We start from the raw sequence: 72089 nt of genomic DNA, 5'->3' as shown, positions 1-72089 counted from the left end.
TACTATCTCAGCAAGAAGTTCACATCTTACGAGGTTAAGTATACTCATCTGGAAAGGACGTGTTGCGCCCTAACTTGGGTGGCACGGAAGTTGAAACATTATTTGTCATCTTACACTACTTACCTTATATCTCGCTTGGACCTATTGAAGTATATTTTTCAGAAACCCATGCCCACAAGGAGGCTTGCAAAGTGGCAGATCCTGCTTACAGAGTTCGACATTATCTATGTGACACGGACCGCCATGAAAGCACAGACATTAGCCGATCATTTGGCTGAGAACCCCGTCGATGAAGATTATGAGCCTTTGAAAACCTATTTCCCTGATGAAGAGGTGATGCACATTGATGAATTGGAACAAGCTGAGAAGTCGGGATGGAAACTTTTCTTTGATGGGGCTGCAAATATGAAAGGCGTGGGAATAGGAGCGGTACTTATTTCGGAAATAGGTCAGCATTACCTTGTTACAGCTCGGCTTCGTTTCTACTGTACAAACAACATGGCAGAATATGAGGCGTGTATATTGGGATTGAGATTAGCTGTGGATATGGGTGTACGGCAAGTCTTGGTCATGGGTGACTCAGACTTACTGGTACACCAGATTCAAGGAGAATGGGAAACACGGGATCTGAAGCTTATATCGTATCGGCAGTGTCTGCATGAGCTTTGCCAGCGTTTTCAGGCCACAGAATTCAGGCACATTCCAAGGATTCATAATGAGGTTGCTGACGCTTTGGCTACTTTGGCGTCAATGTTGCACCATCCAGATAAGGCTTATGTTGATCCATTGCAGATTCAGGTCCGTGATCAGCATGCTTACTGTAATGTGATAGAAGAGGAAATTGATGGAGAGTCGTGGTTCCATGATATCAAAGAGTACATTAGAGTGGGAGTATATCCGATACAGGCCACCGGTGATCAGAAAAGAACGATTCGGCGATTGGCAAGCGGGTTTTTCCTTAGTGGAGGAGTGCTGTACAAAATAACTCCAGATCTCGGGTTGTTGAGATGTATAGATGCAAGGCAGGCCACAACTATCATGACTGAGGTACATTCCGGAGTTTGTGGACCGCATATGAGTGAGTATGTGCTAGCAAAAAAGATTCTCCGAGCGGGTTATTATTGGCTCACGATGGAGCGGGATTGTATCAGTTTTGTGCGTAAGTGTCATCAATGCCAAGTACATGGAGATTTGATTCATTCTCCACCATCAGAATTACATACGATGTCCGCACCATGGCCTTTTGTTGCGTGGGGCATGGATGTTATTGGGCCAATTGATCCAGCAGCATCAAATGGGCACAGGTTTATTTTGGTAGCTATAGATTATTTTACCAAATGGGTGGAAGCTAAGACGTTCAAGTCTGTGACTAAGAAAGCTGTAGTCGACTTCGTGCATTCAAATATCATCTGTCGGTTTGGGATCCCAAAGGTAATCATCACAGATAATGGGGCTAATCTTAATAGTCATTTGATGAAGGAGACATGTGAGCAGTTTAAGATTGCTCACAGGCACTCTACTCCGTACCGTCCCAAGGCAAATGGTGCGGTTGAAGCGGCCAATAAGAACATAAAGAAAATACTCCGGAAGATGGTTGAAGGATCTAGACAATGGCACGAGAAATTGCCTTTTGCATTGTTAGGATATCGCACCACCATGCGTACCTCGGTAGGGGCGACTCCTTACTCATTGGTATATGGTACCGAGGCAGTAATACCCGCAGAAGTGGAAATCCCATCTCTGCGAATCATTGCAGAGGCTGAGATCGATGATGATGAATGGGTGAAAAGCCGTCTTGAGCAGTTGAGTTTGATCGATGAGAAAAGATTGGCATCAGTGTGTCATGGCCAACTGTACCAACGAAGAATGGCAAGAGCATACAACAAAAAAGTACGTCCAAGGAAATTTGAAGTAGGGCAATTAGTACTGAGGCGGATCTTGCCTCATTGGGCTGAAGCAAAAGGAAAGTTTGCCTCAAACTGGCAAGGACCATTTGTAATAACCAGAGTGTTGTCTAACGGAGCATTGTATTTGACAGATGTGGAAGGAAAATGTATAGAAATGGCCATCAATTCCGATGCGGTCAAGAGATATTATGTATGATTTCTTTATTTTCTGAATGTATCTGTTTGTATTTGGCATATATTAAAGATTGAAATGATGAAGGCATTTTGTCCTGCTATCCAAAAACTATTATCCCTTGTTATCCCCTTTGAGCCTTACTTATTTTTCATACCCCTCTTTAGGAATCAACGACACTATCAGGGAACACAGGTGCCGAACATACAAGAAAGAAGAGAAAAACAAAAAGGAAAAGAAAGAAGAGAAAAACAAAAACAAAAACAAAGGAAGAGAAAAACAAAAACAAAAACAAAGGAAAAGAAAAACAAAGGAAAGGAAAAAGAAAGAAAAGAAAAGAAAAGAAGAAAGGAAAGAAAGAAAAGCAAAAGAAAGAAAAAAGAGAAAAACAAAGGAAAAGGAAAAGAAAGAAAAGGAAAAGGAAAAAGAAAGAGAAAGAAAAGGAAAGAAAGAAAAACACAACAACAAAAGTTAAATACAGTGAACTACGTTTGACTTGATCCCGAAAGGGTACGTAGGCAGCCTTACTCCGAGGTTCAGTCATACCAAAATAGAAATCCAAAAATCCCCAAGCAAGAAACTGGGCCAGAAGTTGTGATTTTTGTGAAAATTGGATTCCGAAAGTTGTAATTTAAACCCATTTGAATTGTTTTGAGCCTTTTATACCTTTCTTTCTAACCCAATCCAAAAGCCTACATTACGGTCCAAAGAAAGACCTTTTGATCAATTTCTAAGAAATGCCAGGTCGGGCAGGTAGCGGTAATTCGTATCAGTGGCGACACTCTGGTTCAAGCAAGAAGGAACGAAAGTAAAAATGAGAGAGTCTTATTGGTGAAAACCTTCACAGGCACCATAAGGCGACGGGAGCTGAGAGAAAATAAACGAGAGAGTCTTATTGGTGAAAACCTTCATAGGCACCGTAAGGCGATGGGAGCTGAGAGAAAATAAACGAGAGAGTCTTATTGGTGAAAGCCCTCGCGGGCACCTTGAAGCGAAAGTGAGTCGGAAAATGTTTTGAATGGCAAAGGGTCTGTGGGTGGAAAAATGTTTCGAGGTACCGCAGGAAAGTAAAGTTAAGGTTTGGGTAATTCAAACAAGTGATGGAAGTTCGGGGCAACAAAGTATGGCGATTAAAAGCCGGTTATTTGGACAAATTGGGCCGATCAATTCAAAATGCATGTCATAACCATTGGTACCAGCTGTCTCGCTCAGATAAGTTTCTTTTCCTTCTCTTTTTGAAATAACCATCTGGTTTTGGATTCTTCTTATCCTTGACTCAAAAATCATCGCATTTCATTTTCTTTTGAGGGTTTTATCTAGTTGAGATGTTTCAGTGCTAGTCTTGGTCAATGCAAGCAGAAAGGACTTCAAAGCTCACTACCGGTTTCTAGAAATGTAAAGAACAATGTGGTCAGAGCATGTCAAAAAATAACTTGATGTCAGGTGGAACACAGGGAATTAACGGAAGTTTCATCGGTGAAATGATTGGGGAATGTCATGGGAAAGGCAAAAACTTAAACAAAAGGTCAGAAAATGAAATAACAGCATGGGTGTAAAATATTTAGGTCGCCGGATGTTGGGAAATTTAAAAGTTGGTCAGAAAGCCAGGCGGTTCAGGGACAGTGCGTGGAAAGTAGTCAACACAAAGCAAGGCAGTGGAAGGATTTTTCAGCAAGAAGGCCATCAACTAACCATTATTTTAAACTGACGAAATTTTCTTTGATTGTAACAGGGGCAGAAAGTTAGCCGTTGAAAAGGAATTCTCCAAGAAGGAAAACAAGCAGTAATCAGGTTTGATTGCAAAGTGCGGTTTGATTAAATACGAGATAATCTTGAAGTGCATAAGGGGAATGGATTTTATTGCAAAGTTGGCATGATTAGAATAAGTGCAAGTTGTCAGGACCTTCCTGGATAATATGACGTAGTTCATATACTCGGGTAAGATACCTTGGTACAGTGAGAAGTAACACCTTAGGTTCATAATTGTTTGGAGCAATCAGGAGCCCGCCTGGATAACAGAGGAATACATTCAATTTCAAATTCAGAAATCAGGAGTCCGCCTGGAAAATAGAGACATACCATTCAGATTTTTAAGCAGTCAGGGGCCCGCCTGAAGAACGGAGGTGATACAATTCAAGTTTTAGCTTCCCCTCAATCTCTTTGTTCATCTTGAAATCAGGACTCCGCCTGGAGAATAGAGACATACAATTTAATTTTAGTAATCAGGAGTCCGCCTGGAGAATAGAGACACACCAATTTAATTTTAGTAATCAGGAGTCCGCTTGGAGAATAGAGACATACAATTTAATTTTAGCAATCAGGAGCCCGCCTGGATAATAGAGGAGTAGTTTCAATTCTAATGTTCAACAGTCAGGAGCCCGCCTGGAGAACAGAGGTGATATAATTCAATTTTAGTTTTCAATCAATCTCTTTGTCTATTTTGAAGTCAGGGGCCCGCCTGAAGAATAGAGGCATGCAATTCAAGTTTCGGAGGTCAGGAATCCGCCTGGAGAATAGAGGAGCCCGCCTGGATAACAGAGGAATACATACAGTTCAAGTTTCAGAAGTTGGGAGTCCGCTTAAGGGAATAGCAACATGGAGTTTATCGAGAAAGAACAAGACAACAAGGCAACAAGGAAGTACAAGAGCAAGTTTGAAGAATTTAGATAAGATTTTTATAATTCATAGAGCATAGTTGGTTTAGCTTCTTTTATCTTTGACATGGTGTAATAAGGGAGGTCAGCAAGCAGTAACAGCAGCAGTAACAACAGCAAGCGTAGTACAATCACAGTTCCTGGTAGTCCCAGCTACCAGACATTCCCGAACTACACTGACCTGATTCCTGTTTAGCCCAGGATATGTAGGCAACCTCCGAAGCAGGATGCGCTCAAACTTTTCAAAAATGCTTCACACGGAATTTTCAAACGCGCAAAAATCGCTCGTATTTGCTCACTTATCTTTGCCCGAAAACCCTTCATGTTTCCGAGCAAAGAGGGGCAGATGTGAGCACGTGATTTTTGCCCTAAATATGATTATTCCCAAAATCCCAAACAAAATAATTTTCCTTTATTTTTTACAATTTTTGTGCATTTTGGTGTCATTTTCTGATAATTGTTGCATTCTATTTGCGCATGTTAATTCTATAAAGTACAAAAATATGCATTTTTGCGTTTAGGTTTTAGTATCAATTAAGGGTTAATTTGTTTTAAAACAAAACATAAAAATCACAAAAAATCCTCCTCACTCTCCTCTTTCCATTGCACCCACTGGTTCCCCTCGAATAAGGCCGGAGCTCGTCGAATCTTATTTTGAAGCTTTTCGGCCCAGTGGCAAGTTCATCCAAACCAGCCCAAAATCACACCACACAATCCCTGGCCTTCCCTCAACACTAATCCATGTTTATTTTTCTTCAAATCACTGTGAAACGGCTCGAATCTTAGATCTAAGAATTTTTGGCCAAAACCCTAAACCAAATCTTTGTGATTTCGAACCGTAGTATCCTTAACCATGTGTTCTCTGGTAAGAACACATGGTTAGGGATGTTACGCGTCAAAAATCTGAAAGGATTCAGACGTTTCTGACTGGCCGGAGTTCCTCGTGCCTCTTTGAGTTTTTTACTGTTTCTTTTTACTCGCATGTTTGAAGTTTTAGTTACAGTTTGTGTTTCGTTAATTTGTCTGTTAATTTTATGATTTATTTGTATTAGTTTAGTTCTGTCAATTGTTGATTAGTTCTGAGTTGATATTTGTTTGAATGATTGTGAGTTTATGGGTTAAGAATTAGTTCAGTTCATTTAATGTTGTGCATGTTAGCTTAAGCTTAGTTTGATTTCATTTAGTTTGATCGAGTTAATATAATTGAACAAATTGGTTTTGGTCAGTCTGGTTAGTTGGTTTCTGAGTGCTAAATAATCAATTTCAGTTAGTTTTAGATTTGATTAGGGTATTGGTTATAGCTGTTAAGAATGAGGGTAGGTTCAGTAACTTTGGGGAACCTTCGGGGGTAGTCTGGGTATGGAAAAGGGTAGTTCTGATAGGAATAGTAATTTCAAAGCATACGAAAGGGCAGTATAGGTATTATATGGGTAGAAGAATACCCTAGGGCCTTCTAGAATGGGGTACAAGTGTAGATTTTAATAGTTGTGATGCATTTACTTGTTTAGCAAGTTAAGAATAGAGGGACCAAACTGAAAATAGGGAGGGGACTGATTGGAAAATCAGAATCTGATCTATTCTCTTTGGGGTTGCCTATAAAAGGGCATGAAATGCCTTGGGAAAGGGGGTTCCTCTTCTTCCTTCAGCTCTAAGCTCGAAAATTCCCACAAAAGGCCCTCCTCCATGCTTTCAAATCCAGTTAGTAGTTCCATTCCAGAATTCAAAAATACAAACATCAAAAATGAGAAAATCAAAAAACAATCTTACAGTTTCAGTATGAGTTCTGGATTTCAGTTGGGTTTTGGGTTTAGCAGTATCGCAGAGGTGTTTGGGTTCAGCTGTGAGGCTAGGAGTGCATTTGAAGTGTGTGTTGAATTGATCTGTGAAGTCTGCCTGCATTTCTGGTTTTCAAAGCAGTCTGCCTGTATTTCTGTGGTATATATTGCTGAGTTTGCTGTTGTTGCTGTTCAACGTAGCTGACTCTTTTCCTTCTTATATTTTCATTTATCCAGGTACACAATTATACCCCTGATGAATGTGAGTTTAAATGGGCAGAAATGAATTATTTGAAGAATGAATGTACATGCAGAACTGAGTTCTGATTTAGCTAACTTTCAGATCTAATTACTCAGTGTTCAATTCAGGGATATTATTTAAAGTTTTGCTTGATTTAATGCTAAATAGACGATATGAACTGTTATATTTTAGAATCATGTGAGTATTATGAAGTGAACACCAGTGCTAGTTGATTACATGATGTATTGATAGCAATGCTGGCATGAATTGATTCAGAAATAGCTCGTTTGCTTCATGTTATTGAGATTGTGTTTATAATTTAGTTTACCTTGGTGATGTCTAAGAAAATCACCAGAATATCATTAGAAGAAGTAGCCTGTATATGAAGTGGAATTCAATTGATTAATTTCCTTCTAAGTTAAGTAGATGTGCATCATTTCCCTTTGGTTGATTATTGAATACTTGCAATAGTTTAGAGATAAATTCAAAGTGTTGTATGGGCAAACAAATCAAAGCTTCGCTGGGCTTAAAAATAAGCCATCTCAGGATATTATGCGAACAACCTTCGTGAATCTGGGCTTCTCAAGGGATTCGAGCCCAGGCGTTGAAGTCTGTCGCCTGGGCCTCCCTTTCGTTTGCCTGATCCAAACTTTGGACCACTTTTGAGGCCCGTCAATGGTCCAGTCCAGTGTAGAAATTGGGCCACTGAACTTTTTCAGTTTACATATAATTAAGTTCTTTTTGTTAGGGATATTTGATCATTAAAAATTGTAAGTTAATCTCAAATGGTTTATTTTAAAATGTTAGAAGTGAACTTCGCCCAACGCCAATCACATATGCGACTGACCTCAATAAATAATTATGGAAATAATTAGAATTTGGGATGGCCGTTTAGCGACCTTCATGGTTTTTCCCCCAAAATAATACTACGTTAGCATCTTTAGGCACGATTTAATTAAATTACTTTCTTAAACTCGGGTGCGCATTTATGTGACCCAAATCCAAATCTCGACGAAGTCGAAATGTGTTGACAACCACGGGCGCATTGATTGCGACGTGGATCGAAACGCATTTTCACAACGTCGCAATTCTTTTTTTAAAATAAATAACAGTAAAAGCGGTTCAAAATTAAATAAGAGGAACATAAGCTAGCAAGTATTGAAATTAGATAAAATCAAATACAACAGTTAAGCGACCGTGCTAAAACCACGGAACCCGGGAATGCCTAACACCTTCTCCCGGGTTAACAGAATTCCTTACTCGGATTTCTGGTATGCGGACTGTTAACAGAGTCATAAATTTCCTCGGTTCGGAATTCAGCCGGTGACTTGGGACACCATTAATCTCTCAAGTGGTGACTCTGAATAATTAATAATTAAATCTCGTTCCGATTGTTCTTTAATTGGAAAAACTCCTTTACGCCCTTGCGGGTGTAGGTGTAAAAAAGGAGGTGTGACAGTAGCATGATCGGAATGTGTTTTGGAGGTCCGGAGTAGATTTAGGCTTGAATTGGCGAAATTGGAATTTTGGCATTTTCCGGTTGACGGGTGAGATTTTGATATAAGGATCAGAATGGAATTCCGAAAGTTTTTGTAGGTCCGTTGTATCATTTGGAATGTGTGTGCAAAATTTCAGGTCATTCGGACGTGGTTTGATAGACTTTTTGATCAAAAGAAAAATTCGGAAGATGTTTGGAACCTTAGGCTTGAATCCGATGTAATTTGGTTGATTCGATGTTGTTTGAGGTGTTTTGAAAATTGGTATAAGTTTGGATAGTGGTATATGACTTGCTCGTGCTTTTGGTTGAGGTCCCGGGGGCCTCGAGGGTGATTTCGGGTGGTTGACGGGAGATTTTGGAGTTGAGTTTGGCAGCTGAAGTTTATTATTGCTGTCATAACCGCACCTATGGTTGGGAGGCCGCAGGTGCGATGCTCGCAGAAGCGGCCAAGAGGGAGGTCAGCTGGAACCGCAGAAGCGACTATTGAAGCGCACCTGCGATAGCGCAGGTGCGGGTGTTTGGTCACAGATGCGAAAAAGGGCGGATAAGTGAAAACCACAGATGCGGTGCTTTGGCCCCAGATGCAGTCACGCAGGTGCGTGTTTGGGATTGCAGGTGCGGTATTCCTGGGCCAGAAAGTATATAAACCCCCCTTCGTGATTTTCAGCCTTTCTTCACCATTTCTAAATCAATTTTGGAGCTTTTTGGGGGATTTTGAAGAGGGAGTCAGAGGGAACTTCATTGAGGTAAGATTTTTGAACATAAAACTCGTTCCTATGGTGATATTTCATTGATTAGGCCTGAAATTTATGCAAATTTGTGGGTTAATATTGAACAAACTAGGGCTTGAGATTGGAGACCTTTGATTAAGTATTTGAGGGGTCATTTATGGTCGAATTTTAGTACTTTTGATATGGATGAACTCGTGGGAGGATAAGGAGCTTATTGATGTAATTTTTATCGGATTCTGAGACGTGGGCCCAGGGGTTGGGTTTGGTTAATTTCGGGATTTGTGTTGTAATTTGATTATTTTCGCATGGGCTTCGTTCCCTTGGCATATTTTGACATCATTATTCTGATTTTGGATAGATTCGACATGAGTTGAGGCCGATTCAAGAGGCAAAGGCATCGCAGGCTAGAGTTCGGACCGGATAGAGGTAAGTAATGATTGCAAATATTGTCCTGAGGGTATGAAACCCCTGATTTCACATCATTGTGCTACTTTGAGGTGACGCACACGCTAGATGACGAGCGTGGGGTCGTGCACCATTGGGGATTATGACTTAGTCCGTCCCGTAAGATTGTTTAATCGCGTATTTGATTGAAAACCGTTTGCTATCATCATGTTTTGGGCTGAATGCCATATTTAGGCCTCGTGCCAATTGTTTTGGACCATTAGGGTATTTTTACTACTGTTCCTCATTGTTTGACTTTGTATTTGTACTCAGTCATGTTGTATTCTACTATTTTCACAACTCATCCATCTTTACTCGTTTTTGATATTTTAAATGATATTTTGGGCGGAGCATCATATTTTACTGTTGCCCGAGTGGCTTGTGAGATTCTGACTGAGTAAGGCCGAAGGCTTGTGTTGTGAGGATACTATGGGATTGGGCTGCACGCCGCAACAGTATTATATTGATTCATGATTATGAGGTCGAGGGCCTGATTTGATTATGCCACGAGATGGCTTGATATGAGGCTGAGAGCGAGATGGCTTGTTATGGTGCTTGGGCCGTAAGGGGCCCCTCCTGGAGTCTGTACACCCCTAGTGAGCGCGGGTACCTAGTTTGTGATGTGATATAGCCTGAGGGGCTGATGTTGTTCCATTTTATTGCCCGAGGGGCTGATACGAGTGATTGTGAGATAGCCCGATGGGCTGGTTCTGTTGGTATTTTGCCCGAGTAGATGATTTGTGTTTCTATCTTTTATCCCTATTTTTATTCACTCATTTGAACTGTTAAAGATGTTTTAAAAAGGTTTTACTGTACTTAGAAGTTTTTATGAGCTTTTACTGTTCTATTGTATTGTTCTTTTACACTGCCTCGTTGTAGCATTTTGATGTGTTTTTATGTGCTTTCTAATCGCTCAGTTGCCTTTACATTTATTAGTTACTAAGTTGGCGTACTCACATTACTCCCTGCACCTTATGTGTAGATTCAGGAGCCTCGGGTCACGCTAACGAGGGCTGATTGCTTCCAGCAGGCTGTTCGGAGTTCACTAGGTAGCTGCTCGGTGTTCGCAGCCTAGTGTTTCTCCTTCCTATCTTTACTTTTCTTTGTACTAGCTCTGTAATAGACTGTGTAGTCCTTTTCATACTCTTATACGGATGTTTAGATGCTTATGACTAGTGACACCCCGATGTCGGGCTGCGTTGGTTTCCGCATTTGTTCTATTTCACTCTATTTTGGGATTTATCACTTATTAATGACTTAAATTATGAATTAGTATAACTGTTAATTGGTTTGGGGGTTTGTGTCGGCTGGCCTTGTTTCACGAGAGGTGACATCACGACCGAGTCCGGTTTGGGGTCGCGACATGGTGGGTTTTGCAGCTAACACCAACAAGGTGCTCATAAGTGGAAAAGTTCTTGGAAAGCCTCTTCCTATTCCCGCAAAAACAAGAATGGACAATGAAGACAAAATAAATATCAAAGAGATAGGAGAGCTCATATTATGATAATGCAAAGGAGAAGGAAGATGACAAATTGAAGTGGAAGACCATTGATGATGCAGTAGAAACTAAGAACAAATTTGATGCACTGGAGATTAAAGAAATAGAACAACCAACTTTGAGGATCACTAATGGCAAAGGGGATGGGAATGACAAAGAAAAAGAGAAGAAATAGTTGGAGAAGGAATCCAATAAGGATCAGGAGCAGACACAACTAGACAATGCTCAAATTTCCAGCTCAAGTCCTAGGGCAACTGGGACTACTGTAGCGGCAAAAACTAGGAACCCTAATCCTACTTCTACAGGGATTGGGGTAGATACTAGTAAAGAGAGGACGGTTGACTGTGCAAATAGGAGATTTGGGGCTCCTAAAGAAGTGCTTAATGTTACCATGAACCAGTCTTGTCAGGAGGTACCTTCACAAATGACACAAGACTCGTCAAAGGCAATTGAAAATACTGGAGCTTTAAATAATGTTAGCTATTCATGGGGTGATTGAGTGGATTTAATGGAGAACAATACAAGAGCTAATTTTAATGCCCAGACCAAGGAGCAAAGCAGTAGCATGCTTAAAACACAAGCTGACACTGTAGGGCAGGCTGCTACAGTAAACCCTAGTTTACTATAAACTACGGTTGAAGATTTTGAATCAACAGTCAATGCAACCAGTTAGAGTTGATAAAGGATCCGTAGAAGGAGGTAAAATCAATGGATGATTAGTTATTGATGCAGCTGGGAAGAATACACCCAATGGAATAGTAAAACCTAAGGAAACTATCAAGGTTTTTGGCTTTGATACGTGTGATCCAGTGGAGTTTTCAGGTAGTGATTAGTTTGGAGATGATTATGTTGAGGTCTTAGAGGATACAGTAAGGTCATACCATGAAACAACTGATGGTAAGACTTTTGATCTTAATGGAAGAGTGATTACTTCACTACCAGCTATAGTTTCCCTAGCTTGGGTTCTGTAATTAATCTCTAATTTAAGGTGATGCTAGAGGCTTTAGGTGTTATGGAAAAAAAACTCTAAGGTGTTAAAGGAAGCAACAATGAAGGCACGTGATCAAATTGATCAAGCTATAGTCCCCAAGAACAATGGAGCAATGCTAATAGCATGTGCTTCAGGTACTGGGCAACCAATGCTGATTCAAATCAATGTACCCTTGAAATCACCAAATCATATCCTGCATGACATCATCACACATAATGTTACCCCAGTGGACATTCAAAATTCAATAGTGGAGCAAAGGCAATTCGAAGTTAAGGGTGATGATGAATCAACTGCAAGGAATTTCAAAGTTGTAGCTAGGGAAGCTGACTTATTACCTAGATCAAGTGCTAAGAGTGGTAAGAAAGAGCGAAAATAGACACAAAGTAAATAGGCAGCTCAACATACAAGAATTTTGCTCAGAAGGGCAGTCTCACAAACTAAATGATGATCAAGACATTAGTTTGGAACATAAGGTCTGTTAATACTCAACATGCCTTTCAGAGGGTGATCAACATGCAAAGGGGACATGGTTTCTTCATTGTAGCACTCACGGAACCTTTTCAGCACTCTAGACATATTCAGAGGTACATGAGGAGGTTAGGAATGGAAGCTATAATATTAAATATCAATAGAAAAATATGGTTGTTCTTTGATGCTATGATAGAATGGGAATTGTTGATGGATACTGAGCAATAGGCGACTATTAAGGTGTATCATCAAGATATTGGTAAGCACATTATGGTGACCTTTGTGTATGCCAAATGTTCAGCACTTGAAAGATTAAAATTGTGGGACAATTTGTACTATCTTGCGAGTGACATTGTGTTGCCTTAGGTGGTTGCTGGAGACTTCAATGTGGTTCTTAGTAAAGATGAGAAGATAGGAGGCCTTCCAGTTTACCCTTCAGAATATGAAGATTTTGCTTTTTGTGTTAAATCATGTGGGATGTTTGATCTTGGATACAAAGGGAGCCCTTTCACTAGGTGAAATGGGAGATCCAATGCCGAATATATCTTCAAGAGGTTGGATAGAATTTTTATAAATCTACCTTTTCAGAACTTGTTTCCAAGTATTAAAGTGGATCATCTAATAAGAACAAGCTCAGATCATGCTCCAATATTGATGAGTTTTGGAGATCAGGCAATGCAATTCAACTAACCATTCAAGTTCTTGAATTTCTGGACAAAGCTTGATACACTTAAGGAGGTAGTTAGGAAAAATTGGGTGGATGACTTCATTGGAGATCATTTCCTTATGTTCAAGCAAAAGTTGAAGAGAGTTAAAATTGTACTTTCCAAATGGATCAAGGAGACCTATGGAGATATCTTCAAGCAGCTGGCTATTAGGGAACATGTAGTGAAAGTGAAGAAGATATTACTTGAGGAAGAACCAACTGTGGAGAATAGAATAGTACTGTTGGCCCAAGTTCAGGTGAAGTTTTGAAGAATGACAAATGAACTCAGTCATGGACCAGGTCCATCATGTGAGGCATAGTATTTATCAACCTAGACATGTGAGATACACATGAAGGAGATAAGTCTCAGTGATCAAGCATCAATATCTCCTGAACTGATCGAAAAGGTTGCATATTGGATGAGGAGAGAAAGTCTCCTTATGGGAAGAGGACACAATCCGGATAAAGGATAGGGTTGGAGTTTGTATTGTACAAGGACTCAACTTCGATGGAAGATCAGCAATTGAGTCTCAATCAAACTCTGATTACTAACTCATTAAATAACAGTGATTGTTCTATTTTACAGGTGTTGCACATACGCAAAAGTTAAACTAAATTGAGAGCAAACGAGGAAGGCAATTTTGCGAGCAATTTATGTGAGATTTAAGTGTGCACACCTGAAGCTACTTGAACGAGATAAAAGAACTAGTTTTGTTGTGTTTATTCTTATTCTAGTTCAATTGTAGCAGGTGGTTTAAAGTTGTACCTTTTCAGCTTTCATAGAAGCATTTGTAATAGGTACTTTGAGTGTTCAAGTTATAGGCTAACTTGAAGGTGTCGCAACAGTTGAGGTTGTGTGCTACACAGCGATTAGAGTTAATCCTTAGGTTTACAAAGAGTTTTTGTAAATGTTATTTTGGCTCAGTGATTTTAGTGGATGTTTGGGAAAATCTTACTGAGCAGTAGGTCGTGGTTTTTTCACCTTTTGAGCCAGGTGTTTTCCACGTAAAAATCTCTGTGTTTTTTATTTTTTGTACATTTAATTCTGTAACAGTAGTAGTTAGAACACTTAGAAGAACCGGGTTCTTCTAGATCGAAAAATTGGGTACCACACAAATCACCCCTCTCTTGTGTGGTATTGACGTTTAGAACATCAAGTACTTCAAAAAGCTCAGGCTAAGTTGAAAAAGTATTTTAAGTATTGAAAAGCAGAAATGGAAGCAAAAAAGCAGGCATGATATGGTTTGTTGAAGGAGATACTAAAACTAGATTTTTTCATAAACATGTCAATGGTAAAAGGCAGAAGCTGCAGTCGAAGAGTTCAAAATGGAGATGGTGCTTGGATCATAAGATCTTATACCTGAGGCTGCAATAGAATTTTTTCAGAAGCCGTTCATATAAGAAGATGATCCTACAAACTTTGAGCTACTCAATGTTCATGCTATGGTGTTTATTGAACAAAATTTGGAACTTTTGTAGATTTCCTACTATTGAAGAGGTCAAAGGGGTAGTCTTTGCATTGAGTGGTGAAAGTGATAATGGTCCTGATGGCTTCACTAGCATATTCTATCAAGAATAATGGGACATAGTAGGTGATGATATATACAACATGCTATAGGTGTTCTATGGAGGAGGTTCTTTGCCAAAATCTATAACACATACAAACCTCGTTCTTCTACCTAAAAACCCTATGGTCCACACCTTCTCTAATCTAAGACCTATAAGCTTAACTAATTTTATAAACAAGGTGATCTTTAGGGTGTTGCATGATAGATTGGAGAAGATACTGCCATCTTTGATCTCCTTTAATCAATTAAGGTTTGTTTAGGGGAGAAGTATCTTTGAGAACATCTTACTAACATAGGAGATAGTCACTAATATAAGATTGAGGGATAAGCCTACCAATGTGGTGATCAAGCTTGATATGGAAAAGACCTATGATAGGGTGTCTTGGAAGTATTTGTTGCATGTGTTGAGGAGAATGGGATTTGCAAAATGCTTTATCAACATGGTATGGGATCTAATTGCTAATAATTGGTATTCGGTATTGATTAATAGCCAAGCTTCAGGATTCTTTCACTCAACAAGAGGAGTTAAGCAAGGTGATCCTCTATCACCAGCTTTGTTCATTCTTTCAACTGAGGTACTGTTTAGATATTTGAATAAACTGTTTGAAGATAGAAGGTTTAAGAGTTATGGCATGCCTAAGTGTACTGATCCATTGAATCACTTAGCCTATGCTGATGATACTATTATCTTTGCTTCTGCTGATCCATACTCATTAGAGAAGATAGTTGATGTGCTGACCTAGTATGAGCACATATCTAGCGAGATGATTAATAAGGCTAAGAGATCATTTTATATGCATGCTAATGTAACTGGAGCCTTGTTCGATTCTGTATGGGCAATCACTGGATTCTCAAGAAGTGAATTTCCATTTACTTACCTTGGTTGTCCAATTTTTAATACAAGAAAGGGGAAAGACTATTACAATGATCTCATCAAGAAAGTTTAAGTCAAACTTCACTCATGAAAAGGGAAGTTACTGTCTTATGGAAGTAAGGCTATATTGATCTCAAGTATGCTTCAAAGTATGTCTACTCACATTCTTTCAGTGTTGGATCCACCTGACAACATCCTGGAGCATCTACATAAGACATTGCTAGGTTCTTTTGGAGTGCAAAGGAAGAAGGCAGGAGCAGGCACCGGACTAAATGGCAAAACCTATGTCTACCTAAAGAAGAGGGTGGATTAGGTTTTAGGTCATTGTTTGATGTATCCAAAGTATTGTTTGCTAAGTTACGGTGGTAGTTCAGGATCTCTTAATCTTTATGGTCTAATTTCATGTGGAACAAATACTGCAAGAAGGAGATACCCACAGGGATTCAATTTAGAGAGCGGTCACGTGTAAGGAGGAAAATGTTAGAAGCAAGGGAGGAGGTGGAGCATGAAATACTTTGGGAGATGAATAGGGGTTTTACTAACATATGACATGGGAATTGGACAGGTCTTGGTGCTTTGTATCATGTACTACCTCCAGACATTTACATTATTGAAGACCTTTAAGAAGTAGCAGAATTGAGGAATGAGAATAGCTGGAATGAACAACTACTGGAGCAGTCTTTCCCAGATGATATTGCTGAGCATATAAGGCATGAGGTTCACTTTCAAAATGATGATGAATTTTGGGACACACCTAGATGGACGCCAACTTCTTCAGGAAAGTTTTCAGTGAGTAGTGCACGGGAAATTCTGAGACATAGCCTACAAATTCAGAATACACAATGTGTGGACCAAAGGATTGCCTTTCAATATCTCTTTCTTCCTATGGAGGTCATGGAAAAGAAAGATATCTACTGATGATTTGTGGAGGACGAATTATTACTTGATTGTCTCTAAGTGTTGGCGTTGTTTACAACCACTAGAGGAGGCTTTTCAACATTTGTTCTTAACAAGTTATACTACATTCAGGGCGCGGAAGACTTGTTTTACAAGCAGCAGGTATAGTTGTGAATTTGGTATAGGTCCATCAAGCTGTAAGGACATGGTTGAATGCTCAATGTTGTCCCAAACACAAGCCTTTGTTTCAGGCAGTACCAGCTGTGATCACATGGGAGCTTTGGAAGAGGAGGAACACTATGAAAAATAGAGGTACAATATCATTTCCTAAGGTTGTGCACGAGGTGAATAAGACACTACATTATTTAGCAAAGGTGAGATACCCTTGGTTATCAAATATACCTCTTCTATGGCCAGACATGATTAGAGAGATACCCTCATGCTTGTATATGGTTACTTGCAGTGTGTTGTTAGATGACTTCCCAGTGATATTAGCATGTTATCATGCTCAGTCTAGGGGGTGGTTTGGCAACATATAGAACTGTTAGGGCAAGCGGGCAATCCTCATTAACAACTGTTAGCAACTGGATCAAATTATGGGATTCTTGTGGGTGCAATGCTATCTACTGAAGTGTACTATACTATCATTCAGAGGTGTTAGCAGGTAACCATGCTCAATCTGGAGATGGTGTGATACTATATGGATTTGAAATGCTATACAGGCAGTGATGCAGGCTTTCTAAGAGGCATCACCATGGTAGTGATGCATATGCTAGCTCGTTTGGATTGGTTTGTGTTGTTGTATGGATGCACTACAAACAGGAGCTTCACATACTGCTGGAGAGAGGTCCAAGCTGCAATATCAAGAATGAATGGTTGAAGAACACAAGCTACATATGTTTCCGGGATTTCTGGATGGCTTAGTGGTGCATTTGTTTGGAATCCAATAACCTGGCGCCTGGTGAGAGCATTAGAGGTGCTACTAATTGCTTATGCCCTTGGCCTATGGATTCACTTGCATCATTCTTCTTCGGAAGCTTACATTGCATATTCATGTAGTAGCTAGCTTACCAAGTTTATTAACATTCCTTATTGTCATACCTAGTGGTAGTTTACACATTTTAGTTTTATTTGGTCACATTGTAAGACTTGGACCCATTTTGGGATTGTTATATATATATATATATATATATATATATATATATATATATATATATATATCTACACACACTAGGCGGACAGCTTATTAGTATATTTGCTAAAAAGAATTACTAGTTTAGTGATAAAATAAAGATGAAATCATGAAATATAATAAAATCCGGGTCAAGAATACTTACCACAATCCAACACAAAATCCCCTTCAAAATCGTCCAAATCCGAGCTCTCTAACTTAAAAAGTGATAAATAACAAAATCCTCGAAATAGAGTACTTTTATATTTTCTGCCCAGGTTTTTACTCATCGCGATCGCGGAATGACCATCGTGATCATGAGGACAAATTTAAACAGCTGCCCAAATGTTCTTCGCGAACGCAAAATAAAGTCGCGACCGCGATTCACAAATCTTCAGCACACTATGCGAACACGAATAACAAATCCCCGATGCCCCTTCCAGCTATCCGTATACATGATCGCGTATCCTAGAATGCGAACACGAAGACAAAAGTCCTCCAAGTTTCGCGAACGCAGTCGCCTCTTCGCGACCGCGAAGAACAAAATACTTGCCTCCGCAGAAATCTCTACGCAAACGCGATTGCTTCATCGCGACTGCGATGAAGAACATCATATATGAGAACCAACAGTTCAAAAACATAGAAAAATGATCTGTAATCTATCCGAAACACACTCGAGGCCTCCGGGACCCCGTTCGAACATATTAACAAGTTCCATAGCACAACGCGGAGTTGCTCAAAACCCATTACATCAAACAATATCAAAACTATGAATCGCACCTCAATTCAAGCCTAATGAACTAGTGAACTTTCAACTTCTACAACTCGCGCCGAACCATATCAAATCAACCCGGAATGACCTTAAATTTTGCATGAAAGTCCCAAATGATACAACGGAGCTATACCAACTCCCGGAACCACAATTCGAACCCGATATCAACAAAGTCAACTCCGGTCAACCTTCTCAACCTTCCAAACCTTCAACTTTCCAACTTTCACCAAAAAGCATCAAATCAACCTACGGGCCTCCGAATCCAAATCCGGACATACGCCTAAATCCGAAATCACCATATAAAACTATTGGAATCATTAAACGCCATTCCGGAGTCATCTACACAAAAGTTAAATTCCGGCCAACTCTTACCACTTAAGCTTCTAAAGTGAGAACCATTCCATATCAACTCCGAAATGCAAAAAATCAAAATCAATCATACACGCAAGGCATAATACACAATACGAAGCTACTCAAAACCTTAAACCACCGAAAGGAACACTAAAGCTCAAGACGACCGGTCGAGTCGCTACAAGCGGTTAATTGAATTGGTAAAAATTATAGGAGATAAAAGTTCAAAATAAACGTTAAATAATTTTTTCACATCTGCTTAAACCTTGATTGGTAAGCGCAATAGGGTTATCCGATATGTTGACGGAAAGCAACAAGGTCAATGAAATAGTGTAAATGTGCACAAATTAACCCGAATATCAACTTTATCAAACAAAAATGTTTCTCCTATATGCCTCAGCAATGAACATCTCACCAAATATATGTGATCACGCCCAACTATGCCCTCTAAAAAGGACTCTGCGGACGTTGCAAATATAACCCGAGTATTACGCCCAGGGTCGAATCCACAGAGAGTTAACCTATCAATCACAATCTTTAGACCCACTAAACTCTTGAGAACCAATTTCACAAACTTTTGAATCACAGTTGAAGGTTTCTTTAATAACTAAGATTGCAAGTACATAACAAGCTGTAAACTAAAATGCTAAGGTTGTAAACATTGACGAGAAAAAGCTAAGGTAAAGATTTCCCCTATTAATGGAATCCCTTCTGTTTATGCTTCATACAAGTTTGTCAACACACCTCTATCAATCATGAACACTTTTCTTACCGTAAATCTCTCCCGAGTACTCATAGTAATATACTATTGCACTCTCCCGAGATACATTAGCTAGCTTTAATTAACACAGTTCACTTAAGATTGCACCTAAGGCTTCGTTATCCCTAATCCCGCCTTTAAACCCACAGTTATAGATTCCTCTTATACTTTAGGAGTGGTTTTATTCAACAATAACCTACATATGCACTCTCTCCCGAGTTATGCACACTAAATAGGCACAGCTAATTGAGGATCCTGTCAATTAACTACAACAAGAGCATAGTTGAATAAATAAAGATTGAAACTAGCAATTTGTATTCACATAAACAAGAAGTTCATCCCCCAATAGGTTCCATCAAAACCTTAGACAAAAGATTTAGCTACTCATAACTATGGGTAAACAAACTAAAACAATATTTATCATAAAAAATAGCAATAAAAATCAAAGAAAAGAAGAAAGATGTTTTGGGTGATCTCTCACAATGGTTTTTCTTGCTAAGAAACTCTAAAAATCAATACCTCCCCCTCTTGGGCGAAGTCTAGTGTTTAAATAGGGTTTTGGGCTAAAAATCCCGTGTTTTGCACTTTAGTCCCTGAAATTTTCGCCTCCTGCCGCAGTTTTGCCACGATCGCGGTGGAACCGCGGCCAAACAGCTCCTCTGAATCTCCTTCTGTCCGCGAGCATCCGTCACCGCGGTTATGCCGCGGTCGCGGTGGAACCGCGACAGAGTCATTTTTCTGATTCTTCAGCCTGCTTTTGCGTGGTTCACTTGGGACATTTCACGGTTGGCCTCTCTTTCTTCATTATTTTTGACTCCAAAAGTGTTCCCTAGCCTTCCCTAGTCATATATAACCTGCAAATCATGAAAAGCACTAATAAGAGCATTTTGTTATCACTTTTATTATTCAACTATGCAAGAAGACGGTTATTTAGGGTCTGAATATAGTTAAATTCACCTATTATCAACACCCCACACTTAAACCCTTGCTCGTCCTCGAGCTAGCTAAACCACACTTAAAAGCCTAACCGTTTGATGCTTTACCCCAAATATGTCACACCCACCATTTTGACGGAACAACCTAAGCAATGTGCCGGTCATACCCCAACTTGCGCTCACTCTAGTTACTCTAACAGAGGTGAAGATTTACTTTTCCTTCCCGAGTCACATTCCCTCACATCAAAAAGTCTGAGAGAAGTTCCACACGCATAAAATTCAAACACAAGGAACTGAAGATAGAAAGAATTCACTCACTCTCAGCAAAGAACATTCACATGCCGCACAGACACACCATAAGCTTGTCCCTAGTGTAGTACTCTACTAATCGAGCTGTTTTAGTCAAAGATCAAGAAGTCTTTATTTGGTTGTAATGTAGGCTAAAGGACGGGTAGGATACATTTGGATGTAGTGACTAACCTCCCTAAGCACTTTTAATACACACTTCCTTTTATCTCAATTTCCCTGCTCAGCCCAATCATTCCTCCACTTTTTTTTTAAAATTCCAGTGCACCATTCAAATAATTCATTCCTGATTCCCCATTTTTTTCTCGCTAACTCCCTACCACCCCACACTTTGACTTTTGTATTTTCTTTAGTGATTCAAGTGCTTTTCGGAGGTATAGGTTCAAACAATCAGCTATTCAAACACAGGGATATAGGTCATTATAGGGTTATCAGAGAACAGGCTTCAGGCTCAAAGGGGTTAACTATGGCAATATAGACAGGTGGATTCACCATTATATGTAGGCTTACACAAAGAAATGCCTCAATCATCTCTAAAACCCAACAGCTTCTATTTCGCTTTGCAAACACACAGGGCAAGTTCTAGGTATCGCACGTACGCACAGAATGCAAGTAAAATCTCACACGCACTTAGCATGTAACTCGTTCGGGATCAGTCTATCAACACACTCATACGAGCATTCAAGCAAAGCAAGATGTGCAAAATTAAGGCATAGATTGACAAGTCCACAACTGAGCCTAGACGTCACACTCTCAGGTTCATTTTAGTTGGTTGCCGGTGTGTACATCGGAGGTAGCATTCTAGACTTTACCCATCTTAGTCTTAACTACAAAAGAAAAAATCTACCTAACCCGGTTCAAGAAAAACCCTTGGAAAAGAACCGTGGCCAAAAGAAAAACCAATGGGGATTTACTACACTACCTAAAAAGAAAAATAAATAAAATAACAAAAAAAAATCTTCATGGACTACTTCCCTCAATAGTACTGTCCCAATGGTCCGTCCTCAGGAAGAGTCCTCTACCTTTAAATTTTTTTTTTTTTAAAATATATCCGACTTGGACCCTCAAGAGACCCGTCGACAAGTGTCCGTCGTTGGGCCAAGTCAGACTCCTAATATAATTACAGTCAATTATATACAGCAACATCAATTTCATGCTACAACACACAATGTCTATGTACAGTACAAATATAACTAGAGCAAGTCTCCCACCCCACACTTAAAATCATGGCATGTCCCCATGTCATATCAAGAAAATAAAGAGCAGAAGGGTAAGAAGACTTCCCTGAGACTCAATTAGAGTCGGAGACTGTGCTAGGGTCTACATGGCAAGCTCTCCCCAAAGCATGGAACCAGGCCATGAACCTGTTCTCAGACCGGGCCTGCCTCTGAGACATGGCATCCATCCGTGTGTGTAGGCCATCCACTAAGGTGCGGAGATCCGCGACCTCTTCCTCTATGGAACGCAGCATAGGCCTGGTAGACTGAGATCTGGCAAAGCCTGCCCCATTATGGGGGTGCCGAGAGGGTCCGGCACTGTCAAGAGATCTCCTGGACAGTGCAAAAGGAACCGGGTCATCAGCCTCATCATCTAGAACAATTGTTGTACGTGTGCCCCTGCCCACTCTGATGCGTGAAGCTCGGAATGGTGCTTCAGGTGCCAATGCTCCATCAGCAGGATCAGTGGGGACCCTCTTCCGTAAGCACAGTGCAGTCACCAAGGAAGGGAAGTAAAATCCCTTTGATAGTAGCGGTCCCCGCAGGACCATTTCGTCACCAATTACCTGTGCTGCATCAAAATCCTTCTTCGTCACGAAGCACCAAGTCAATAGGGCTCTGTTGAAGTTCACGTCTGTGGTGTTGCTGGAGGGCATGAACTGGCTGCAGATGACAGTCAACCAACACTTAGCCAAATGCGTGAAAGAGTTGGAGTTCAGGGTAATGTGGTCCTTGATCCAGGTTGGTCGCCCACCAGCACAAAGTACATCAGTCATAACCTCCCACGTAACCCCTGGTCTGTCGTGGTAGTAGTCAATATCGCCCGTGAACCGGGGTAGCCTCAATACCTGGCGGATAGTTTTAATTGAGGCATCTACCCCTGTGCCTTGCACAGTCACCTCCCGCAGCATGTGTGCTGGGCAGTTCGCGTAGAACTCGCTAACCATCATCCGTTTTGCTGGGCCGGGATCATCAAAGAGAAATTCCATTTCTCGCCATCGAATTTCTTCATACATTTCCTCCTGTTCCATGCGGAGATCTGCCCGGTCAATTGCAACTCCTGAATGAAGTTCTTACCAACCTTGGCATTAAAATCATCCTCCGCTCGTTCCGATTCAAACCTGGACTCGTCATATGTCGGCTGTTGGGATGTGCCCGCCCCTCTCTTCTGCTTTTTACGGGCCATAATACCTGCAATGAGTCAGGAAAATTCATAACTATCAAATTCATCCTAATTAGCGTCCATCAGATGGGTACTCAGACTTCGCCACCCGATGGTACCAAAACACCATCCCCATTGAGTTTATCTTGGCAGACTAGCTACACAAGCAAGGTAGGGAAGGTGACAATCTCCACAGAGGCCTCACAACAGAACTACGTACAACATTCGGCCTACACCACCCCACACTACTCCTGCACAGATTATCAAACAATGACAACACCCCCAATCACCAAGTATAACACCCCTAATTAGGAGTGGGTATAACCCGCCCCATAATATCACAAAAACTCCAATATTTCAACCCACATGGTGCATAATACAACTACACCCCAAAAAAATGATTTCTAGGCTAAAACATCATAAACACCATGAAGGCCCACACACTATGACACCAAACAATTTCACAACAGTACCAAACCACAAAAAAAACCATGAAAGAAAGCAAAAATTGACAAAAGTTATACTAACCCTACCTAGGGTTAAACTAAATACAATCATGCTAAAGTATACTAAGTTAGAAGATGGAATAGAGAGAGAGAAAGAGCAACTTACTTGTTTGGTTGAGGGAAAGTGGATGAAGAAGGTGGATAGTAGGGGAGGATGGTAATGGAGTGATGTGAAGATGAGAAGAGAAGAGAGAAGATAGAGAGAAGTGGGAGAGAAATTAGATAGAAGGGATTGGGGGGGTGTTTTTCTGAAGCTGGGCGAATTGGGGGGGGGGGGGGTTTAGTGGTAGGTGGGGGGTATTTTGGGTAAAAGGTGAAAAGAGAAAAAAATTAAAACGAAAAACTTACCTGGACCCCGTCTGCGTCTGCCGCGGTTCTGCCGCGGTCGCGGTAGGACCGCGGTAGACCAAGTTCAGAGGGTCTCCCTTACCGCGGTTGTACCGCGATCGCGGTGTAACCGCGACGGCCTGGGTTCAGAGAAGGGTCAGTACCGCGGTTTGACCGCGATCGCGGTGGAACCGCGGTCTGACCGCATCTCTGATTCTGACGTTATTATTATTTATTTTTTTTTAGGGAGAGTTACACTTACAACAATTTCCTTACAACAATTTCATGGGTTGCCTCCCATGCAGTGCCTGATTTAACGTCACGGCACGACCCAGATGAGTGCAGTTAAAGCTCACTCGACCTCCGCGGTTCAGCCAACTGCAGTTGAGACCCTTCCTTGGGCTCGCTCATACCCACATACAACTTCAATCTCTGACCATTGACTCTAAATGTACGAGAGTCATCCTCAGTGGCGACGTGAACCGCTCCTGACTGGAAAACTTCAACTACTCGAAATGGTCCAGACCATCGTGACTTCAGCTTGCCCGGGAACAACCTCAGTCTTGAGTTGTATAGCAGTACCATGTCCCCAGGTTTGAAATTTCGCTCAACAATGTTCTGATCGTGTAGCCTCTTCATTCTCTCTTTGTACAGCCTTGTGCTCTCAAAAGCAAGATACCTGAACTCCTCGAGCTCATGCAATTTTGTGACTCTTGACGTGCCCGCAGCTTCCATGTCTAAGTTTAGTTGTTTGAGTGCCCACCATGCTTTATGCTCAAGTTCTACAGGTAAGTGACAGGCCTTCCCAAATACTAACTTGTATGGTGACATACCAATTGGTGTCTTGAAAGCTGTTCTGTAGGCCCAGAGGGCATCATCTAGCTTCCTTTCCCAATCAGTTCTTATTGCGTTTACAGTTTTCGTTAACACACTCTTGATTTCCCCGTTGGATACCTCAACCTACCCACTAGTTTGCGGGTGGTATGGAGTAGCCACCTTGTGGCGCACATCGTATTTTATAAGCAACTTCTCGAAGGCTCTATTGCAGAAGTGAGTGCCTCCGTCGCTGATAATCGCACGTGGTGTCCCAAAGCGGGTGAATATGTTCTTCTTTAGAAACCCCACCACCACTTTCGCATCATTGGTGGGCAACGCTATAGCTTCCACCCACTTGGACACATAGTCAACAGCAACAAGGATGTACTTATTGCCATAGGAGCTGACGAAGGGACCCATGAAATCAATCCCCCAGACGTCGAACACTTCTATCTCCTGAATTGGGTTCATGGGCATCTCGTGGCGCCGGGAAATGTTCCCGGTGCGTTATTACAACCCTTAACCCATGAGTGAGCATCTTTAAACACAGTCGGCCAGAAAAATTCGGCTTCTAGCACCTTTGCTGCTGTCCTGATCCCTCCAAAGTGTCCACCATAAGCTGATGCATGACAAGCCTGCAAAATAGAAGATTGTTCTATCTCGGAGACGCATCTCCGGATCATGTTATCCAGGCATATTCTAAAGAGATAGGGCTCGTCCCAATAGAACAAGTGGCTTTCCCGAAAAAATCGCTTCCTCTGGACCGATGAAAGGTCGTGAGGAACTATACCACTGGCCAGGTAATTGGCCAAGTCCGTATACCATGGCGCTTCCTGATGAATTATGGCGAGCAGTTCCTCGTCTGGAAAAGTTTCCAGAATTTCCTCAACTTCAATTGCAGTTTCAGCTCCCTCAAGTCGTGATAAGTGATCAGCGACTTGATTCTCAGTGCCCTTGCGGTCACGTATTTCAAGATCGAACTCTTGCAGCAGCAACACCCAATGAATCAGGCGTGGCTTAGAGTCTTTCTTTTCTATTAAGTATCTGAGAGCGGCATGGTCAGTGTAGATGATTACCTTTGATCCTATCAAGTAGGATCAGAACTTGTCGAATGCGAACACCACAGCTAGCATCTCCTTTTCAGTCACCGTATAGTTCAACTGGGCTCCACTCAGCGTTCTGCTGGCATAGTAGATAGGGTGCATCAATTTGTCCTTTCGCTGGCCCAACACTGCCCCCAGTGCGTAGTCACTACGTCACACATTAGTTCGAATGGTTGCTCCCAATTGGGGGCAACAATAATGGGTGATGTGACCAGCCTCTGCTTCAACTCCTCAAACGCGATCCTGCAATCATCAGAAAATACAAACGGGTGATCTTTCTCTAATAACTTACAGAGAGGTTTGGTGATTTTGGAGAAGTCTTTTATGAACCGCCGGTAAAAACCGGCATGTCCAAGAAAACTTCTGATTGCTTTGACCGAAGTTGGTGGAGGCAACTTTGCTATTACATCAACCTTTGCTCGATCTACTTCTATTCCCTTACTTGACACCCTGTTCCCCAAGACTATGCCTTCTTGTACCATGAAATGGCACTTCTCCCAGTTCAGCACCAGATTAGTCTCGATGCACTATTTCAGTACACGCGTCAGATTCACCAGGCACTCATCAAATGAACTTCCCACCACTGAGAAGTCATCCATGAACACCTCCATTATATCCTCAACCATGTCAGTAAATATGGCTATCATGCACCGTTGGAATGTGGTGGGTGCATTGAATAGGCCAAAGGGCATCCTCCTAAAGGCATAAATGCCATAAGGGCATGTGAAGGAGGTCTTCTCTCGGTCCTCAGGTGCAATGGAAATCTGATTGTACCCTGAGTACCCATCCAGAAAACAAAAGTGTGACCTCTCTGCCAATCTATCCAGCATCTGATCGATGAAGGGAAGTGGGAAGTGGTCTTTCCTGGTGGCTAGATTCAACTTTCGATAATCCATACAAATTCTCCAGCCAGTGAAGGTTCTCGTTGAGATTAGTTCATTGTTGTCATTCTTCACAACCGTCATGCCACCCTTCTTAGGCACACATTAAACTGGGCTAACCCAGCTGCTGTCAGAGATTGGGAAAATAATTCCTGCATCTAACCACTTTATCACCTCCTTCTTCACCACTTCCTTCATATTTGGGTTCAGCCTCCTCTGATGTTCCCTGGAAGGTTTGTGCCCCTCTTCCAGCAGAATCTTATGCATGCAGTAAGCGGGGCTGATCCCCTTGATGTCTGTCATGGTCCACCCAATGGCAGTTTTGCACTCCTTCAATACCTGTAAAAGCTATTGGACCTGCACATCTAACAAACCAGATGAGATAATAACATGTAGAGTGGAGTCAGGTCCCAGAAATTCATACCTGAGGTGTCCTGGCAATGGCTTTAGTTCCAGCTTTGGTGGTTCTTCAATGGATGGCTTAGCTGGAGGAGTCTCCCTCTTTTCTAAGTGTAGAGGCGCAAACTCTAGATTTCTTTCCCAGAAACCTCTACCTTCCAATGCCACACCCATTCTGCCAAGTCCTCACCGTTCACTTCCTCCAAATTCGTCAAACATGCAGCGAGGGGATCCTCAATCATCAACACTTCATCATCAGACTGTATGATTACATCCACGGCATCAATAAGAGATCAATTTGCAAACTCACTTGGGCGCCTCATAGATTTCTGCACATTGAATATAATCTCTTCGTCATTGAGCCTCATCTTAAGCTCCCCGATCTCACAATCAATAAGAGCTCTCCCTGTGGCCAAGAAAGGTCTTCCTAAGATGATAGGAATTTCTTCATCCACCTTGCAATCCAATATTACAAAATCTGCAGGGAACACGAATTTCCCCACCTGAATAAGTACATCATCCAGGATCCCAAATGGATGCTTCACAGTCCTGTCAGCCAGCTGTAGCAACATAGAGGTGGGTCTAGCTCTCCCTATGCCCAACTTCTTGTAAATGACCAGGGGCATAAGATTAATGATGGCCCCTAAATCGCAAAGTGCTTTCGCAAAAGCGAAGTTTCCAATAGTGCAAGGAATAGTAAAACTCCCTAGATCAGAGAGCTTTTCAGCAACAGGTCTAGTTACAACTGCACTGCACGTCTGAGTAAGGGTCACTGTGGCCAAGTCTTGGAAGTCAAATTTTCGGGACATTAAATCTTTCATCATTTTTGCGTATCCAGGCATCTCCTTTAAAGCTTCAATCAATGGAATATTAATCTGAATTTGCTTGAGCATCTCAAAGAACTTTTTGTACTGCTCCTCCTTTTGATGCTTGGCTAACCTCTGTGGAAATGGAGCAGGAGGTCTTTTCTTCCCAATCTCTTGGGACTTTTATTTCTTAGATACTATCTCTTACTGGCTCTTCAACTGCTTCAGCAACTTTCTCGGTCTCCTGCTGAGTATTCTTTTCTTCCTGAGCAGTCTGGATTGCCACATCTGTCAGCCTTGTGGATTCATCCAGCTCAATGGGTACCTGAATGAGTGTCTCAGCCTGTATATTGTGACGAGCTCTCTCTTGATCTTCGTCGAGATCCCTGCCGTTATGGAGACTCACCGCCATCAGCTGCTTCGGGCCCTGATCTTTAGGATTGATTTGGGTATCTGCAGGTAGCGTCCCTTGAGGACGATTGTTCAGAGACATTGAAATTTGGCCCACTTGCACTTCAATATTTTTGATAGCTGCGTCATGTGCATCTACTCTCTCGTTTATCTTCGTAGTGGACCCAATAACCTGCTGCATCATTGCTTCCAGTCTAGCAAACCCATCGTCCTATCTTCCACCATGTTGCTGCTAATGAGGGTGGTACCCCTGCTGTTGATTGTTGTACCCCTGTGGTCTAGGATACGGTGCCATGTTATTGGGGGGTCTCATACCTCCCATGTTTTCGGCGTTATATTGTGGTTGATGTGGTCTGTACTGCTGCTGAGTCTGCTGACCCCAGTTCTGATTTCCCTGTCTCTGACCCCCATAGTTAGCAACATAGTTCATATCTTCAGGGTGTTGATGATGATGATCAAGCTCTGTATTCCAAGGATTACCATTTGGCTGACTAATGCAAGATGTGCACAGGCCCCCATTGGTAGTATCTACTATGTGTACCTGCTGTTTCTGCCCTGATTCCTCCACCTTTTTGGTGAGGATGCTCATTTGTGTCAGGAGAGTCGCCATATTTTCAGCCATAGTGTTTGAAGGATCAAGAGGCACTGAGAGCACCACTGGAGTGATGGGTGCATTCCTGGATGTCCATCCCGAATTCTGTGCCATTTTATCTAGTAAACTCTGACTTTCACTCCATGTTTTGCTCAGGAATGCCCCACCAGCTGAGGCATCCACAATATTCTTCGACCCATTTGACAGTCCCATATAAAATCGTTATCCCAACATCTGTTCTGGAATACCATGATGTGGACACATAACCAACATTCCTTTGAACCTGCCCCATGTTTCATGCAGTGTCTCCATCGGTTTCTGCTTGAAGCTCACGATCTCATCAATTTGTTGGGCAGTTTTGTTGGGTGGATGAAACTTGTTATGAAACTGCTTGACTAACTCATCCCACGTTGTTATAGAATTTATGGGGAGTGAGTTTAGCCAAACCTGTGCAGCTCCTGTCACCGAGAATGGGAACAATAATAGCCTAATAGCCTCTGGAGTGACATTGGGCTGCCTCTGGGTCTTGCAGATTGACAGGAAGTTCTTCAGGTGTTGCTGAGGATCTTCAAGTTGTGTCCCAGAGAAGAGTCCCTTGTTTTGCAGCAAGTGCAGCATGTTGTTCGTGATCTGGAACGATTCAACTTGTATCGTGGGCACAACAATGGCAGTGGCCAGATTGTCAGCTGTGGGTTGTGCCCAGTCATACAGTGCACCCTCGGGCACCAGAGGTGTCGCTTCTCTGACATTCAAGTTGACTTGCTCATGCCTACCATTTCCGTTGGGGTCGATTACGTCTCCCATGTCAGCTTCAAATTTGTCTATTTGTTGAGGTGGTTGAAGTCTTCTGTTGGCACGGTTCAATGCCCTGAATATTTTCTCAAGGTCTGAGAGTCCTTCAAGTAGTTCTCCAGTCCTGGTAGAGTTTCTAGGTATACACCTGTGCAACCAAGTCAACAACCGTCAAAAGTTTCAATCAACAATTGGGTGTGGAGAAACTGCTTACACTAAGAATTTTTGTATTTCTATCAATGGTAATTGATAATTCCGTTAACTCCCCGGCAACGGCGCCAAAATTTGATCACGCCCAACTATGCCCTCTAAAAAGGACTCTGCGGACGTTGCAAATATAACCCGAGTATTACGCCCAGGGTCGAATCCACAGAGAGTTAACCTATCAATCACAATCTTTAGACCCACTAAACTCTTAAGAACCAATTTCCCAAACTTTTGAATCACAGTTGAAGGTTCTTTACTAACTAAGATTGCAAGTAAATAACAAGCTGTAAACTAAAATGCTAAGGTTGTAAACAATGACGAGAAAAAGCTAAGGTAAAGATTTCCCCTATTGATGGAATCCCTTCTGTTTATGCTTCATACAAGTTTCCCAACACACCTCTATCAATCATGAACACTTTTCTTACCGTAAATCTCTCCCGAGTACTCACAGTAATATATTATTGCACTCTCCCGAGATACATTAGCTAGCTTTAATTAATACAGTTCACTTAAGATTGCACCCAAGGCTTCGTTATCCCTAATCCCGCCTTTAAACCCGCAGTTATAGATTCCTCTTATACTTTAGGAGTGGTGTTATTCAACAATAACCTACATATGCACTCTCTCCCGAGTTATGCACACTAAATAGGCACAGCTAATTGAGGATCCTGTCAATTAACTACAACAAGAGCATAGTTGAATAAATAAAGATTGAAAGTAGCAATTTGTATTCACATAAACAAGAAGTTCATCCCCCAATAAGTTCCATCAAAACCTTAGACAAAAGATTTAGCTACTCATAACAATAGGTAAACAAACTAAAGCAATATTTCTCATAAAAACTAGCAATAAAAATCAAAGAAAAGAAGAAAGATGTTTTGGGTGATCTCTCACAATGGTTTTTCTTGCTAAGAAACTCTAAAAATCAATACCTCCCCCTCTTGGGCGAAGTCTAGTGTTTAAAATAGGGTTTTGGGCTAAAAATCCCGTGTTTTGCACTTTAGTCCCTGAAATTTCCGCCTCCTGCCGCGGTTCTGCCGCGATCGCGGTGGAACCGCGGCCAAACAGCTCCTCTGAATCTCCTTCTGTCCGCGAGCATCCGTCACCACGGTTCTGCCGCGGTCGCGGTGGAACCGCGGCAGAGTCATTTTTCTGATTCTTCAACCTGCTTTTGCGTGGTTCACTTGGGACATTTCACGGTTGGTCTCTCTTTCTTCATTCTTTTTGACTCCAAAAGTGCTCCCTAGCCTTCCCTAGTCATATATAACCTGCAAATCATGAAAAGCACTAATAAGAGCATTTTGTTATCACTTTTATTATTCAAACTATGCAAGAAGGCGGTTATTTAGGGCCTGAATATAGTTAAATTCACCTATTATCAATATGCATTGAACATTAATTTAAACAAATAGACATTTGAATTTGGATAAAATATAAAACAACAATCATGTAACTTTGGATACACTATATATTCTGATTTTAGGAAAAATACAATTGTAAGAACAAATAGGGGAAGCACTATTTGTTTCAATCTTAATTATTCACTCTTTATGGAGACTAAAGGATGATAAGACAGAAGATATTCCAGAGCCCACAAATCCAGCCAAAAGGAATGCTGCTGGAATGAACATCAGGTTCAAGAAGTCATGTTTTTTGGAGTTGTCATTTTCATAACGAATTCTCAGTAAATCCATGGTTGCACCTAACATTGCAGCAGCTCCAGTTGCTAGTAGGCAAAGTATAATCTGCATGAATTTCACGAAATTAATATTTGATACAACTAGTTTCAGACTGAAGATTCGTATTATGAGCCCCAACTAAACTATTGAGGTGCAGTTGATTGTTCTCATTGAATAGTTGTATGTTTAAATAAGGGCTTAAGTTATATAAATCGCAGTTACAATATCTAGGAAACTACAGTTATGTTTGTTTATAAGTAACTTATCATAAAATTGGTCAATTCATAAAATACTACTAATACTGACTAACTAGTTATTTGTAGCCAAAAAAGGTCAAATTCTTGCTTTCTTTGAGTGGGTGTTATTACTTTTTAGAATAGATTAGGTACATCTTGAGGAGTTTGAATCTCAGTTTTGGGATGATTAATTTGGTGGAGTTTTGAGATGATTTGAATTGAAAATTCAAAGTAGTAGATGAACATAAAAAAAATAATATGTGTATCACATATGTATCATATTTGTATTAAATATGTATCACGTGTATATCCATGTATACCTTTGTGTGAGATACATACGTAATACATGTGTTGCAGAAGAATTTTTTGAACTCGATTTTAAGTACGAATTATGATACCAAACTAGTTCAAATCACCTCCAATCATGTTCAAATTTTATATATTGCTTCATCTATATGTTATCAACGAATTTCAACCATACCCGCCGAAAAAAAAATCCTTTTTTTGTCTTTTGTTTAGTACTTTATATCATTCGTAATGAATTTTGACTCCAAACTAGTCTAACGCACCTTCAAACTTCGTCAAATTTTGTATATTGCCTCAACTATATGTTTTCAATAAGTCACAATAATACCCATTAAAAAAATCTTCCTTTTTTTTGCCTATGTTTTTGAATATTATATATCATTGATAACTTTTTTGACTATTTTTGATAGCATGACTAAAATGGCTCGTTGTTGGTAAATAATGTCTTTCTTCAATACGTAAGATTCCCTTATATTATTGGTAAACTTGTTTAAAATTTGTGATTTTTAATCTTGAAAATAAAGAAACTAAAACAAGTTACTCGCTATATCAAGTAAAAATGATCTGATAGCGTAATTTCTTACACTGGCGGGGTATATAACTTAAATTCAATAAAGGCAAAGAGTGGAAATTTTAGTTAACCTTGTCACAGTAGAATTCAATCAGGCGAAAGAGCTTGTGACTTATCAAACGCTTCTTTGTTATGAGGAAATATATTGCAAAAGGAATGAGCAATACACTGTAAGCAACTCCTGCTATCACAACAAATAACGTATAGCTGCAAAAGAGAAAGAGGATCTTAGAAATATATTTTGATGTAAACATTGAGTGCGGTTAAGTTAATTTTATCCGATTACAATGAGTGGGTAATGAAAATTTTTACCTGTATGAACGATAATGATCATAGTTAAGTTTGTCTCCATCTTTTAAAGTAACTGCACTAGTCTGCAACACAGCCCATGATACCAGAAGACAAACTAAGGTTATCACCCTCGCACCTAATGTAATTAATGGTAGTTTATTTGATGAAGAGGAAAGCTTTTCATCAAAGTTATAATTAGACATTTTTTTTCCCAACCTCAAAGTCTTTCTATCATAGCCCATCCTTAGTCTGATGGTCCTTTTAAACTCCCTAAAAGAATTAGCTTCCTATGTTGAGTGTTCTATATGTTAACTTTGTTTGTTTTGTTTTTAGTCCCTATGTTGTTGGCTTCTTGGATAATATACAAAACATAATTTTCAAGTACTACGTTGTTGAGTATTTTTGTATACGTAGTACTTGACAAACTTAATTTGTTTTTGAAATATTTGGCATTTTAGATAAAGAAGAAGCTCAAATCCCTTATTATTCCAATTAATTAATGGATTACTAATTAAGTGAGAGTTTAAGGGGAGACAAAGGTAAAAATAAACTCATATTTAAGATTATAATTAATTAAATATTTTTCTCAAGAGATTTGCAGGAATCTTAAAAGACATATAATATTGATTGAGCCTGCTTTGACCATGTCTCCATAGCACAATTGAATATTGATATCATGTACAGAATACCATGTTCGCAACCTATATTTTGAGATTTCAATTTGCAATTAAATTAGTATTGTCTTTCGTATTTAGAAATACTCAGTATTATGTTATTAAATATTTTTCTCAAAAGGTATGCATGCTGCAGGAATCTTAAAAGACAAATAATATAGATCGAATGTGAAGTGAAGAATACGAGGTTCGTAACTATTCCCCTATTTAGTTACTTCCTAGAGCAGTGTTCTGCATATCTCGTACTTGCTTTTCAACTAATTATGCCATTATGGACAAAAGCAAAATATGAAAATTCAGAAAAAGAACAAGGAGAAAATTGAAAAGCCGGTCGGCAATTCATAAGGCAAGTTAAACCTTTTCTCACATATAATAAAGTCCACTTTTTTCGATTAGGCCGGCTTAGGATAGATGATGACAAATGTTTCATTTTCGTAAGAAAATCGATGCTTGTTTGGTAAGGGAAAAACATTTTTTTTCTGGTAAATGACCTACCTTTTAGGCAATATGTTCCTTAAAAATGTTAATCAGTAAATTGGTTGGAGAGCTGAACTATTTATAAAGATCGACAGTAATGTTAAAAAATCAGATGATAATTTTATTTATTTTTTAGTATTAGATATCGAACAATAAGATGCAAGTACTGGTTGTAGATTTGGAGCGATGATATGAAGTTAAATATTTTCTCTGGCAGCCATTTAAATGGTTTATTTTTTTAATAAATATTTCCTACCATACAGAGATAATTGATATCAATGGAAAGCCATGGCAATGGATATTCAATTAATCGGACATACTGTTCTTAGCTGCACATATCACTGTTTTAAGCTTTCCATCAGCTAGATAACAACTTTGTAAGAATTAAACTTGTTAAACTAGCAAGATTTGAGATTTTTAAATTTCCATATGGCGGATCTAGGATTTAAATTCTAAGGGCTCGGGATTTTAGGTTTTTAGCATTGAAACTATTATATTTTTAAAGTTATGTGTTCATATATACTATTTCTTACAATTTTAATAAATTTTATACAAATTTATACGCCGACTCAAAAATTATAGATTCAATTGTACCTGTAATCGTAATGCTGCATACGCCGCTGCCAGCTGTATTAAGTATATATAATTCTCATATGAAATGTGACAAAAGGGACTGATGGAGTGATTATTTAGGCTTTAATTTTATCCACCAGAGTACCAGAGTCTTGATATCCTTTTTGATATCTAAGCCCAGAACTACTAGGCAATCCTGTTGCAACAGGTCCAAAAACTCAGAGTCATATGTTTATGTACAAATCGTGTTTGGGTTTAATGTTTGTGATTTATAGTACTTTTTAGATATCAAACCCCCAACCTCCCGCCCCGCCCCACCTCACCTACCCACCCTACCCCTTTCACTCTGCCTTCACCCTAAATAAAAATATTGTTAATAGTACTTTCTTTTCATGTTATAGATAGATTTTTTTTTCATTTCAACAAATAAGTATTCTTTTTCATAATATAAAAAAGTATTTTTTTCATTTTAACAAAAAAAATACCCTTTTCATGTAGAAAAAGTATTTTTTCCATTTCAACAAAAATTATTTTCTTTTCATGATGTAAAAAAAAAATCATTTCAACAAAATGAGTATTTTCTTTTCATGATGGAGCACAAATTGTTGACAGAATACTTTCTTTTTCAACCAAAAAATGAGTATTTCTTTTTAGTTATGGAGCACAAATTTCAACGTTATTTTTGCATAAAAAAGTAAAGCAACACATTAGTTCTTTTGGGTTTGTGTGAATTTTTAGAAGAATAATTAAAATTTTGAAGAAAATAAAGTCCTAAAAATATTGGCTATTTGGGGGGAGGGGGAGGAGAGGGGGAGGGGAGAGAGCATAGGATACATGGGGACTTTGGGGAACGGGGTGAAAAGAGTAGCATAAAAAATTATTTTTCTAAAATATATTTTCTACCCTCTAATCAAACACTATATTTGTCGGAAAAAGTTTTGCACTCACCAACCAAACAAGGGAAAATAAGTGATGAAACCACTCATTTTCCATGAAAAACAATTTCCTTCGTACCAAGCACACCGTTAATATGCTCTTCTTTCCCATCTGCTTTTAAATTTGCAGCTTCCTCTTTTTAGCAATATGAGTACTCTGTTTTAAAAGGCAGAATTGGGACTCGCTCGGGGCTCGCCCCGGGGCGGAGCACTCGTAAAACGCCCCTGGACTTATGTGTGGGGCTTAGTTCCGTGAGACTTACGCCTCGGCCGTCGGGGCTTACGTCCCTGACACGCCCAACGCCCAGCGTATTGGGCTTGCCTAATAGAACTTTATGTAATTGTGTGTAACGAACCTTGTAAATCCTCAAATTTTCTTAATAAATTATTGACTATTCAAAATTACTTTTTTCTTAATCAGTAAATTAAGAGTATTTTATGTCATAATTAAAATAAAAATTATTCCACGTTATCCACTAAGACTGCTATGATAATAAATTTTAAATAAATCTTTCATTTAAAATTATTTATTTATTAACTTTTGTTATGTCTTTATTATATAATAGTCCATAATTTTTTTAAATAATTATTTTCCCAAATATTATTTTTTTCACGTTTATGAGATACAATACTTACTAATTTAATAATCCAGTATTAGCTAGTAACTATTTACAAATAATTAGTTATCATGGTATGGTATGGTGAATTATGTGTCACTTTATTGAGAATCATATTTAAATCGTGAATTATGATTTTATATAAATTCTCTTTCAAATAGAAAGCATATTAATAAAAAGGAGTATTTAAAAAAATATCAAATTATAATATTAAAATTCTTTCAAGATTCAATACTCCTAAAGAGATACATATAAGATTTCGCATCGAATATATTACTTTTGTTATTTGAGTTGCAACGACATTGCAACTAATTTGCATATTATGATATATGTCATACTTTTCATATTATTCATAGTTAAATTATAATTGATAAATATTTTATATAGATTTTTTATTATAATTTTTGTATTTTAATGTAATTTTTATTAATATTTTTTATTTTATACTATATTAAAATTCTTGAAATTAATAAAATTTAAAGATCCGTGGGACTTACGCCCTGTGTCTTAGGACTTACACCTCGCCTCGTCAGAGTTAAACGCCTCGCCTCACGCCCCGCCTTTTAAAACATATGAGTATAATATACCTATATTGATAAGCGAAACTAGGAGCGACATGGTCTAATAAAATGCTGCTAACACTTTAAAAGTGGGCCCCACATCAGTTGCTCGAGGAATATTTTTAGCAATGGAAATAATGGTGGATTTTTATTTTTTGTGACTAACAGGTGAACAAAGGGTAATTTTAAACCATTTACCAAATTTAGATACTTCTTCATCCGAATTTAGATAAATGCTCACTTTTCTTTGAGTTAATATTGAGTGTTAGTAACAATTGTAAATACATTTAACTTCATTTCCCATTGTTTCTATAGTTGATTTTACTTAATTTATGATTAGACATATAGTTAATTTATTGTCACTTAATACATCATCAAATGTGATCAATATCCACACAAGACTCTGATACATGAAATAATTAATATTGCAAAAAGCAAGAAAAGTTGCTCACTAAGTACAAATGCATCTGAATACATGCACAAAGAAAAGAAAAAAGAATCTTACATTCTTTAGTTTTTTCTTCACTACTAATCCTGAGAAAAAACCTTCTTTCTCTTCTTTTTTTCCTTTTGTTTTGTAGTTTGCTCTTTAACCACTGTTGCTTGAACTACTTCCAGCAATAAGCTCTCTCAACATAGCCACAACTTGTAACATATTAGGCCTTTTTGATGGAAAATCATCTACACATTGCATTGTTATTTCCAAATACCTAACCATTTCTTTCACCTCTACTACTTCTGCTTCATCATTCCCTTTAGTACTCACTGATAACAATTCTTGATCAATTACTTCCATTGATTTCCCTTCTCTTACTTTCATTTTAGTCCATCCTACCAAGTTAGTGTCACCAAAATCTTCTTTATCTGTTGGCCTTTTACCTGTTAAGAGTTCAAGTAGCACGACGCCAAACGAGTAAACATCCCCCTTTGCTGTACACCTGAAACTTTGATAGTACTCAGGTGGCACATATCCTGGTGTTCCTGCTAGTGTACTCACACTAAGATGCGTGTCTAGCGCGCTTATGAGCCGTGCCATCCCAAAATCCGAGACCCTGGCATCCATTTCGTTATCCAAAAGCACGTTGCTTGACTTCATGTCGCGGTGTATGATGTGTGGGATGCAATTGTGATGAAGGAAACATAGTCCTTTGGCTGCTCCTCTTGCTATCTTTTTCCTTTCTTCCCATGTTAGGATTCTCCTATCGCGCGTTCTTGTCTTCCCGTGAAGCATTTCTTCAAGACTTCCATATTCCATGAACTCATAGACCAAAAGTCTCTCCTCACCAACTTTGCAGTATCCCAAGAGGGGTACAAGGTTTTTGTGCTTGATCTTTCCTAGAGTCTCCATTTCAGCCATGAACTCTCGGTCGCCTTGGCAACTTAGCCTGATGAGTTTCTTGATTGCTACACTTGATCCATCCTTCAATGTTGCCTTGAACACTTCTCCAAATCCTCCTGAGCCAATTAGACTTGCAGCTGAGAATCCATTCGTCGCCTCGATCAGCTGTGAGAATTTGAGCTTCCTAAGCTGTCTTTGGAAAGTGGCCACATTGATGCTCAATGGCTCTCTCTCTTTGTCAATCTTCCATGTTGTGGCTGCATAATTAGTACTCAGACTACTAAGCATTTTCACCCCCTCTGCCTCTCTTCTCCTAGCGCGCATAGCAATCGCCCAAACTATCAAAATACAAATGGAGGCAATAGAAATGAGAATTCCAAGAACAATGCTATTAGCCCAAGATGCAGCTGAACTTCTTTTTCCGGTCCTTCCCCCATCTCCATTAGTGGTAGGTGGATCGGTATATTGGCATTCGGGTAATGGAACCCCACAGAGTCCTGGATTGTTTGCATATTGGCTTGCAGGAAGTGTACTGAGCTGACCCCTTGATGGAATTTCACCTGTCAATTCATTGTTGGAAAGGTCAATTTGCACCAAGAAAGAAAGAAGTGAAAATGAATCAGGAATATGACCCTGCAGTCTGTTATGTGATGCATCAAACACTCCCAAATTTTTTAGCCCTCCAAGCGATGAAGGAATCTCTCCTGATAAATGGTTGTGTGATATAACAAGAACTTGCAAAGCAATCATGTCCCCAAATTCATCAGGAATTTTGCCACGAAGCTCGTTGTAAGAAAGATCAAGGTACTCGATAGTCTGATATCGAGTAAAAGCACTAAGAACCGGACCTGAATACAACCGAGTGAAATCACAACTCTTTAGCGAAGGAACCTGTAAAAGCCTTTCAGGATGAATCCCATAGAACTCTAGCAATCCTCCAACGCCTCTGCACGAATTGCCCACATTTCGGACAAACACCAACGTGTTACCTGAGAGAATTCCACTCAGTGCTTTAGCTCCTTGCTGCCTACCAAGTCGGGGTGGGATCTCGCCCGTTAACCTGTTGCTGCTTAAATCTAGCCAAACCAAACTACTGCAGTTGACTAATTCACTTGGAATCTGACCACTCAAACTGTTATTTGCTAGTTGCAAAACAGCCAACCTTGACAAATAACCAAACTCTTTAGGAATCTCACCACTTAGTCCATTGCTTGTGAGGGAAATCCACTCAAGATTACCACAGTTAAACAATTCAGCTGGAATTTTCCCACTCAAATAGTTATTGTTAAGAATAAGATTCTTAAGATTACTGCACTTCCCCAACTCTGCCGGTATATTCCCATCCAAGCTATTATACCAAGCGATAAGCTGCTCAAGATTCTCAAGCTTTCCTAATTCTGATGGAATTGAACCATTCAAATAATTCAAACTAAAATCAATTGTCTTAAGCTGTGAACATTGAGAAAGTTGAGATGGAATTGGACCATAAAGTGAATTATCTGGTGCTCTTAGCTCTTCCAATGAGGAAGCTCCAGGGCATAAATCAGGTGGAATCATCCCATTAATCATATTGGAGCTGAAGTCTACTATGCGTAGTTTCTTGCAATATGAAAGGGAAGCAGGAAATGGTCCTGAGATTTTATTGCTACTCATTTGTAGAGTCTCTAAAGAACCTAAATTCTGAAGGATAGAATCAGGAAACGGACCGGTTAGATTATTGCTGGATAAATCAAGATTCTGAAGAGAAGAACATGAGGAGAAGGAATTTGGAATTGAACCAGTGATGTTATTATTAGAAAGCTTGAGTTCCACAAGTGAAGTACATGAGTTTCCAAATTCAGATGGGATCCAACCAGATAAATGATTCTTGGAAAGATCCAATCTTTGTATGTTTTTAAGCTCACCAAATGAACTTGGAATTGAACCAGAAAAGGAGTTTTCAGCCAAAACCAATTCTTGAAGTGTTGTGCAATTAGACAAAGAACCAGGAATTGAATCAAATATTTGATTTCCTGATAAATCAAGATGCAGCAAGGAATTACAAGTCTCAATCTTGATATCAGAAATTGAACCTGTGAGATTATTATAGTCCATTGCTAAATACTGCAACTTATCAATATGCAACAAGAAATTCTGAGGCAAAGAACCTGTGATATTATTAAAAGAAAGACTAACATATTCAAGATTTGGACATTTTGCAAAGAGATTTTCAGGAACAAAACCTGCAAGTCCAGTAAAGGAAAGTTCAAGTTGCTTCAAACTATAAGGGAGTTGACTTAAAGACGTCGAGGCATTTACATAGAACGAATTCGAAGACAGGTTGAGGACAGTTAACATATCAAGAGATGAAAAGGGAGAAAAAGAGACTTCTCCAACAAGTTCAGATTGCTGAAGATCAAGATTTGTAACTCTTCCAAGACTATTGCAAGTAACACCATTCCATGAACATGGATTATTTTTAAGCTGCCAACTTGATAAAACTCCACCAGGGTCTTTTTGTATCATATTTTTGAATAGCAAAAGAGCCTCAGCATCAGTTTTAATGGAGGAACTAGCACCGGCTTTTTCGGCTGCAAGAACTGAGACAAAAGCCATGAAAATTAATGTTATAGCAAAGAGAAGGGATTCAAAATGGTTTGAATTGGTATCCATGTTGATCATTGGAGAAGATAGAAAGAAGAGAGAGCTTAGAGGGTAAGCTTTAGTGAGTGTAGAAGATGATTGTGTTTTGAGGGAGAGTGAATGTCAAAAGGAGCAGAAAAGAGAGTGCTTACTATGATGAGAAATTCTCATGGTGTAAAGCAGAAGAGCTAACTTTTGAAAAAGTAGTTGTCATTTTTTTTATAAAAAAAAACACGAATAGCCGCTCTCAAAATAATAGTCGAAGAATTTGTATATTTTTTTTTGTATATATATACATTTTTGTATAAAGGGCAACTCGTGCACTAAGCTTCCACTATGTGTGTGAGGTTCGGGAAAGGGCCGGACCACAAGGGTCTATTATATGCAGTCTTACCCTGTATTTCTGCAAGAGGTCATTTTCACAGTTCGAACCCTTGATCTCCTGATCACATGGCAATAACTTTGCCAGTTATGTCAAGGTTCCCCTTCTCATTTCTGTATGTTATATACAAAACATATACAAATTTTATACACTTTACAACTACATATAAAAAATTTTGGCCACGGGTTAAAATTGATCTTTGCCCTGCTTTTTTCTTTAATGTGTGCATGTGTATGTGTGTGTTTTGTTTATTTTTGTAATGAAGATTTTTGTATATTGAAAAAAGGAGGGAACATGGGGAATAAAAAAAAAGTAGTGAATTGGGGTATTGGACTAAGGTCTTGGTAGGTGATGTAATTTAATAGTGAATCCAATTACCTATTTTCAATTAATATTCTTCTTTGTTGTCATGTCTTTATAAATATTTTTCTTTTGTAGGTCCAAATAGTTTGATACTTAAGGTCTAGAATTAAATATTTTTTTAAATGATATACATTTGCAATTTGTCCATCTTATGTATTATCAAATTCTTTTGAATCATTTTCCTTAAGAGAAATATACTTTTTTTTTTTTTTGCGTTATACGTATCTGGAAATTGGCGACATACTTCTGTTTCTTGATAAAGATTTTTCTCATTTCATTTGTATTTATATATTTTCTAATTTAACACCAAAAGCATAATGTTTTAGACGTTTCTCATAACAAAATTGTCAAGTAAAACATAAGAAAGTACTAATTCCGATGAATGATATAGTACTTCAAAAACTCTTAAAGATGAAGGAAAAATAATGTACAACTGCTTCATTTTATATGACAATGTAATTATTTAAGGAGTCAGACTAATTTTAGTATATGATTATGATTTCGCAAACGTTTTTACTTGTGTGTTGAGAAATAGTGACCTTACGAAAGAGTTAAAATACAAAGGCATAAAAGAAGGAAGGAATTGACTTTTGGTCAAAGGGGGCATGTGGGGACCACAGACAAAGAGTCTATCCAAGATCGGTGCTACTTTAGCAGAAGAAGGAAAAAAGAAAGAGAAGATTAAAAAGAAAAAGGAAAAATAAATCAACTGCGTTTGATCCAACATGATTTAGTCATTTCTTGTCAGTGAGCGTGAGAATGTTCCCCAAATCACATTTCCTACAGGTTCTAATTCACTGGATTGCATGTCTTTTTTTTTTTTTTTTTTGTATTCGATATTCGTACTAAGTAGGCGTTTGGACATAAGAACGTAAAATTCCAAAAAAAAAAAGTAAAAAAAAAATTCAAGTAAAAATGGTATTAGAAAATCAGAGTTGTGTTTGGACATGAATATTATTTTGGGTTGTTTTTAAAATTTTGTGAGTGGTTTGAGTGAAAATTTAGAAAAATAATTTTTTGGAGTTTTTCAAATTTGCGAAAAAAATCCAAATTTATTTTCAAGTGAAAATGAAAAGTTTTATGGCCAAACACTGATTTCGAAAAAAAGTGAAAATTTTTTAAAAAAAATGAACTTTTTTTTATGTCCAAACGGGTTCTAAGGGCTTCGACTAATTCGAAATCACGTACAAAAAGCCTATTAAAGGAATATTATTCTCCCATCAAAAAATTTAAATTCAAATCTGAAACTTCTAATTAAGAATAAAGAAATCATATTCATTCTCACTATAGTCTTTGGTGACGACCGGTGAATAGAATATTTTTGGTTTCAAAACACCACAAATGTCTTTCTTGTACACCATTAACAAAGAGATTTGATAATTTTAATTATAAAACGTTTAATTAAATTATTCTTTATCTATTAAGTGTCTCACTTAATTAGATTATACCAATCGGACCAATAAAGAGAGACTTAGCGAAGAAAAAAGTGACTTCTTATTTTTAAAAATATTAAGTATTTAGAATATATTCAATTTTTCAAAACGATTAATGTTTGAGTATGAATTAATTAATAAGAATATAATGGAGTACAATAATTTAGTATTCTATAAATACTCCCTTTGTTTCTTAAAGATTATATAACTATTTTAGTTTTTAATGTGAATTTAGATTTCTTAATATTTTAAAATATAATCTATTGATAAATTACATATAACTATTCAAAGGTTTTACCTTATATCACCTACTTGAAGGGTTTCAATCTCATTAAAGGTTTTTCTCTACTTTCTCTTCTCACTTTTCAAAGGCACATTCTCACCGCAAAAAATTTCTTTTCTAAAACAAAAAGAATAAAATATGGATTTTTTAATGTTATGAAAGGGTAAGAAATGCATATAAGTTATATGTCCTAATTAAGTAATGAACATAGATGTATATACAAAATTCTATCACATTTGTAGTTGCTAATAACACAACAACTAAATTTTTGAAAATTGTTTTTAATTTTTTTTTTATGACGATGGTGTCTGAATCAACTTGTGTGTCTCTTAACTATTCCATTGAATACCTGCTACTTCTTATCGGTATATGTATCAGATAACTTTGCGCACCGAAATTAAGACAAATAGAAAGAAAATCAAATAATCCCAAATTAAAGAATCTAATCAAGATCCAAATTGGGATATATTCAAATCTTATTTTACTCTGCTTTACTAAAGATATGTTGTCAAGTAGGGTCTCCAACTTCTTTATACTATTTAGAGAGGGAATCATTAACATAGTGCAAAGGGTTGATATAACCAATAATAAAAAGGCTGTTTTCAAGTAAAAAAGAACTTTTTCTTATTTAAAAAAACATGATGAGGGCCCTACAAAGGAAAAACATCAATGAGCTCTTATGGTTAATGGCATAGGTGGCTATGATTCTCACATTTTTGCCCCTTTTTTCCCTACTTTTTCTTGCCTAGTGAATAAATAAATGAATAATTAACCAAATAAAAGATTGAATAAATAGAATAATAAAATAAAAGTAAGCAATTTTTTCTAATCCAAAATTCAAAACCTTGTGGTTTCTCTTAAAGTTAACTTTTTACGAGCTGGTTATGAGCCCCACAAACATTAATTTATTCATTATAGTTCAATATATACTATTGCAAGATCAGCATGCTTGGGATCCTTGGACCATTGATATTGTGGCCTCTTTTCTGGCAATTTCTTTTTTGCATAAGCATATGAATTAATTATTACTATTTGTTTACATCCAATGAATCTATGTATTTGAGAGCATGCACAGAATTTGATAACATTCTAAATGTTGTGTTATGATTTGAAGACGGAAAACATTTTTCTAATATTTCCTCTATCTCAATTTATATGTCATACTATCTTTTTTAGTCGGTTCTAAAAAAATATCATACTAACTTATTTAGAAATAATTTAATTGTAATATCCTCATTTTCTACCGCCACACAAATGCTTATGACTAGTTTTATATTTAGATTACAAATTTCAGAATTTTTTTTAACTTTATCACTTATCAAACATCGTCATATAAATTGAGGTCGATGTAGAACTTCTTTCTAGCTAAATTATCTGTGTTGTTGTGTGTTGGTGTTCGATTCGATCAAAAGGATCTTGTCATCAAATATGCTATAATTAATATTGTTGTTAAAAAAGATAAGTAATTCATGATTATACTTCGCGATTTTCATGTTTTAAATAGATAATAAATAATTTATTCATTGTTTACCCTACATTTATTTCAAAATCAAACTTCAGTTCAAAACTATTAGGAGTAGTTTTAAATTGGACATTTTTATTTAATTACAAAAAAGTCTAAACCATATACAAATTTTCTTGTACAATAGGAAAAGATAGAGTTTCCTTTGTTTTGGGTCGATGCCTTGATGGGGTTTGAAGGGAAAGAAATTAAAAAAATAAAATAAAAGCATTATTGGAAAAAGAAAGAAGAAAGGGGAAAACACCAATTCATTTGTGGAGAAGAATGGGCATGAAACTGTGAAAGAAAGTAAAAATGGGAAGGAAGAAAAGTTAAAGTCAAAAGAGAGGAATAAATTACTGAGGGGATCAATGTATTGACATGGTTTAGGAAGATTCGATCCTGCGTCAGCTTGCTTCACTAATACTATTTGCTCACACAAAGTAGAGGTTCCATGTCGAAATCAATGGGTGCTAAAGAACCCATGCAGTACCATGTGGATATATATATATATACTAATTTTAGTATACGTGCGTCTATCGATAAAAATATATATGGAATATTGAATAAAAATAAATTATGTATAATAGCAATTGATGTATAGATAGATGTAATGGTCATTTAAATGAAAAAAAAATACTTTATCTAAAAATATAAATGTACTAACAAAGTTAAATTCTAGGGATAAATTCATACTTAGAAGCACTTTGGTCATGCTTATCGGAAAATGTACTTTTTTTTAAAGCTTCTACTACTATTCGAAAGCACCTCAAAACACCTTAACTCTCTAAAATAAGTATATTTAAAAAGAAATATTTACCTTTGACTTCCCAAAAAACTTGGTCAAACAGGCTCGCCTACATATTTTGGATGTGAGCAATGTGGTAGGAATCGACCTTTTTTACTTTATCTAACTCAATTTAAAGTTTGATCGTCCAATTCGTAGAGCCGTCAAAAGCCACTAAACAACCAAACTACATTATCTTAACGAATCCATTCTACGGACTACTGTAGGTTTGATAACTTTGAGAAAAGAAATATATGAACATATAAGTATATAACGGAAATAATTACGACATTAAGTTAAAAGGGAAAAAAAAGAAAGGAGAAATTAAAACATAACCCTAAAATTTGTGAATTCTAATCAACCTAAGTGTATGAATCTTCTTTTATAAGATTCAAGTGTCATAGTATATTGTGATACAACATACAATCTAAAAAAATGACATATACAAATACTACAAATAGAGTGATGTAATGAGTGTCACACCTCCTTCGCCCGGCACCGCGAGGTGCGTAGGGAGTTTTTTCCAATTAAAGGACAGTCGAAACGGGATTGGTTTAATTATTTCAGAGTCGCCACTTGGGAGATTTAGGGTGTCCCAAGTCACCAATTTTAATCCCGAATCGAGGAAAAGAATGACTCTATATTACAGTCTGCGTACCAGAAATCCGGATAAGGAATTCTGTTAACCCGGGAGAAGGTGTTAGGCATTCCCGAGTTCCGTGGTTCTAGCACGGTCGCTCAACTGTTATATTCGGCTTATTTATCTGATTTTTAATACAATTATGAACCATGTGCAAATTTTATCTTTTACCGCTTTATTATTATAATTATTATTTTTTAGGAATGTGAACATCGCTTAAAACATATCTTTGGATTGTGTCACATGAAATGCACCCACAATACGGAACATATTTTATTTGATGTTTTAGGATTTAGATTTGGGTCGCATGAAATGCGCATCCGAGTTTAAGAAGGTAAAATTAATTAAATCGCGCCTAAAGAGTCTAACGCGTCATTATCTTTGGGGAAGGAAGTGAAATTCACTAAACAATCCATCCCAAATTCTAAGTAATTTTTTTTAATAATTAAATAAATAAATGAGATTGGAGAATCCTATACATTCGTATTATTTACATCTATTTATTTTTAGCGAAATCCTTTAATAATATCCTTTAATGACTACCTTTTTATTATTACTAAGTTTTTTATAAATATAAAATCAATATCTACATTCTTGAAAATGACATATTAAATAGAAGAGAAAAACAAATATTAGCAGAAAGTAATAAAATTATAATCATAGATACAACATGGAATTATCGAAAAGTAAAAAATAAAAATAAAAAAAACTAATTATCCCATAGTTGGATTAAAATTCAAATTATTAGTAAGACTTAAGCTTATTGAAACTAATTATTTACAAATACTGAAAATTGAAAGAAATAAAAACAAAAACTTGAGTACTAAATCATATTTCTAAAAATTTAAACAATTTAACATTAACTAACTTTGTTTTAATTCATCATGTCCTAATACTTGTTTGCAAATTAATTCATGTTATAACTGAAATTGACTACATGATTCGGATTAACTTATCGTTGACGAAAAACCTTCTGAATAAGGAACTTAGTTAATTTTTGCCAAACTGATTCAATAACGCCATTTTTACGTTATTTCTTCTATTTTTTTATTAAACAGTTTTAATTAATAATCAGGCTTAAATATATTTCCTAATAATCTGGTAAAGGCGTTATTTAATATGTCGCTATAATATGCCTAGTTATGCTGATGACAGTGATTTACAGAATAATAATACATGAATAACCTAAATACAATACAAAAATTAAATTAAACTAAATTAAAAATTTAACACTCCATTCTTCATTTCAGCTTACAAAATGCCAAAATTACAGTTGTGTACCTGATATTGTCAATATAAGAAGAAGAGAGTCAGCAACGTAATACGTAACACAGCAACAGCAACAATAACCAGCAATAACCAGTCAACGAAAATCCCAGTGACAGCTTTGAAAAATTCAAAATAAAATCCAGGAATGCCGAAAATAATGGACAGAAACCAAAGGAAATTTTCAGATTTTTGAAAGGCTAGTTAATCTTCAACCCTTAATTTCTACACCTGTATACCAGAATATTTCTCAGGTGTGTACTACTTTCTCTTCTAATTTTCAAATTTTTTTTTCTTTGTATGTTTTTTTTTCTTTTCTTGAGAGTTTCAATGTTTTTTTTTTCGGAATAAATGTTCAGCTTTTTTTTTCAATCTCTTTTTTCTGTCTGTCTTTTTTCTCTTATGTTCAAGACTTCACATATATATATCCCATCCCATAAATCAATTAAAATCAATCCCTTTCTCTACCAAACCCATTATCTTCCCACTCATCCCCATTACATTAAATAAATATATCACACCACCCCATTATATTTTGTCTCCCATGCTTTATTTAAAATAATGCAAGATTCCCCTTTAATTTAAATCTTGTCCCCCCTTTATATTAAATAATCATATCACAACCCACCCCATTTCATTTTGTCCCCCATGCTTCAAATAAATAATTACAAAATGTACAATTCCTAAACTACCCCTTCCGACCTTACTGAAATTACCAAACTACCCCTGAACGTATTACAAATTTACCAAACTAACCATCAGCTATAACACATTAATTAATCAAACTTAACCAAAATATAGACAATATGATCAATTTCTAACAATGTTCAAACAACAACATGAACACGGATGAACATCATAACAACAATATCATATGAACATGATTTTAACAACATTTCAACAACAAATCACATGAACACAAATTGAACAACCAAGAACAACCAAAATTTGATTGAACAATATTTTTGGCAACAACAAACCTATTTTCGGATTTAAACAACAACAACAATCAAACAAGTATATTTAGATTCTTAAATTCAATAATATTGAACTTAACATCAACTCTAACAACATTACAACAAACAATTCTTATATTAAACTTTAAACAAGATTATGAGAACAATTCAAGCAATAATCATAAATGGTAAACAAGAAATCAAACTATACAAAATTCGGATTCAAGATCATCCAAACAAAGTATGAACATGAATTGAATCTATTTTAAGACAACAAACATGACGGATTAAACGATTAAAACAATATATTCCTTTAATACAACTAAATTCTTTAAACAAATAACAAGATCGACGAAGAAACAATTATGAACTTAAACTTGAACTTAACAATATTAACAATTTCTAACAATACATACACATGAAACAAATTGAAGAAATAGTTGATTAAATTTCAATTTGAATCTAACAAACATCAAACTAACAAATACTTACTTAAACAATAAAACAAACATGAAATAAACATGAAAACAACTAATTAAACTTTCATTTTAAAATCTGAAAATTAATTTAACAAACAACACATGAACATGAACTAAAAATTAATTCAAACGATAAACAAAACAAACATTTGTTGATTTTAGATTCGAAAACTATCAAAACAAAATAACGGACAAAATAAAATTCAAAAACTACTAACCGGATTGAAACGAACGACGAACAACGACCAAACAAACAACGAACTTGTCGAGCCTCAACCAAAACGAAGAAGACGGAGGGAAAGGAGCAGCAGTCCGCAGCTTCAACCCAGCTGAAACCAGCTCGAGCTAGACGGGAATGGTGCTGACGAAGAAACTGCAGTGGAGCAGCAGCGGCGGGGAGCTGGACGGAGAAGAGAAGCAGCAGTGACAACGTCGGGGGTAGCTAAACACGACGAGAAGCGGAAGCAAGTCGGAGCAGCGATGGACGACGACATGGCATCTTGGTTCGCTTTGTGTTGTTCCGGCGTGGCTGGGGGTCGTTCGTAGGTGGTGTTTGGACGGAAAAGAGCTAAGCAACCACAACAGTAGCTTGACGTGTTCGTAAGGAGGAAAAGAAGCAACATGGTCAGCCATAGACGTCGAGCTCAAGCTTGAGCTCGTCGAGCCTCGTCAATGGCGGATAGGGCTAGGGAATTCGGACGAAGAAGAAGGAGATGAAGACGATGTAGCCATGGGTGGTCGGATTTAATGGTGGATCGCGGGAGAGGTTTTGGAGAGGAAGAAGATAGGGTGGCCATTGTTGGCTTTCTTGAAGCTTGAGGAAGAAGAAGAAGGAAATAGGGGGGGGGCGGATCTCTTTCCTTAGTTTTTAGGGTTTTTTTTCTTCTTTTTTCTTTTGTTTTGTGTCTTTGAAATGCAAGATAGGGGTATTGGGTCTTTTGGGTTATGGACTGGGTCGACCCAGTTCGAAATGGACTGGGTCGTAGGGAAGATTGGGCCATTTTTTGGGCCTGTGGCTTGAAATTGAAGAAGAGGCCTAATTCCGACTTTCTTTATATTTTCGCTCTCTTTTCTTCTTTTATTTTTTCTAAAACTAAATTATAAAAATACTTAAACTATTATTAAGAACTAAATTAAGTTATAAAAACGCAAATTAACTCCCAATAACAATTAACACACAATTAAGTATTAATTAAGCATAAAATTGTATATTTGGACATTAAATGCTAAAAATACAAACGATGCCTATTTTTGTAATTTTTAATTTTTGTAAAACAAATTTAATTACTAACAATTGTAGGATTAAATCCTATATGCAAAATGCGACATATTTTTGTATTTTTTATTAATTTAGCAAATAAACATGCACAGATAAATACAAATAATTATTCAAAATGTCACAAAACATCACAAAATTGCACACCAAGAAAAATTACTTTATTTTTTTGAATTTTTTGGGAGTAATTCTCATATAGGGCAAAAATCACGTGCTTACAGCTGCCCCTCTTTGCCCGAAGACATGAAGGGTTTTCGTGCAAAGATAAAGCGAGCGATTTTTGCCCATTCGCGTACTCCGTTGAAGCATTTTTTTTGAAAAAGATTTGACCGAACCTTTGCTTCAAAGGTTTCCTACATATCCTGGGCTAAACAGGAATCAGGTCAATGTAGTTCGGGAAATTTTGGTAGCTGGGACTACCATGGGACTGCAATGTTACTGCTGTTGCATGCTACTTTTACTGTTTGCTGACCTCCTTATTACACCCTGCTTAAAAAATAAGAAGCTAGACTAAGCTAGAAATTACAGAATCTTATCTGTTTTCCCCCTTGCTCCGGTTGCCTTGCTTTTTGTTGGTTTGTGTTTCCTCTGGTGCCTTTTTACCAAGACTTCTGGCCCTTTTTTTTTTTTTTTTTTTTTTTTTATAATACCAATTTTCGTCATTTTGTTCGGTCTGCTGGGGACATGGCTTTCTTCATTAAGCTTTTTGGCTGTTCCTCTTGGGACACGATTATCTTCATCAGATTCATCAAGACGTGTCTTTTCTTTCTTTTGACTCATGCGCTTGAATTTGCGCTGGGACTTCTTGTTGCCACCTTCTGCCTTCCTGGTGTTGGGATTTTTATTGTTTCCTGCTGGGGATTCTTGTTGTAACCTTTGCCTTCCGGTGGGGTTACTGACTTCAAAATCTGCAGTATAAAACTGAAAAGTATTCCTCTCGTTATACAGGTGGGTGCTTGGAAATGGAAAAATGAAATGTATGCCCGCATTATACTGGTGGGCGACCTGGAAATGGAAAACTGAAATGTATGCCGCATTATACTGGTGGGCGACCTGGAAATGGAAAACTGAAATGTATTCCCGCATTTTACTGGTGGGCGACCTAGAATATGGAATGAACAGACAAAATGTATTCCCTCATTATACTGGTGGGCGACCTAGAACTTAAATGTATTCCCGCATTTTACTGGTGGGTGACCTAGAACTGAAAAGTATTCCCGCATTATACTGGTGGGCGACCTAGAACTTAAAAGTATTCCCGCATTATACTGGTGGGCGACCTAGAACTTAAATATATTCCCGCATTATACTGGTGGGCGACCTAGAACTGAAAAGTATTCCCGCATTATACTGGTGGGCGACCTAGAACTTAAAAGTATTCCCGCATTATACTGGTGGGCGACCTAGAACTTAAATATATTCCCGCATTATACTGGTGGGCGACCTAGAACTTAAATGTATTCCCGCATTTTACTGGTGGGCGACCTAGAACTTAAATGTATTCCCGCATTTTACTGGTGGGCGACCTAGAACTTAAATGTATTCCCACATTTTACTGGTGGGCGACCTAGAACTTAAATGTATTCCCGCATTTTACTGGTGGGCGACCTAGAACATGAAATGAAAACATAAATGCATACCCGCATTATACTGGTGGGTGACCTAGAACTTAAATGTATTCCCGCATTTTACTGGTGGGCGACCTAGAACTGAAAAGTATTCCCGCATTATACTGGTGGGCGACCTAGAACTGAAATGTATTCCCGCATTTTACTGGTGGGTGACCTAGAACTTAAAAGTATTCCCGCATTATACTGGTGGGCGACCTAGAACTTAAATATATTCCCGCATTATACTGGTGGGCGACCTAGAACTTAAATGTATTCCCGCATTTTACTGGTGGGCGACCTAGAACTTAAATGTATTCCCGCATTTTACTGGTGGGCGACCTAGAACTTAAATGTATTCCCACATTTTACTGGTGGGCGACCTAGAACTTAAATGTATTCCCGCATTTTACTGGTGGGCGACCTAGAACATGAAATGAAAACATAAATGCATACCCGCATTATACTGGTGGGTGACCTAGAACTTAAATGTATTCCCGCATTTTACTGGTGGGCGACCTAGAACTGAAAAGTATTCCCGCATTATACTGGTGGGCGACCTAGAACTGAAATGTATTCCCGCATTTTACTGGTGGGTGACCTAGAACTTAAAAGTATTCCCGCATTTTACTGGTGGGCGACCTAGAACTGAAAAGTATTCCCGCATTATACTGGTGGGCGCCTAATTGGTAAAGAATAATTTGAATTTGTTTCCTCGATTCTTCGAGAAAATTTCCACTTGTGGCAGAAAATTTTATGCCCCAATTCTGGCGATCTTTCTTATGGCGTATCTTTAGGCCATCATCAACACTTTATTTTCCTGTTCAAATCAAAGAAAATTTAGTTAGTTTTTTTTTTTTTTTTTTTGAAATATGGCGAGTGGTCATGTCACTCTTGATGGGGATGATTGTTCCCTTTCCCTTATTCTTGTTCGGCGTTCTCAAAACTTGTTGGGGATGATGTTATTTGCTGGAGATAACATTCTGCTGGGGATGGTTTTTCCATTTATCCCTTCACCATTTTGTATCTCAAAAATTTCTGGAGGTTATTTTGCCGAAGATGAATTTTCCTTTCTTCCCTTCCCCTTCTGTGTTGTCCGACCACCTCGTAGCTTGGTCGATATTCGGTCGAAGTACTCTGGGGATCGTCTTGGAACTTGGCTTACAATTTCCTCAACATGTTTTTTTTTTCGGCTCTTCCCCGTACTTTCCTTGCCATTTTAGGACAGTATTATTCGGCCTAGTAACCGACGTCTTTTGCCTTATTGCCTTGTCTCTTGCCTGCCCTTTTCACTTTTTATGTTGTATCATTTTGGCAACTGGTAGTAAGCTCTGAAAGACCTTCCTTAAAACATAAATTTCTAGAAAAATTCTTTTAAACAAAGAAATGAAAAGATATAAAAATGAGAAAATCTTTCTGAACAAAAAAAATGAACTTATCTGGGTGATACAACCGATTCCAATGATCATGTTGTGCATTCCGGATTAATCAACCCAGTCTATTTGTGTCGGTCAAACTTTCTGATGTCTTCACTTGCTGGGGATAAATAGGTGCCCAATTCTTTGCAAAAATACGGATCTTTTCCGTCAATCTATCTTGTCGCCTTATAGTGCCCTTCGCGGGGTTTTCACTAACAAGGCTCTCTCATTTCTCACAACTCCCGTCGCCTTATGGTGCCTGTGAAGGTTTTCACCGATAAGACTCTCTCATTTTGTATTTCTCAGCTTACGTCGCCTTATGGCGCCTGTGAAGGTTTTCGCCGATAAGACTCTCTCATCTTATTTTCTCAGCTTGGGATTGGAGTGTTGCCGATAAGATTTATCTCTGCCGGGAATTCTTTTGGCTAAAAATTCTTTCAATTCATGATCCTCATTCAGTCAGGGACCGATGTTTTATTCTTGGTTTTCATTTGCCTATCTTAACACCTCTCGGATACTGATCGGGAGGTCTTTTTTGGATATCAATATAGGTTTTAGAAGAAAAGGATATAAAATTCAAAATAACTTTGATGGGTAAAGTATTACAACTCTTGGAATCAAACTCTTTTTTTTTTTCAAAATTTAGAAACATAATTTCTGCCCCAGTTTTCTTACTTGGGGATTTTTCTTTTGATTTTTTTTTCTTTTTTTTTTATTTTATTACCTTATGACCGAGCCGTGAGGCGCCTACGTATCCTCTTTGAGGAATCAGGTCGAACGTAGTTCACTGACTCCTTTGTTTTCTTGCGACCTTCAAAAAGTTTTTTTTTCATACATTTTTTCATTAATGATTCCAAGAGAGGGGTATAAAAAGATAAGTATGGCTCAAAGGGGTAAAGCAAAGGTTAAAAGTGTTTGGATAGAAGAAAGAATTGCCTCCGTCATTTCATTATCCGATAAGCACTAAGTATAAACAAACAAATAAACAACAAAAGAAATTACACATAATATCTTTTGACTGCATCAGAATTGATAGCCATGTCGACGCATCTTCCTTCAACATCCGTCAGACGTAAAGCGCCATTGGATAATACTCTGGTCACAATATACGGCCCTTGCCAATTCGGGGCGAACTTGCCTTTTGCCTCAATCTGATGTGGGAGGATCCGTTTCAATACTTGTTGCCCTACTTCAAATTTTCTGGGGCGCACCTTCTTATTGTATGCTCTTGCCATTCTCTTTTGATACAACTGGCCATGACATACTGCTGCCAATCTTTTTTCATCCATTAAACTCAGCTGCTCTAGTCGGGTTTTGACCCATTCATCATCGTCAATCCCGGCCTCAGCGATAATTCGAAGGGAAGGAATTTCAACTTCTGCTGGTATTACTGCTTCGGTTCCGTATACCAACAAATAAGGAGTCGCACCTATTGAAGTACGAACAGTAGTGCGGTATCCTAACAACGCAAATGGTAGCTTTTCATGCCATTGTCTGGATCCTTCAATCATTTTCCTCAATATCTTCTTTATATTTTTGTTGGCTGCCTCAACTGCTCCATTCGCCTTGGGCCGATACGGAGTGGAATTACGGTGTGTAATCTTAAACTGTTCACATACTTCTCTCATCAAGTTGCTGTTAAGATTAGCACCATTGTCCGTGATTATTATATTTGGGATCCCAAATCTACAAATGATATGGGAATGGACGAAATCCACCACTGCCTTCTTGGTTACAGACTTAAAAGTTTTGGCTTCAACCCACTTAGTGAAATAATCGATGGCTACCAGAATGAACCTGTGACCGTTCGAAGCTGCCGGCTCGATAGGCCCAATGACATCCATGCCCCATGCTACAAATGGCCATGGTGCGGACATTGTGTGCAATTCCATTGGTGGAGAATGAATCAGATCTCCGTGTATCTGACACTGATGGCATTTTCGTACGAAACTGATACAATCATGCTCCATAGTGAGCCAATAATATCCCGCTCGCAGAATCTTCTTTGCCAACACATATCCGCTCATATGGGGCCCACAGACTCCAGCATGTACCTCTGTCATCACTATCGTGGCTTGACCTGCATCAATACATCTCAGCAATCCCAGATCTGGGGTTCTTTTGTACAACATTCCTCCACTGAGGAAAAATCCATTTGCCAGTCGTCGAATGGCTCTCTTTTGATCTCCGGTTGCCTGCTCCGGGTATATCCCCATCCTGAGGTATTCCTTGATATCATAAAACCATGGCTCGCCATCCATTTCTTCTTCTATTATGTTGCAGTAGGCATGCTGATCACGAACCTGAATATACAATGGGTCAACATGGATTTTGTCTGGATGGTGCAACATCGATGCTAAAGTGGCCAAAGCATCGGCAACCTCATTGTGAACTCTCGGGATGTGTCTGAACTCCACTGATCGAAATCGCTTGCTCAAATCGTGCAAACATTGTCGGTATGGTATAAGCTTCAAATCCCGTGTTTCCCATTCACCCTGGATCTGATGTACTAGGAGGTCCGAGTCTCCCAAGACCAAGACGTCCTGAACATCCATGTCTGCAGCCAATCGTAGGCCCAAAATACATGCCTCATATTCAGCCATGTTGTTAGTACAATAGAAACGTAGCTGAGCTGTAACAGGATAGTGATGTCCTGTTTCTGAAATAAGTACTGCTCCTACTCCAACTCCTTTTGCATTAGCAGCCCCATCAAAGAAAAGCTTCCACCCTGGCTCCTCATTCAGTTCTAACTCCTCTATATGTATCACTTCTTCATCAGGAAAATACGTCCTCAAAGGCTCGTATTCTTCATCAACAGGATTCTCAGCTAAGTGATCGGCCAATGCTTGAGCTTTCATGGCCGTCCTCGTCACATAGACAATGTCGAACTCTGTGAGTAATATCTGCCATTTTGCCAATCTTCCTGTGGGCATAGGCTTCTGGAAAATATACTTTAATGGATCCAGACGTGAAATAAGGTATGTAGTATGTGACGACAAATAATGCTTAAACTTCTGTGCTACCCAAGTTAGAGCACAACATGTCTTCTCAAGTTGGGTGTACTTATTCTCATAGACTGTAAACTTCTTGCTGAGATAATAGATGGCTTGCTCTTTTCTTCCTGTGATGTCGTGTTGACCCAACACGCAACCAAACGAATGATCCAGGACCGTTAGATAAAGGATTAATGGCCTCCCCGACTCAGGTGGAACCAATACAGGTGGATTAGATAAATAACCTTTGATCTGGTCAAATGCCTCCTGACATTCTGCCGTCCATTCTATCGCGGCATCTTTCCTCAACAATCGAAAGATGGGTTCACAAGTTGTTGTGAGCTGAGCGATGAATCTGCTGATATAGTTCAACCTTCCCAACAGACTCATTACTTCTGTTTTGTTCCTCGGTGGCGGCAATTCCTGGATGGATTTGATCTTTGACGGATCCAACTCAATGCCTCGCCGACTGACGATAAATCCTAACAGCTTTCCAGATGGAACACCAAATGCACATTTGGCTGGGTTGAGCTTAATGTCGTACCTTCGAAGTCTTTGGAAAAACTTCCTAAGGTCTGCTACGTGGTCTTCCTGACGCTTGGATTTGATGATCACATCATCTACGTACACTTCGATCTCTTTATGTATCATATCATGGAACACAGTAGTCATTGCTCTCATGTACGTTGCCCCAGCGTTCTTCAAACCGAATGGCATTACCCGATAACAATAAGTCCCCCATGGCGTAATGAAAGCTGTTTTCTCTGCATCTTCTTCATCCATCAAAATCTGATGATACCCAGCGTAGCAATCCACAAAGGAGCCGATTTCTTTCCCGGCGCAATTGTCGATCAAGATATGGATATTGGGCAATGGAAAGTTATCCTTTGGGCTTGCCCTGTTCAGATTACGGTAGTCGACGCATACCCTGATCTTCCCATCTTTCTTTGGTACTGGCACTACATTAGCCAACCAATCAGGATATCGAGAGACCCGAATAACCTTTGCTTGCAGTTGCTTGGTTACTTCTTCTTTAATCTTCACACTCATATCTGTCTTGAACTTCCTCAGTTTCTGCTTGACGGGGAGACAGGCCGGGTCAATGGGCAATTTGTGAACCACTAGCTTGGTGCTTAAACCCGGCATGTCGTCATATGACCATGCAAAAATATCTTTAAACTCAATGAGTGCTTTGATTAATTCTTCCCTGATGCCAGGCTCAATGTGGATGCTGATTTTGGTTTCTCGGACATTATCCGCATCCCCTAGATTTACAGCCTCGGTGTCATTCAGATTAGGCTTGGGTTTCTCTTCAAATTGGCATAGTTCTCGGTTTATTTCCTCGAAGGCTTTATCCTCATCATATTCAGACTCATAATCGATCTCTTGTATCATTAAATCAGAGTCAGATTGATTTATTAGACTAGGTCGAAGATCCGTCGTGCATGCCATGTCATTAGAACCAGTAAAAAGAGAACTGTTCAGAAAGAGAAAAGAATAAAACAAAATTAAAATGAGACAAGAAAAGAATTTTATTAAAATGCGGGATAACAGGGTTCACACTTTTACAAGATAAAATGAGATTTGGATTACACCCTGAATAATCCGAAAAATAAAAAAACAAAAATCAAAGCCTACTACCAGGACTCTCCCCGAGTAGGAAGAGGAGTAACCGTCCAATTGTTGGTTTTGGCTTCAGGCCCCATAAACTGTATGTCTGTTCCACTGGAACCCTCTCCGACTTCTACCATATTGACATTAGTGAACAATCTTTCGAAACTCTGATTCAGATCCCCGTCAATCCCAATCAATCGCCCGAGAACTTTCGGGACTGGTGACCCCTTGGCGCTTGCTCTAACAAAAGATCTTGAGAGACGTGGCACAGGTTTGGGAAGAAACCAAACTTTCTTCTTCATTTTCCGAGCTCGTTTTACATCTGCCGCAGTCGGTTTGAACCCCAACCCAAAGGTCTCCAAATTCTTGGGCAAGGAAACAGGTTGAACAATTCCCTGAAGTTCAGCTCCCAAGCCTTTTCCTGGCATAAACCCATTACCTAGCATTTCTGAAACCATCATAACCGTTGCGGAAGCTATCCTAGGATGCTGAATGATTTCACCCTCGGGGATCTTGTTTGCCGACACTGCATCAAAAATCTGGTAGACCCAGGGACCTTTGTCATCATTAGTCTCTATGAAGGGTACAATGGCGCCTCCTACGGTGTACGCAGTGTCCTCGCCGTGCAATACGACCTCTTGTCTATCCCACTCGAACTTGACCATCTGATGCAAGGTGGATGGCACTGCTTTGGCTGCATGGATCCACGGACGTCCCAACAAAAAGTTATAAGATACCGTAGCATCTAATACCTGGAATTCCATGGTAAACTGGACTGGACCGATGGTCAACTCAAGTATAATATCCCCCACGGTGGCTGTTCCATTTCCGTCAAATCCTCGGACGCAAATGCTATTCTTTTGGATTCTTCCGTGGTCGATCTTCAATTGGTTCAGGGTGGATAATGGACAAATATTGGCACTTGAGCCGTTATCCACTAATGCCCGAGTAACTGCCGAATCTTCACATTTGACAGTTAGGTAGAGAGCTTTATTATGCTCCGTGCCCTCCACTGGCAGATCATCATCTGAAAATGTTACCCTGTTCACCTCGAAAATTTTGTTGGCAATCGTTTCCAGGTGATTTACAGAAATTTCATTGGGCACATGAGCTTCATTCAGTATCTTCATCAGGGCCCGACGATGTTCATCCGAATGGATTAATAATGATAGCAGTGAGATCTGGGCTGGTGTTTTCTTCAACTGTTCGACCACGGAGTAATCCTGCACTTTCATCTTCTTTAAGAAATCCTCAGCTTCTTCTTCTGACACAGGTTTCTTTATTGCAGCGGGATTGGGTCTTCTCAACTCCGCCGGAGCAAAACACCGTCCTGATCGAGTCAGTCCCTGCGCCTCACAACTATTCTCCTCCACTTGTTGTCCCTTGTACATCACCACTGCCTTCTCATACTTCCAAGGCACAGCCTTGGTATCAATCATTGGTGTTTGGACTACTGGTTTTATGATGACCGGTTCCCTGCAGACCCCTTTCACAACAACCACGGGTGTAGATGATGCTCCCGTTATTACCAACTTGGCTGGTTCTGGTTTCCTTGTAGCGGCAGATGGATTCTTCCCCAATATCACCACTGGCTTGACATCTTCCCCCTTCAACTGTACCCCTGCTTCCTCATTGATCGATTTTTCTTTTGGAGTGGCACGGATCATCATCACTGTCTGTGGGGGTTTCTTCGTCTCCCCTCCTTCGTGCACAAGCTCGATCATGTGGGCTTCAGGGTGCTTTGGCAATGGGTTCTGGTTAATGTTGGGTGCCTCCGGTGCCTGTACCTCGATCTTGTTGGTATCAATAAGATCTTGTATTGCATGTTTCAGCCTCCAACATTTCTCGGTATCATGTCCGGGAGCTCCCGAACAATATTCACATCTTACCGAGTGATCCATATTTTGGGGTAAGGGATTTGGTAATCTAGGCTCAACAGGATTTAATAAACCCAACTGCCTCAATTTGTGGAACAAGGCAATATAAGTTTCCCCCAACTCAGTAAAAGTTCTTTGCCTCTGCAATCTTTCATTTCTGGCGGCCGGATTTCCCCTGAAACCCATCCCTGGAGGGTTCCTGTAGGCTCTTGGTGGTGGATAGGTGTTTTGTGGTGGTGGGTATGTGTTATGTGGAGGTGGGTATGTGTTATGTGGAGGTGGGTATGTATTGTGGGGAACCGGCGTGCGCCATTGTGGGCGAACCGGAGGTTGGGTGTATGTCTGGGCTTGATGGACGGTGAAATGTTGTTCTTGTGGTTGGTAGTAGGGTTGTGGAGGGTAATTTGGAATGTGTGGGTAGTTTAGACGATGGGGTCTGGGTTGGTAATGAGGGGAAGGACCTCTAGATCTGGACCAATTGTCGGCCTCTAATGTCGTGACCTCCTCTCTCCTTTTCTTCCCTAGCGCACCTCCCGTGCCGCTCTGAATGGCCTGAGTTGTTGCCTTAATTGCCGAATAACTCAGGATTTTATTAGACTTAAGTCCCTCTTCTATCATACCTCCCATTTTCACAACTTCATTAAATGATTTGCCAACTGACGTCACCAAGTGACCAAAGTAAGTTGGCTCGAGAGTTTGTAAGAAGTAATCCACCATTTCTCCTTCTCTCATTGGGGGATCAACTCTGGCTGCCTGTTCTCTCCATCGGAACCCAAATTCCCGGAAGCTCTCTCCGGGTTTCTTCTCGAGCTTTAGCAATGTGAGACGGTCTGGGACTATCTCAAGGTTGTATTGGAAATGTCCTGCGAAAGCCTGTGCCAAGTCATCCCAGGTGTACCACCTGCTCGGATCTTGTCTTGTATACCACTCTAACGCCGACCCGCTCAAACTCTGGCCAAAGTAAGCTATTAATAGCTCATCTTTGCCCCCTGCTCCCCTCATTTTGCTACAAAAACCTCGTAGATGTGCCATAGGATCACCATGCCCTTCGTATAAATCGAACTTGGGCATTTTGAACCCTGCTGGTAATTGAACGTCAGGGAAAGGGCATAGATCCTTGTATGCCACGCTGACTTGGTTACCTAACCCGTGTATGTTCCTGAAGGATTGCTCCAGGCTTTTAAATTTCCGCATCACCTCGTCCTGCTCTGGGCTCTTAGCCGGCTTTTCAATCTCCGCCGGGACCTCAAAGTGGGGATTATAGGTATGTGGCTCGGGTGCTTTGAATGTGAGTTCAGGGGGGTAGTATTGTGTATCGTGAGCCTGAAACAGTGGCTCACTAGATGATCTGTGCAATGGGGCTGGGGGAGGTGCCACAAAGACGGGAACATTTGGTGGAGGAGGGTTTTGAGTGGGTGGTGGAGCTTGGGAATCATAAGCCTCTCTTCCCTGATAATAGTGATGGCTTGGGAAACTTGTTGAAGGACCGGGAGAAGGGTATTCCGGCGTGTGTGTTGGTTGGAGGGTAGGAGTAACGGGTAATTCTTGCCCCTTCTGGGCTCTAGCTAAGGCTATCTGCATTTCATTCATTTCTAGCCTCATTTTTTCCATTTTCTCCAGGGCTTCTTTCAGCATCTGATTGGCCGTTTTTTCTGACTCAACGCTGTTGTCTGACCCAGTCATGCTTTCTGGTATAGGACCTTTTGATCTTGTCTGATAATGGTACGGTGCCAGTACGCTCTAACAACTAACTGATATTGATTGGAAAAACAACAAACTTGTCAGTGTTAGAGTCTTAACAGATATTGTAATTGCACGTTAGGGGGATGCAATGCTCCTAGGCAGTTAATCATTTCTAACATGCTTTTGCTCCGACCGTATGCATCATCCCGACTTATTTTTGCTCTGACAAATATATATTCTTCCTTTTTTTTTTCTTTTTAATTACGGTCGAATCCTATAGAGATTGCCTACGTATCGTGACCCCGCACGAATCAGACCAAGCGTAGTTCGTGCCATAAGACCAAATATTTTTTTTTTTTTTATATTACTCAAAAATAATGCTATTACAAGCCATTACAGAAAAAACAAAAAATACAGACTTTATATATATATATATATATATATATATATATATATATATATATATATATATTTTTGAGAATGTTTGAAGAAAAGGAAAAAAAACATATGGGTAGACAACAGACTCGAAAAACAAACAAGTGCAAGATTGAACTAGGGATACATTAAAGCTTTGAATTTTGGTGCCCGCGAGGCATCATTCGGCCTTTCCGCGGGCTTGGGGGCCAGGCTTCTTTGCAAGCTTTTTAGTTCCTCCATGATCTGATGGACATAGCCCATGATTGAGGCAAATAGGACATCACGAGGCATCTCTTCACATGTTAGGCACTTTGTGGTGATATAGCGCCCTATATCATTGATCCTACCCCTGATTCTATCCCTCTCTATGCACAGTTGTTCTATCCGTTGATTCTTTAGTCCCAATATTCGAGTATTGTCAATGAGCTGCTCTTGGAACCTCTCCATTTGTTCTTCCATCCGGGCTATCGACTCATGGTAGTGTTCTCTATATGTTCTAGCATCCTGGGCTTGTTTGAGGACCCGATTATTGAGAATGGTGTTTATCTCTCTCAATGTCGCAACACTCATTTCGTAGTCCCTTTTTACTTGCCATAGGTGCTCTCTCCGTGATGTTGTAACTGTAGCCCATCTGACCCGCATTCTTGTTATACAAGCCTGGGATCTCTCCAAGTCTTCTCGGCTTTGGCTGACTTGATTTCTCAATTCCGCTATCAACCTTTCATCAGATAGACGTTTCTGTCGGTCGCTATCACTCTTACTGACTCGGCGAATTCGGGCTTTCAGTGCCTGGTTTTCTTTGGCTAATTTGTTCTTCTCACCCTGCTCTGAGGCTACTTGAACGTTGTTTTCAAACATAAGCCTTTCAATTTGTCGCTTCAGCTGCCCGATTTCAACCCGGTAGCCTTCCTCTCTCACTAACCAGCCCCACTGTTCCTGCGAATCATCCGTAAATTGTTGGACGTGAGCTCTTTTGGCAGGCCTCTGACGAATCTGGAACCTTTTCCCGAACCAAACATCGTATTTTGGGTCTACCTCACCCTTAGCCAGCTCTCGAACCATAGTCTTGGGTTCAAGGAATCTACATTCGTGCCACAACTTTCTAATTTTTCCTTCGGGGAACACGACTCCTGGACTCAACTCAATGGCGTGCTTGCTTAGATCCTCATCAGTGGGAATTACCTGAAATCTTCCTAGTTGGCGCAGTACCCGATGAGGAGCATATGGTTGGATGCTACGAAGTCCCATTAAAAGAACATGACATTCCTCGGCCGCCATGTATATTACCTCAGTATCATTCAACCACCCAAATGCCCATTCAACTTGGTCGGCTGTTGTTGACCTCAATTGTGCAAGCCATGCTTCGACGCCTTCGGGAAATATGACGCCTGTCATTCGTTTCTCAAAGCCGCTAATGCAGTTTTTCTCAGTCAACCCGTGGTTCATGTATCCCACTCGGTGATGGAGGTGTTCTTGCATCCACAGCTGGAGTAACAGATTGCATCCCTGAAAGAACTTGCCTCCTTCTCGGCATATAGTTAAAGCTCGGTAGATTTCAGACAAAATCAAAGGAACCACAGTACTGTCGGTTCTTTTGATTGCAACATCGGCCATCCCTACAAGGCCTATCTCTATTTTTTTATCTTTGCGGGGACAGACCACAACTCCCAGAAATGCTGTGATAAATGCCAAAGTACGTCTTGCTTCCCACTTGATTCTGTTCCCAGTGTGAATTAATCCGAGGTTTGGTTCTTCCAAACCCTGAGGAATTCCGTACCGTTGATACAAGAATTGGAGAGTACAACATCCCTTCGACAAATCATCATTCTGTACCTTCCGACTAATGCTTAGCAAATCCAAGAACGCGTGCGGAGATACTGGTCTTGGTGAAAGTAAATACTGCCCTCTTAGTTTCCCATTCAACCCCGCATATCCGGCGACTTCCTCTAGTGTAGGTGAAAGTTCAAAGTCAGCAAAACGAAACACGTTGCGGGTTGGGTCCCAGAACGGTATTAGAGCCTCGATGATATCTGTCCTTGGCTTGATATTCAACAGATCGACAAAACCTCCCAAAACTCTTTCCACTATCTTTATACTATCCTTTCCCATATCATTCCACCACATGTGGAGTTGCGAAGGGACCTCGTTACACACTGAGAATGGTTCATTTTGACTTGTGCTCATCCTGCACATTTATTATAGTGATTAAAGAAGGAAAAACTTTTATTTGACTTAAAAACTATCTATATTCTAAAGAAATATTTTTTTGGATTTTAATAAATTTTTTTTCTTGAAAAAAAAAACTTTTAAGGAGAAAGGAAATATTTTTGAACCAATATTCTGAATTTATGAAAGAAATACTACAAAAAAAATATTTTTGAATTTTATTTTGAATATCTTTTAAACAAATAATTGGGATTTTGAGATTAAAAGGAAATATATTTTTTTTTAAAAAATTGAGGTCTAAAAGAAAAACTTTCTAAAGAAGTGAGTAATGTTAAATATTTTTGGATTTTTTTTTTGAATATGGTGAGCCGAAACCAAAGAGGTTTGCCTCTGATCTCACATCCGGTGAGAATCATACCCGCGTAGTTCAGGCTATAAACTAACTAATTTTTTTTTTTTTTTTTTGAAAACAAACAAATTTTTCCACTTCCTTTTATATAAAAAAAACTATTTTCATTTTTCATTTTTTTTTAAATAAAGCAAATTAAAATAAAAGACTTATTCCTACACACTTTCTGCTTTCTAGGCAAACCAACAATTCTAAAAGTAAAAAATATATATATGTTTTTTTTTAAAAAAAAATTCGGCAGCACTTCGACAGTACTTGGACACTGATTTTTTCTAAATTAATCAAATAACTTTACACTTGCTATTTTTATTTTATTTTATTTTTTACACTCCCGAGACTCAGAAGCCGGTCAACATGCAAGACCGAGCAAATAAATGCACATAAAACAAATAAGATGCATCAGGATGGTCATTTTCATTTTTGGTGCACCTGTCCTAGACAGACCCAACCCCTGTGTTGAGCCTCCAAAGTCAGATGCACGTGATGCAAACAAACGTTCCTACTAGGGATCCGACATGTGGTTTTGTTATACTAGGTTCAGAACCTGGGTGTTTGTTCTAGACCTGGCTTACCCGAGCGGACAGCTCGAGCCGAGGGGGGGTAGCGTACCGGGAATACAGAAGCTTCACCGGCTTAGCAACTTGTCCGAACCTCGTTCTAAATTGGGATTTGACACTATACAGAAAAGAAGTCGTACGAAGTACACCCTTCTTCATGATTTAGAAGACTCAGAGAGGAGATGGGTTTCGGCACAGTTTATACACAGTTCACGTAATATCAAAGCGGTAAAAGCAGCATTTAGCACATTAGGCTCAATCATGTAAAAATCAGATAAAACCAAATATAACAATTTATATGAGCTCGAATTTCTAACCCTGAACCACTGGTTCTGGGTTAAGTCCCCAGCAGAGTCGCCAGAGCTGTCACACCTCCTTTTTCCGGCACCGCGAGGTGCGTAGGGAGTTTTTTCCAATTAAAGGACAGTCGAAACGGGATTGGTTTAATTATTTCAGAGTCGCCACTTGGGAGATTTAGGGTGTCCCAAGTCACCAATTTTAATCCCGAATCGAGGAAAAGAATGACTCTATATTACAGTCTGCGTACCAGAAATCCGGATAAGGAATTCTGTTAACCCGGGAGAAGGTGTTAGGCATTCCCGAGTTCCGTGGTTCTAGCACGGTCGCTCAACTGTTATATTCGGCTTATTTATCTGATTTTTAATACAATTATGAACCATGTGCAAATTTTATCTTTTACCGCTTTATTATTATAATTATTATTTTTTAGGAATGTGAACATCGCTTAAAACATATCTTTGGATTGTGTCACATGAAATGCACCCACAATACGGAACATATTTTATTTGATGTTTTAGGATTTAGATTTGGGTCGCATGAAATGCGCATCCGAGTTTAAGAAGGTAAAATTAATTAAATCGCGCCTAAAGAGTCTAACGCGTCATTATCTTTGGGGAAGGAAGTGAAATTCACTAAACAATCCATCCCAAATTCTAAGTAATTTTTTTTAATAATTAAATAAATAAATGAGATTGGAGAATCCTATACATTCGTATTATTTACATCTATTTATTTTTAGCGAAATCCTTTAATAATATCCTTTAATGACTACCTTTTTATTATTACTAAGTTTTTTATAAATATAAAATCAATATCTACATTCTTGAAAATGACATATTAAATAGAAGAGAAAAACAAATATTAGCAGAAAGTAATAAAATTATAATCATAGATACAACATGGAATTATCGAAAAGTAAAAAATAAAAATAAAAAAAACTAATTATCCCATAGTTGGATTAAAATTCAAATTATTAGTAAGACTTAAGCTTATTGAAACTAATTATTTACAAATACTGAAAATTGAAAGAAATAAAAACAAAAACTTGAGTACTAAATCATATTTCTAAAAATTTAAACAATTTAACATTAACTAACTTTGTTTTAATTCATCATGTCCTAATACTTGTTTGCAAATTAATTCATGTTATAACTGAAATTGACTACATGATTCGGATTAACTTATCGTTGACGAAAAACCTTCTGAATAAGGAACTTAGTTAATTTTTGCCAAACTGATTCAATAACGCCATTTTTACGTTATTTCTTCTATTTTTTTTATTAAACAGTTTTAATTAATAATCAGGCTTAAATATATTTCCTAATAATCTGGTAAAGGCGTTATTTAATATGTCGCTATAATATGCCTAGTTATGCTGATGACAGTGATTTACAGAATAATAATACATGAATAACCTAAATACAATACAAAAATTAAATTAAACTAAATTAAAAATTTAACACTCCATTCTTCATTTCAGCTTACAAAATGCCAAAATTACAGTTGTGTACCTGATATTGTCAATATAAGAAGAAGAGAGTCAGCAACGTAATACGTAACACAGCAACAGCAACAATAACCAGCAATAACCAGTCAACGAAAATCCCAGTGACAGCTTTGAAAAATTCAAAATAAAATCCAGGAATGCCGAAAATAATGGACAGAAACCAAAGGAAATTTTCAGATTTTTGAAAGGCTAGTTAATCTTCAACCCTTAATTTCTACACCTGTATACCAGAATATTTCTCAGGTGTGTACTACTTTCTCTTCTAATTTTCAAATTTTTTTTTCTTTGTATGTTTTTTTTTCTTTTCTTGAGAGTTTCAATGTTTTTTTTTTCGGAATAAATGTTCAGCTTTTTTTTTCAATCTCTTTTTTCTGTCTGTCTTTTTTCTCTTATGTTCAAGACTTCACATATATATATCCCATCCCATAAATCAATTAAAATCAATCCCTTTCTCTACCAAACCCATTATCTTCCCACTCATCCCCATTACATTAAATAAATATATCACACCACCCCATTATATTTTGTCTCCCATGCTTTATTTAAAATAATGCAAGATTCCCCTTTAATTTAAATCTTGTCCCCCCTTTATATTAAATAATCATATCACAACCCACCCCATTTCATTTTGTCCCCCATGCTTCAAATAAATAATTACAAAATGTACAATTCCTAAACTACCCCTTCCGACCTTACTGAAATTACCAAACTACCCCTGAACGTATTACAAATTTACCAAACTAACCATCAGCTATAACACATTAATTAATCAAACTTAACCAAAATATAGACAATATGATCAATTTCTAACAATGTTCAAACAACAACATGAACACGGATGAACATCATAACAACAATATCATATGAACATGATTTTAACAACATTTCAACAACAAATCACATGAACACAAATTGAACAACCAAGAACAACCAAAATTTGATTGAACAATATTTTTGGCAACAACAAACCTATTTTCGGATTTAAACAACAACAACAATCAAACAAGTATATTTAGATTCTTAAATTCAATAATATTGAACTTAACATCAACTCTAACAACATTACAACAAACAATTCTTATATTAAACTTTAAACAAGATTATGAGAACAATTCAAGCAATAATCATAAATGGTAAACAAGAAATCAAACTATACAAAATTCGGATTCAAGATCATCCAAACAAAGTATGAACATGAATTGAATCTATTTTAAGACAACAAACATGACGGATTAAACGATTAAAACAATATATTCCTTTAATACAACTAAATTCTTTAAACAAATAACAAGATCGACGAAGAAACAATTATGAACTTAAACTTGAACTTAACAATATTAACAATTTCTAACAATACATACACATGAAACAAATTGAAGAAATAGTTGATTAAATTTCAATTTGAATCTAACAAACATCAAACTAACAAATACTTACTTAAACAATAAAACAAACATGAAATAAACATGAAAACAACTAATTAAACTTTCATTTTAAAATCTGAAAATTAATTTAACAAACAACACATGAACATGAACTAAAAATTAATTCAAACGATAAACAAAACAAACATTTGTTGATTTTAGATTCGAAAACTATCAAAACAAAATAACGGACAAAATAAAATTCAAAAACTACTAACCGGATTGAAACGAACGACGAACAACGACCAAACAAACAACGAACTTGTCGAGCCTCAACCAAAACGAAGAAGACGGAGGGAAAGGAGCAGCAGTCCGCAGCTTCAACCCAGCTGAAACCAGCTCGAGCTAGACGGGAATGGTGCTGACGAAGAAACTGCAGTGGAGCAGCAGCGGCGGGGAGCTGGACGGAGAAGAGAAGCAGCAGTGACAACGTCGGGGGTAGCTAAACACGACGAGAAGCGGAAGCAAGTCGGAGCAGCGATGGACGACGACATGGCATCTTGGTTCGCTTTGTGTTGTTCCGGCGTGGCTGGGGGTCGTTCGTAGGTGGTGTTTGGACGGAAAAGAGCTAAGCAACCACAACAGTAGCTTGACGTGTTCGTAAGGAGGAAAAGAAGCAACATGGTCAGCCATAGACGTCGAGCTCAAGCTTGAGCTCGTCGAGCCTCGTCAATGGCGGATAGGGCTAGGGAATTCGGACGAAGAAGAAGGAGATGAAGACGATGTAGCCATGGGTGGTCGGATTTAATGGTGGATCGCGGGAGAGGTTTTGGAGAGGAAGAAGATAGGGTGGCCATTGTTGGCTTTCTTGAAGCTTGAGGAAGAAGAAGAAGGAAATAGGGGGGGGGCGGATCTCTTTCCTTAGTTTTTAGGGTTTTTTTTCTTCTTTTTTCTTTTGTTTTGTGTCTTTGAAATGCAAGATAGGGGTATTGGGTCTTTTGGGTTATGGACTGGGTCGACCCAGTTCGAAATGGACTGGGTCGTAGGGAAGATTGGGCCATTTTTTGGGCCTGTGGCTTGAAATTGAAGAAGAGGCCTAATTCCGACTTTCTTTATATTTTCGCTCTCTTTTCTTCTTTTATTTTTTCTAAAACTAAATTATAAAAATACTTAAACTATTATTAAGAACTAAATTAAGTTATAAAAACGCAAATTAACTCCCAATAACAATTAACACACAATTAAGTATTAATTAAGCATAAAATTGTATATTTGGACATTAAATGCTAAAAATACAAACGATGCCTATTTTTGTAATTTTTAATTTTTGTAAAACAAATTTAATTACTAACAATTGTAGGATTAAATCCTATATGCAAAATGCGACATATTTTTGTATTTTTTATTAATTTAGCAAATAAACATGCACAGATAAATACAAATAATTATTCAAAATGTCACAAAACATCACAAAATTGCACACCAAGAAAAATTACTTTATTTTTTTGAATTTTTTGGGAGTAATTCTCATATAGGGCAAAAATCACGTGCTTACAATGAGTATTACAATATGGAATATTACCAAATCAAGCAATTTATGAATTTGATTATGAATGCGCAAAATTCCAAGTTCCCAAAGTACCTATACACTAAAATACAGTATAAATAATATTACTATGGTATTACATGTAAAAACTTAGCAGAGTTTATGCCAATAAACGCACCGCAACCTAGAACAAAAACCGCGTTATAGCATAATTCTTTCTAACTTTTAAATGTCTATGAAATATTATCAGGGTATATGTGTGTTCATGAATGATTTTTCGTACGATTTGTTGCATAATAAGTGCGAACTGCGATAAGGCGATACTGATTTGATACACATGAATTTGCTTGCAACAACATTTATTTTTTATATAGCAATCTTCTCTATTTTTCTTTTTGGTTGCTAATAGAAGACCAAAAGTACGTAGGAGAAATTGAGGAAATTTTAGGACCTTCGTTTTGATATGTATATTTTGATGGCTTAACATCTATATAAATTAAACTCAATTATTGCCTTCTTTTAATTGGCACTGGTTATAAATGTAATCGTACTTGAATAACGTACAAGTGAAGAACTTCAATAATTATAAAATTTTCAATCGTCACTCATGGGAGTCAAGATATATTATTTATTATTTTCAATGACCTATACTTTTTAAATTTTATTTTATAATTCAAATATATTATTTAATAATATTTACGTGCCTCTTTAACATTATGTAATTAATGTTATGAGGTAGCATAATGGGATAAAACCAATTAAATTCCTCGTATAAAACTTAGAAAAAGTATTGATTAATTAATTAATGAGTTCCGTAGAAATATATTTTCTTCACATTGTCACACCTCCTTTTTCAGTCCCCGCAAGGGGTGAAGGAGTTTTTCCAATTAAAGGACAATCGAAACGGAATTTATTTATTTATTCAGAGTCGCCACTTGGGAGCTTTAAGGTGTCCCAAGTCACCAATTTAATCCCGTATCGAGGAAAAGAATGACTCTGTATTACAGTCTGCGAACCAGAAATCCGGATAAGGAATTTTGTTAACCAGGAAGAAGGTGTTAGGCATTCCCGAGTTCCGTTTTTCTAGCACGGTCGCTCAACTGTCATATTCGGCTTGTTTATCTGATTTTATACAATTATGAGCTCATGTGCAAATTTTAACTCTTTACCGCTTTTATTATTATATTTTAAAAGAATGTTAACATCGTTTAAAAACATGTCTTTTTGGATTGCGTTACATGAAATGCACCCGCGATCCGGAACACATTTTTATTCAATGTTTTGGGGATTTGGATTTGGGTCGCATGAAATGCACACCCGAGTTTAAGAAGGTAAGATTATTAAAATGTGTGCTAAAGCAATTAGCGTATTATTATTTCTGGGTAAGGCCGTGGAATTTTGCTAAAACGGCTCATCCCGAAGTCTAAGTAATTTTAATTAAACATTTACCGAGAGCCCCGCAATTTGTGTGTTTTATTGGGCGAGGCTCTTCTCATTTATTTTAAAAGGATAATCCTAAAGTGCCTACATTTTTTTCTATTAAAATTGTCTCTACAAAATGAAAGAGAAAAGGTCTTAATTTATTTACATGCTTGAGTTGTTATAGTTGGGTTTCGAATATGATTCATAAATTCTAAAAATGATGCAAGCAGGGCAGTCCGTTGCCAATGCTGGCCCTGGCCTAACGTGTATGGCATAAACTAGACCTGGGTCATCTTATTCACATGTTACTACCTAGTTACATTATACTAGGCATGTTCACAGTTTGTCAAATTTAAAAAAAAAAAAAACTTAACAATCTAATTTTAATTCTAAACCATTTACATGCTGAAATTAACCAATAGTATTTAACTAAACAACATTTCTACAAGTTCCGAAATGGTCTATTCGTTTGATGAATTAACGTGCTTTTTGAGACATGGTAATCATCCAACAATAACGAATTAACTAGACGGAGTTACTGTACCATTTATTTATTTTTAGGCAATATATAGATAGTTCGTCCATTAAGTTATCGTCAGATGTTCCACTATATATATTAAAAAGCTACATGATTCTGATTAGAGTAAGCTAAATAATTAATATATACAAATAAAATTCAAAATATAATTAAAATAAATTTAGAACTTCAACTCTTCATTTTTGTATTCATGCTTCATGTTTCAGTTTACAACAATCAGCGTGTCAGTTGTGTACCTGATATTGGAAGCAAAAGAAAAGGGAGATCAGCAGCAATTCAGTAGCATACAACAACAGCAACACCCAGTAACCAGCAACGAGAAACCAGTGACAGATTTTAAAATCAAGATAAAAATCCAGAAACACCAACAACAATCAACGGACAGAAGCAAAGGGAATCTTTTCAGATTTGGAAGACTAATTAATGTTTAACCCTTAATTTTTGAATCCGTACATCAGAATATTTAGATTGTATATCAGGTGTATAC

The 72089-nt window shown here is 38.3% G+C and overlaps 3 protein-coding genes across 3 annotated transcripts; 1 reads left to right on the top strand and 2 right to left on the bottom strand.

Moving 5' to 3' along the window:
- The first annotated feature begins 15009 nt into the window (after nucleotides 1–15009).
- LOC138889374 (uncharacterized mitochondrial protein AtMg01250-like) lies at nucleotides 15010–15396 on the top strand. The gene has a single exon (XM_070172676.1). The coding sequence runs from the start codon at nucleotides 15010–15012 to the stop codon at nucleotides 15394–15396; it is 387 nt and encodes a 128-aa protein (XP_070028777.1).
- A 12027-nt stretch (nucleotides 15397–27423) lies between these two features.
- On the bottom strand, nucleotides 27424–28531 carry LOC138889373 (uncharacterized). The gene is made up of 2 exons (XM_070172675.1): nucleotides 28145–28531; nucleotides 27424–28071 (listed from the first exon to the last, which is right to left on the bottom strand). The coding sequence occupies exons 1-2, from the start codon at nucleotides 28529–28531 to the stop codon at nucleotides 27424–27426; spliced, it is 1035 nt and encodes a 344-aa protein (XP_070028776.1).
- An 8733-nt stretch (nucleotides 28532–37264) lies between these two features.
- On the bottom strand, nucleotides 37265–40957 carry LOC104245185 (serine/threonine-protein kinase BRI1-like 2). Its single transcript, XM_009800750.2, has one exon. It carries the CDS (start codon nucleotides 40855–40857, stop codon nucleotides 37447–37449), a length of 3411 nt encoding a protein of 1136 aa, XP_009799052.1. The 5' UTR covers nucleotides 40858–40957; the 3' UTR covers nucleotides 37265–37446.
- Nucleotides 40958–72089: the final 31132 nt, after the last annotated feature.

The sequence above is a fragment of the Nicotiana sylvestris genome, chromosome 4, assembly GCF_000393655.2.
Source record: "Nicotiana sylvestris chromosome 4, ASM39365v2, whole genome shotgun sequence".
Classification (NCBI taxonomy): Eukaryota; Viridiplantae; Streptophyta; class Magnoliopsida; order Solanales; family Solanaceae; genus Nicotiana; species Nicotiana sylvestris.
Note: the sequence above shows the minus strand (reverse complement) of the source record. Positions and strands in the feature narration are given on the sequence as shown.

Coding starts and splice junctions, on each gene's coding strand:
- LOC138889373 (XM_070172675.1), bottom strand. CDS start 28,531: ATGATGCAGCAGGTTATTGGGTCCACTACGAAGATAAACGAGAGAGTA. Junction 28,072..28,144: donor CTGAAGCAGTTGAAGAGCCA/GTAAGAGATAGT, acceptor CCATTTCCACAG/AGGTTAGCCAAGCATCAAAA.
- LOC104245185 (XM_009800750.2), bottom strand. CDS start 40,857: ATGATCAACATGGATACCAATTCAAACCATTTTGAATCCCTTCTCTTT.
- LOC138889374 (XM_070172676.1), top strand. CDS start 15,010: ATGGAAAAGACCTATGATAGGGTGTCTTGGAAGTATTTGTTGCATGTG.